Source organism: Sander vitreus, chromosome 14 (genome assembly GCF_031162955.1).
Source record: "Sander vitreus isolate 19-12246 chromosome 14, sanVit1, whole genome shotgun sequence".
Taxonomy (NCBI): Eukaryota; Metazoa; Chordata; class Actinopteri; order Perciformes; family Percidae; genus Sander; species Sander vitreus.
The window spans coordinates 3,715,626-3,768,156 of NC_135868.1; the positions used below are offsets into that span (position 1 = coordinate 3,715,626).

Consider the following 52,531-nt stretch of genomic DNA (forward strand, 5'->3'; position numbering starts at 1 on the left):
TCAAAACAAACTAACATTCTTTTATTGAACAAACTGAACATCAAATTGAATATAAAAGGCACCGCTAGAATGACTCATTAGTATTTTAAAGTGCAGTTTTCTTTCACCTAACATGTAACAAATCTCGGAGTTTCTTTAGCGATATTTCGCGACATACTGTTTATTGCGCCATTTGATAATGCAATGACGATTAAAAAATGTATTTATTGTGCAGCCATAAGCAAACGTCCGTGGTTCTCTCAGCATTCAATTCACTACAAACATCTAAAAATGAAACCCAAACCACCGCCTGAAGCTGTCAAAGACACACAGATATTGCGCCGAGAGGCACCTAGACCTCCACCAACAACACAAACACGGCAGAACAAAGGCTTCCTGTGTCAAGTGTTGACACCTGCTCACAGGGTTGATGACAGCGATAAAGATAGAATGACAGAGGGACAGGCGAGTCAACAATCCTGAGGGCCCAAAAGGTGCTCTACAGCTAAACAACACCTGACACCTGATGACCCAAGCTCCCGCTTGACTGACTGCAGAGTTTGTTAAAGGGGAAGTGGAAGGGGGGGAGGGGCGGGTTTGGTTAAAAGGTGAAGACTAATAGTGCGTTCCACCTTCGGAACTCGGAAGCCGGCGCTGGGAATGACGTCACACCTGAAATGAATGCATTCCATTTACAAGTCAGATTTTTCATCGTGGGGTTTGCTCTAGCTAGGTTAGCCATTGCTAGCAATACCAGTTGATACCAAAGCACTACGCTGTTTTTTGGTGCATACAAACACTATATCAACATGTCCACAGATAGAAGTTGAACAGGACAGTGTACGATTGATTTAGTTTTCGTCTCGCATTGACAGACCTTCCCCCACAGCGCTGCAGAGAAGGGTCTGGCTAGTCCACACAGCATTCTGTGATAGGAACGTTGTTGCTATGAACTCATTTAGTTTAGACACAAATAAGACAGAAATGCTAAATGCTAATCGAAAATCTGACTTCCGAGTACAAATGAAACGCACCATTAAAGCCCATACCTTCAGAGACAAAACAGGAAGTTCCACAAACAAACCAAAAACAAAAGACAAAAATATCTACCGCTGTCTCTAAGAAAGTTTACATGAAAAAATATCAGCAAAGCTTCTAAAAAAAAGTCTCACAAAAGGAAACTAGTATTACAAAAGTTAACGTTTAGTTCGGAGAGAATCATATATCATTCTCAACTGTGTTGCCTTCCTATGAATCAGTTCTATAGTTAGCAAACGATTGTTACAGAAAAGTGTATTTGCAGCTGAAACGCATGTCGGAGCGTTCAACCTCCAAAGCATTATCTCGTTTTGTTTGAGGGTGAGCTGCCATTCGCTAGCCACATTGCACAAAAACACAAGACGAGCTCTGACAGAAGAAATAAAAAAAAGTGCTCCGAAACTGATGCTCTGTTTGTTTCCTAAACCTCATCAAGCCAGAAAAAAAAGTAGGTTGCCTACTGTTTGCAAAGTATGATGTGAATGCGGAGTGTAATAAAGTAGTAAAAGTAGACAATGACCCTGATGAAGACATATGTGAGTGGAAACGCGTAGGTCATTTTAAAATACCTTGCCATGTTAAATATAGGCATTTTAATTTAGCACAAATCCTACGAAGTGCCTTGGATTGTTTTTGGAGGAGACATGCTTTTTTTTTCAGTTTCCACCCATGCAAAAAGAGCCCTTCACAAGATGGGATAAACACAGTCCAAAGAGCACCTGTATGTGAATACCAGAAAGACCCAGCAGAGCTTCCAAAACACGCACCTCGTGATTCAGGGATTCAGTTTTTTTTTCCACAAGCAATTTGCAAATTAAATAAGAAAAAAAATTAAAGAAAAGCACTTTCATCCACTTATGCTGCTTTGCACCTGCACTTTACGTAATAGTGTGCAATGCAAGTAAATTATTTTACTAATCCTGTTAACATCTTCACATTCTCTGTTCTATGTTCTTAGTCTAATGTGTATGTTTTTAATGCTTGCAACATAGAGTAGCACTTTTTAATTGTGTTGTATGTACTTACAATGACAATAAAGACAATTCTGATTCTGAGAGGAATACAGGTGTAAAAGGAGAATGGCGATGGAGAAGATAAAAGGTAAAAATATTTGGATTTATGTTTCCTGTGACGCGAGTTGACAAACTGCTTGAACAACTGTGTGTCAGAGCTGCAAAGTCAAACGTGTTGGCATGTCCGAGGCAGCGCCTGTCTCTGACTTAGGCCGGCGGCTTCTTGCTGTGCTGTGCAGGATGTTGAAATGTAACAGGATGTGGCGGATGATTGCATCAGTGCCAATGTTTGGGAAGAAGCACCTTCTTCCAATGTAAAAATGTGTAATCTGCTGCAGCCCAACATGCTCTGTTGCTTCATGTCACTGCAACTGCTGCTTTAAGTCTTTTGGGGCAAGTTCAAGTTGAGTCTAATGTCTTCGTAAGCATCATGTTTACGTAGCTGAGCCCAAGTCATTCCAATGCCAAAAACTCATGTTCAAGCCATAGAAATAAAATGGATAGAAAGGCCATTGAACTGTTTCCTGTGGTCATTTGATTGGTACACAACAAAATGGCGACTGTTGTTAGTTTGCATAGTGACAACACGCATCAGTGGGGCCGTAAACTGTGTCGCAGCTCGCTGGGAGGAGAGCCGCCCGACGCAGCTCAGAAGATGTTTTCGGAGTTGCAGGCAGTGGGTCAGCGGACCGCTAACGTTAGACCCAGCGGCAGTGGGTAAGCGGGCCGCTAACGTTAAACCCAGCGGCAGTGGGTCAGCGGACCGCTAACGTTAGACCCAGCCCGCTGTTCAGCTCATTCTCTGTAACCGATGTAGCATAAAAGCAGGGCGGAACCAGCAAGCCGGTGTTAGTTGGCTAATGTTAGCTTGCTAACTCTGCCTTAACGTTACCTTCTCACCAGATCGTTCACAGAAAACAAACCAAATAAAGCTGTCACTCCTGTGCTTTGTGTCGTAACGTTACTACTCCGCTGCTTGTTTGTCCGTTACTGCAAAACCTCAGCTCTGCGACTTGCCGGAAGTCAGCTTATTATCGGAAGTTTATACGTTACCATGGCAATGGTACACATAAAAATGGCCGCTGCCCTGACCGTTCTGCTACGTTGATTTGAATGGAAATGGCCTTTCTATCCATTTTCTTTCTATGGTTCAAGCAATGTGGCTATAAAAAAACTCAAAACTAAAGTCTATAAAGTAAATATTTAGGTTGTGGCTTAAGTGTAGTACAAGAGTACAATATCTTAAGTCTGCAACTCTGCACAGTAATACATTCTTAACAATCATATCAATTTGATCACTCTTATCAAGTATTATTTTTTTTGACAAATAAATCATCTCATCACAAGCATCATGTCATGTCATGAGTGATGCTGCTGCTGCTGCTGCGGTCAAGAATAACAACTCAAAACTCAGCTTTTAAGCCTGAAACGTAGATGAGAAGTACAACGTTGTGAATTATGGTGATTATATGAGTGTTTGCAATAGTGTTGAAGGGCGTGGCAGCCCATCAGAGTGTGTGCATGTGTGTGAAACCATGTGAGCGCATTAGTCGAACATGTTTCAAGACGCCAAGGCGTGAGAGGAATGAAGATAATTTCCTACAAGGTCATTAAGTGGCTGACATGAATACATACAGACACACAAACAAAGAGCACGACAGATTTGTTACGGACACATACACTTACTGACTTAAATGAAGAGGGTCAGATAACACACACACACACACACACACACACACACAGGTTTGTGGCACTATCTTTGTGGGGACCTGTCATTGACATAATGCATTCCCTAGCACCTTACCCTAACCTTAACCATCGCAACTAAATGCCTAACCTTAACCCTTACCCTCACCCTAACCAGAACCTCATTCTATCCCTAATCCTAAAACCAAGTCTTAACCCTCAAACAGCCCTTTAAACTTGTGGGGTCCAGCATATTGGCCCCACAAATCTGTCGGGACCCCACAAGTATACATCCGGTTTTTGGACCCCACGAATATAGTTAAACAAGCCCCCCCCCCACACACACACACACACACACACACACACACACACACACATCCATTGCCACTGTCGGGTGATAACCTTGTATGTCCAAAACAGGAAACGAAAAAAGGCTCATTTTAAAACAATTGACTGAGCTTTTTAACCCAGACAAAGTCAAATGAAATTGCTGTAAAGGGTGACCAATAGCATAGATTTATGAAAACAAAGAAAAAAGACTAAACATGGAGATACAAGGTTTCTGCCCAGAAGCGACAATATCTATTCAGTACAGATATGTAGATATGTTAACTCTGAAGCATGAAATCATGGAGAAAATTGCAGTGAAGAAACTCCTGAAAAATCGGGTGGAAAGCCTAACAAAAGTAGCAAAAGAAAAACACAAGCTTTGTGTGATGGGGTGTCATTCACCTGCACACCAGAACAAGACCGCTGTTACAACTCCACGGATAAACCGCGGCTTGCATTGTCGTCGTGTTCTGGGATGCACCGGATCTGTGCCCGTCATGCAGTCACAGCGCCGACCGCGTGCCCGGAACGAGGGGTTTAGAAAGCAAGAGTACTTACGGTACTTTCTGTCTGCAGTACACGATTAGGCCGATGCCGACAGCAAGAGCGATGAGGATGGCAATGATGATTCCAGCGATGGCTCCATCTGAGAGACCTTCCTGCAACGTTCCTTTGTCTATAAAAACAACAAAAAGATTTTTTTCTAACATTCTGGCAAAATGTCTGTAAATCAACAGAAACAGGTATTGTGAAATACAGGTACAGGTATTGTAAAATAAACCCAGGTATTGTAAAATACTTAGCGTGCAAACATTGTGTGCAAACTGCTGCCATGTTTAAAGGCAACTGCATGTGTCAGGACATGAATATACAACTCAATCTGATGGTCTGTGGAAGTGATCACCAATGCTGATTAAGGCGGCGTTCACAACAGCAAAATAGGGGATCCAGTGATTTTTCCGCAGGGTTGTGCAGCGGTGGGAGTGTCATTTACACTCACACATTATGACGGGTCACAGATTTCTTTGAAACACCAGAAAAGCCTGTGTTAGTGAGTATCCAGCCAGTTGAGCCAGGTAAAAGGAAGCAGGAGATTTCTTTATAGAGGCCTAATTGTATTTTAATGTTATTTTAGGAGTTATCTGTTGTAGTTATGGCTGATTCTTTATAGTTATGCTGAGTAATTACAGGTGATTCCAAACCGTCCCCAAATTGGCCCTCAGGTATGTAATATGTCTATTTTATTCATGAAATAACTTTACAAGTTTTCCTTTTACTCCGTGTTTGTGTTGGCCTACTATTTTTTTCCCCCCTGTAACGTTACTTGTGTAAAGCGTCCGTGGGTTTCATGAAATGCTGTATATGAATCTAAGTTATTATTACATTGGTTGCTACAACAATCTCTCAATGCTCTGGCTCCTGACACAGAAACAGTGAAACCCAGTTTAGCTCATGAGACAGTGGGTAATACAGCACCGTAAAGAAAAGAGCTTTACGACAGCAGGCGAGGTAAAGACAGTACCGCTTTTGTCCAAAGCGGCCGCTAGAATCAACACAAACTGAAAGTTACATACAGCCACTTTAAATGGCCCATTTGTGTGATGTCCTGTTGTGTTGTCTAACCCCCCAATGTAGCACAAGTAGACTTTATATTTCACAACTACTGTTTTCCGCCGAAACGATCGTTTATAGACCTATAAACGATCGTTTCTAAAAGCACTTGAAGGCAGCTTCATTTCACAGAGAAAGAGAGAAAGAAAAAGAGACCGAGGAAACAGTCAGCGGGTTCCACAAACTTCCGGGCAGTTCTGTGCTTGTGTTTAGTGTGTTAAAACTTTCTTGTGGCAGCAATAGAGGCAGTGATGTTTCCTGTTTTCTCTAACGGAATCTCACACCGCCTCAAAACACTCTGACAAGTCTGATCGCCGGATACGTGATTGGTCACGGCAGCGTGACTTCGAGTTGCCGGACTATTTGTCAAAAATCTCATTGTGTAAATAGTTTGTGTAAGCACCAATAGTCAACCCTACAGTACCGATATCGAGGTGTTTGGTCCAAAATAACGTGATATTTGATACTAATAGCATGCATAATAATAATAGCATTACAATGAACATCATTGCAAGGATTGTCAGTGGTTTTAGAGGTTTTCTTTCATGAAGTATTGGACAAGAGGAACTTTACTAGTATGTTGTAAGCAAAAACACTTTGGGTAATTGCCATAAACAAAATGACAGATGACAACTGCTGCTGAGTCATGAACCGGTTTCTTTTTGCCTGTGCGATGACATAAGACTAACAAGTATTGTTGTCGTCTGTTGTCGTCTCTACTTTGACTTAAAGTCAATGTACTTCTGTAAAATCACCGAGTTCACATCTAACCTATTCTTTGAGTCATTAGCCAACATGACGTTGTACTTGCTAATAACTACATGCATCTGATGCGGGTGGTACTGGTTAAAAATTTAAGTCAGGGTTTCCAGGCAACAGACATGGATCTTACCTTGGACGGTCAGGCTGTGGGTGTACATGGCGGTCTTGCCAGTGACAGCGTTGTTCGCCTCGCATGTGTACTTTCCGGTGTCCTTGGTAGTAGCCATCTCGACCGTAAACTGGGCCGTTTTGACACCGGTATCTGTGCCGTTAAACTTCCAGGTGAAGTTTGCATGGGGGATGGAGTGAGCAGAGCAGGTGAGGACCACGTTGTCGTTCACCTCAACAGCCTTTTTACCTGTCACCTCCACTTTTTCAGGACCGTCTGGAGGCAAAACAGATAGAAAAGAGGGTTTATTATCTGGTCTTTCATTTCACACAGTATCTTTGCCTCACATCTTTCCCTCCACACGCCCTCTTTAACTCCCCGTTGCGCTCCCGAGGAGCCAACTCACAGTTTGACAACTGGAGTGGTGCATGTGCTGTACATACAAAATGTGCAAAAGGATGTAGTCTATATTGACAACTTTGCATTTCCGGGATTCCTCCGGTGCCGCCGGAAATTCCGCCAGATGTCCCTCATTTTCGGCTGGATGTCCATTACCATCCGGTTTCTTTGTGTTGGCGTTCTAAACTCCGGTGGATTTATGAGGACTCTGGTTAACTGCTCCTCAGATCTCTGCAGGGTAAATCCAGACAGCTAGCTAGACTATCTGTCCAATCTGAGTTTTCTGTTGCACGACTAAAACAACTTTTGAACGTACACACGTTCCACCAAAACAAGTTCCTTCCAAAGGCTATTCTGCAGTGGCGCAGTTATTGCGTCCGGCGCTTAGCGTTGCCCAAGACAATCGTGACTGGTTTAAAGGAATGCCAATAAACCAGAGCATGTTTTTCTCCTATCACAGAATGCTGCGTGGACTAGCCAGACCCTCCTCTGCATATGCTTGTTGCTGTATGTTTGAATATGAAGCATTTTTATGGTCTTCTGAATGACTTCTGCAAATAAAAGTGGTTTAAAAGGAAAATCACTGCCAGGACAAATGCCCAATGCCTCACAATGTAAAACCATAAACCCTGATAACGCTGCAGCACCACGACACTTTAAAGAAGCTTATAAGTTGACATTTTGAAAATCTAGGTTAAAAACCCACCTCTAATCATTATATTATAGCCAATCACAGCACAGCATCCTCTCTGCGTCCTTCACAAACAAATTTTTATGTTGCTGGCTTTATATTGTTTTATTATTACTGTTTAAATGTTGTTCAATTGTTTCGTTGCTGTGTGATGTTTATAATATGTGTTCTTTTAATTGTAAAGTACGTTGAGACCATATTTAATGGCAATTTTACCGTGGGCGTCGGAACTATTGGGCTTGTTCGAGATGAGCCAGGCCCACGCCGAATCGATCACCGGCGATCGCCGCCCAACACAGTTTTGAGAGGCAGGCAGCGCAGTTGCTTTACACCGACTGCAAGACCGAGGGCATGATGGGAAACACCTAGCGCTCAGCTGATCCCACAGCTGATTGGTTCAGAATCGAGTCAACGTGATGACGTTTTATATCAACTTTGTATTGTTTTTGAATTGGAGGGATTTTAATTGCTATTTGTCTGATTTATGTGTTGTACAACTGATGGCTACGTGTCTAGAGCAGTGGTGTAGTCTACGTGATAAGCAGGTATATGCAGTATACCCACTAAGAAAGCTCCAGGATTTCCATATACCCACTTAAAATGCCAATGCCAATGACACGCAACAACATACTTTCCATTATATTTTTGATATGTTTTGAATTGTGTTTTTCATCTTGGCATAGGCTAAATAAAGGTATTCCCACCGTAAATTGGTGAATAAAAGTTATCCGAATACAGGAAATGATGTCTTTGATGGTCAAAATAACCCTGGGGGAGGGCACCCCCCCGCCCCCTCCCCCAAAGGCAGATTCTGGCACATATACAGTATAGAGGCCAATATATTTATATACAGTACAGTACACCCACTACAATACATTAGACTACACCACTGGTCTATAGAGTGTGAGGTATTGCTTACGAGCAACGCTACAAACGGAATGCACGAAACAAATTCTAAATAAATTTGATGGATTGAAATTGATTGTGCGTATCTTCAAGTCTCCGAGCAGAACAAACACTCACAGTTGACCACCATCTTGTAGGAGGCTTCGACGGAGTGGATGGGGTTGGCGAGCCGACACCTGTACTCGCCGTTGTCCTCTTTCTGCAGCGGGTTGATCATGATGGAGCTCATGTTGGCGAAGAACACCAGGCGGCCGCCGGCAGACAGGCGTTGGCCGTCTTTGTGCCAGGTTATGGTTTTCACGGTGCCGTTTGTCGCCTGGCAACTGAGGTTGACCGTGCTGTTGCCGGCAATGAGGACATCGGTCGGACCGCTGATTTTAGCACCTGAGATGGCATCTGTAAACATTAATTGGAGAGAGAGACAACGAGAGAGAGAGAGAGAGAGAGAGAGAGAGAGAGAGCAAGAGAGGTTTAATTTTTACAGTTCTATTCAGCTATATTTTCCTTTAACACTTTATAGTGTTAACACTTTATAGTGTTAAAGGTGCAGTAGGTAAGACTTATAAAACTGCCCCTATGTTCCAGTAGAACTACATGAAGCAGGTCATTTAAAAAAAAAAAAATCTGGTTTCTCCCGCACCACCTACAGCCTGTAGTGAGATTTGCAAAAATCCACAGCTCTCTGTTCAGATGCACCAATCAGGGCCGGGGGGGGTGTCTAACTGTTGCTTCACAGTACAAACATGTAACAGAGAAACCCTTCACAAATAGACATGACATCAACATAAGACATCTTAGGACGTAAAAAAAGGGCTCATGACCGTACAGACAATATTAAAAAGTGACTGTAAGAATTAAAGGGCTCGGTTGCTGTTTCAATCGGCCAAACGGCTTGAGTCGGCAAAATAAAATGTTCATGGCATTTCCTTTTTCACTCCTCCTCCTCCTCCTCCTCCTCCTCCTCCTCCTCTCTGTTGTCATCCAGAAAGAAAACACAGAAACTCTTCAGGGCATAATGTAAGACCATCCTCCAACTCCAACCCAGCAGGTTTCTCTCTCTCACACACGCACACACACACACACACACACACACACACACACGCACCCACACACGTGGGTGTGTGTGTGTGTGTGAGTGTGTGTGTGTTTCTTTTATCTGCCAACACTCAATGAGAGATTCAGAAACTGAAACTAGACAACAAAACAACAGAAACTGATGAGATGTTTAAGATAAGACAGAACTTTAATCATCCTTAAGGAAAGTTGTGTAGCTAAAATGCTTAGTATACATATATAAATATGTAATATTTTGTATAATAAATATGTATTATTTATATCAGTGCTTCCCAAAGTGTGGGCCGTGATCCCCTGGCCGGCCGCGGCGGTGTTGCAGGTGGGCCGCAGCCGGGGCTACAAAACATTCTTCCATGTAGTGGGTTTTCATTCAATACATTTGTCAACAGTGGATTTTGGATGTCATACATTTTTACACAGTGTGTGAGGCTAATTTTCAAAGTTTGATTTCAAACTCCTGAAATCTTACGCAAGTAAATATGACTCACGTATTACGCTAAACGATTAGTCAGTTACCTAAAAAATAGCTGATGTATGACTCAATATTGAAAGTAGTCCTTCGTCCTTTCTTTGAGACACACACACGCACACGCAAACGCACACGCACACACACACGCACACACACAGAGACAAAGTCTGCAGCCAACTGGAAAACAACATCCTCCAAAACAAGAAGAAAAAGATTCCTTGGCAGTCACTACAGACAGCACAGGGAGGCTCATGTTGAACTTTCAGCAGGATTGTCTGTGTGTTACACAACGTCTCAACACCTAAAAAAAAAAACACTGCGAGTCATCTGCTGTGGGTCACTGCAGCCTGTATGTGCAGCTAGTATGACTAATGTGAGTTCATGCTAACAGTCTAAAGCCTTGAAGGTATGTCAATGAGATAAGAAACAGTTTCAGTCTGCCTTTTTTTTTCTTCTTTTTTCGGCTGTCTGTTGGTGGACTTCAAGTGAACTTCTGCAATGTTTACAGTATATAGCTGTTGAAATGAAATGTCCCCATAAAACATCACATTTGTGTCACTTGTATAGATTGTTATTTAAAGACATCGTCATTTAAAGTTATACGCGAGTTTTCTAGTCCATCAGTGGATCTCTTCAGAGCTATTGCTGTTAAATATTAAAGGTGCTCTAAGCGATGTTTGGTGACGTCACTTCTTGTTGATGTTCTAAGTATTGTCAAACAAAACGGAGGCTAGCTCGCCCCTCCCCCCCCCAAATCCTTCTTGTCGGTTATTGGCTGGAACACTGTTATGTTTGGTGGTGCAGGTTGGCACAGTTTGTTTTTGTTGCTGTTTGTGGAGCCTGGGCTGTCTGCAGAGACAGTGTGTTCAGGGGACAGGCAGCTAGCAGATAGTGAGATGTTTTTTTACAGTGTGTTCAGGGGACAGGCAGCTAGCAGATAGTGAGATGTTTTTTTACAGTGTGTTCAGGGGACAGGCAGCTAGCAGATAGTGAGGAGATGTTTGTTGTATGTGACAAAAAAAATGTTGGAGCCTAAAAAACGCGTGGCATCGCTTAAACAGTCCTTCCAGAAAAATGCTGGAGTTTTTTTGTGATCGTTGCGGGCAAAAATCCTTGATTATGCGCCACGTTTTCTTAAAACATGCGATGGAATATGGGGGATATTTATGCAAATTTCTGCGATGGAATTGCGGGAACTTGGAAAAACTGCGGCTTCGTCGCGGCTTCATCGCGGGGTTTGCAGCTTTTTCGATGACGTTCACGTCGCGTAATTACGTCACTTCATAACGTCACTTCATAACGTTCCCATGGCAACAGGGGAAAATGGCTGCTCTTGTGTGAAGCAAACGCAACATTCTTCAACTTTCTGCTAAGATATATGGGACTTTTTTGCAACGTAAAATGCGGGGATTATGAAATCATGCAAGCCCCGCAGACTTTGGCTGATTATGCATTGAATTATGCGATCGCATGATCACGTTTTTCTGGAGGGACTGACTAGAGCACCTTTAAAGGACAATTACAATGTAATGCATGTTACTTACTCCAGGGGGCTTCTTCCCCCGGAGTCCTTATGCTTTCTCGCCACGCAAATTTCCTCGGATTGTGGCGGAATTTGAATCGTGTTTGCAGCTGCTGCTGTGGTCCTTCTCGATGCCCTGCTACGGCCCCGCACTGCTGCTACTAATAGTACTAGTCATAGATCCATTATCTTTATTGTTACTAGAATTGCCACTGGGCATCATGCCAACTGCTACAATTATTATGAATCATATTTTTATATATCTGTTATCAGTGTCTCTGTGTCCCAACAGGTAGCGGCAGATGGCCGCCCGCCAAGAGTCAGGGTCTGTCCGAGGTTTCTGCCTGTTTAAAAGATGTTTTGGTAACACTTTACTTGAAGGTCTCTACATAAGAGTGGCATGACACTGTCATGAACACATGACATACTCATGACACATGAACCCTAACCCTAACTTGTCATGACAAAAACCGAATGACACTTAATGGGAGAAGCGTTGTCATAAACGTTTATGACTTATTTATAATGTTTATGACACGTTCATGACAGTGTCATGTCACTCTTATGTAGATACCTTCAAGTAAATTGTAACCAAAGTTTTTCCTCTCCACTGTTGCACCAAATGCTTGCTCATAGGGGGGATTGTTGGGTCTTTGTAAATTATGGAGTGTGGTCTAGACCTACTCTTTATGTGAAGTGTCCTGAGACAACTTCTGTTATGACTGGACCCTATAAATTATTTTTTTGTTTGTTTGCCTGCATCAAATGTCATGACAATCCATTTATTAGTTGTCAACCTCATGGTGGCGCTAAAGGGGAAGTCAGTAGATCACTGTAGTTAGGATTCATCATCTGGGAGCCATCACCAACTTCATGGCAATTTGTTGTTGAGATGGTTCAGTCTCGACCAAAAGTGGTGGACAGACAGACAAGTTTATTCTTAAACTGTAAAATGTTCCGCTTAGTATGTTTATGGGTCACAATAAAGAAATAAGAATCACTAGAACCACGGCGCTACCGTCGCTAAAAAGCAGAACTTTGACCCCGTCACATGATTTAAAATATTGCCTAATTTAAGAAGGCTTAGGCTACATTAACATTTCTACATTTTTTATTAAAAAACAAATATAATGTGCTACATTTACATCTCGCATTCCCCCTGCTCTGGCGTTTCAGAGCCCCTTAAACCGGAGACGTTTGGAAACACTTCCGACCCGTTTTGGTTTGGCTTCTGCTGGGTTGGGTTGCAGTCTCAACGGCTGCAAACGGAGACCTTTGGCACCACCGGCAATGTTTCGCTGCCTGATTCAGGCCTGATTGGTCCAGGGTCCAAAATTAACTTTTTTTTCGTCCACCAGCCAAATGGCTAGTGAATGTTTAAACGTCACCGGCCACGTAATAGATGACCATTGTTTTTTTTTTTGGCTGATGAGTGAAGCAAATCAATGACCCACTTGCATATTTTACCAGCATTTGGCTGGTAAACGCTGCTCATTTTGAACCCTTATTGAGTCTTATTGGTCATGCCGTCTTGAACTCTGAGACTAAGTTACTTATGTTACCATGGCAAATACCAGCAACGGGGCAGAGTATAAACGCTGCCTCCTTTTTACCCTGTCACGCACATGCCCAGTATACCAGAATGTTGATGCGATGTGCGATTTGGGTGGGTTAGTTTATTTATTTTTTCATTTTTTTATTTTTTTATTTTTATTAATTTATGTGGGTCATCATGATTAAGTACCAGGAAGTACATCAAATAAGAGTGAAACAATAATGGAAAAAAAAAAAAATCTACTTCGTTATCTACTTTTACATACTATGCTTCCCTCAATACTTATTATTGATTATACTGACCCACCCCTATCAACCCACCTCCCTTCCCCCAACCCACCCTTTCATCCGCCCACATCTCCCACCCCTGCCCCCATTTACCCGCCCACCCCGCACATTGCTGGTCACACACACACACACACACACACACACACAATAACAAAAAAGTTTAAACGGAGATTAGTTCTTCTATTGGAGCTAAAAAAATAAATAAAAAAAAGTTACTCACCCATCACAGCAAAGGAAACGCCAGCAGAAGAGACGACGCGGCCGGTCTTTGCGTTGTTGGCCTTGCATTTGTATTCTCCCTCTTCACTCCCGAATTTGTGTCTTTGTATGACTTCCAGAGTCAGGATGGGACCCGAGTTCTCCATTATCTGATGGTTGTGGTACCAGGTGAAGGTGGCGGGCGGATTGGAGATGGCTGAGCAGGACATGCTCATGTTGATTTGGGATCCGATGACTTTGTCAAGGTTCGGAGGAGAAACGATGACTACCGGTACTTCGGGTCCGTCTGTGGAGCAGCAATACATGGAAAAGGGAAAAAGTTGAACCTAAATGTAATGCGGATGGTGGTCATGATTTTCATCAGCAGGCTAAATAAATCCACGTTGCTGAAAGGTTTCTGGTTGTTCGATATGACGAAAATATGTGATAACATTGTTGAATGTCGCGATAACAATATTACTTACAATCAGTGGTGGAATGTAACTAAGTACATTTACTCAAGTACTGTGCTTGTAATTAACTGTACACGTTTGAGGTACTTGCACTTTACTTGAGTCTTTTCTTTTCATGCCACTTACTACTTCTACTCCGCTACAATTCAGAGAGAAATATTGTCCTTTTTTACTCCACGACAAAAAATGTAGTTCATAAAATCTGATGTTTTATTATAAACTAAACTACCCAACAATATAACGGCCTACAACTCCAGCTGAAATGATCAGACCATTAAACACACAACTGTTTGAATCGTTTCCAGTCTCTAAAATGGGAGGATTTTTCTGCATTGAGTACTTTTACTTTTAATACCCTAAGTACATTTTCCTGATGATACTTACATACTTGTAGCAGAGTATTTTCACAGTGTGGTATTAGTACTTTTACTGAAATAAAGGATCTGAATACTTCTTCCACCCCTGCTTAAGATAAACAAACATAATAAAGTGCACGCAGTTTTGCATTTCTGCTGCTTTCAGTATCCTGCTGAAATACAACGAGTTGCTTTATGAATAAAGAAAAAAAGAAAAGAAACATTCTCGGAAATTTCAACGTGCCGTTCTCTACTGATATTTTCTTTCAACTAACACAAACGATCTGTGAGTGTCTTTCGCCATGTGTTTATTGCGCCAGTTGAAAACAATTAAAAAAAACGCGATATATCGTGCAGCCCTATTTCACTTCACGCTACACCTTCTCATTGAGGATGTCCCGAACGACTCCTAAAATATTGAATATCTGCTGTTACCGAGTCGGATCTGATACTTGACACTAAATATGGATCTAACACATTGAAACAACAGCTGCAGCTACTGAATGTTCTCCATTAGCTTCTTGATTCAATTACTAAAGGTCCCAGGTAAAAAAATATTACGTTTAGATTACGTTCTGATTTTAAATTTTTGATCTAAATGAAAGCTTGGCTAACTAGTTTTAAATCCTTCTAAAGAAGTAAAAATGTTGTGAAAAAGCATTTTCAGTTGCACATCTTCATGTTGTCACTGTATCCGAATAACAGTGACTTTTCCCCACACACATACACACACACAGAGACACACACACACACACACACACACACACACACACACACACACACACACCACCCCGCTGAGCTGAAGCTGAAAGCTTTTGATTAATTAATAACAGGGTTAACCACCGGTTGGTGTGGTTTCGCTGCCTTCAGGTTAGTCATGGGGAAGGAGTGGGAGTGCAGGCCGCTGTGTACACAGTGAGGTTTTAGTACAGGCTGAGAGGGAGCACCCTGCAAACACACACCATAATCTAAACCGCAGGAGTCACGCAGCTATCCAGGCGGCTCCGACACCCGTTTGTAGCTGCGTGTTTTAGGAGTCTGATCTGGTTAAAAGTTCAAACAGTAACGCATCCGGTAATAAATGACAATGTGATTCAGACAAAAGCAGTAAAACTATTTCAAACAAAATGATCTGTCGGGGTGTTGAAGGAGTGACAGGGACTGACTCATGCCTCACTTCTCTCTTGTCCGATGGACGTGGAGCTCACTCGATGAAACGTTTCAAACAATGCAGGATTTAGACGGGAGAGTAAATACATGAATGGGGAAATGGACACACTTACAGTATAACATAATAAAAGGTCTAAAGTAGTCTCCATAAGAGAGTTTGTCCGCTAGAGAGAACTGACAAGTTTATATGAACTGTAAAATGTTAGTTAGTTAGTTAGTTAGTTCATACCTGGGCCCCAATAAAGAAATAAAAAAAAAGATCCATATCAAGAATATCAGTATCAGGTATGGTTGGTTAATTGTATATTTGCGTTTGTTAAAGGAGAAATCCGGCGCAAAATGAACCTAGGGGTTAATAACACGTGTACCGAGTCGACTGTTCTCTGGGATATGTTTTCATGCTAATCGAATGTGACCAGTTTTAGCGCAAACCGCTAATTAGCTTATAGCGCTAGTTGTCGGGCCACGCGATAGTAAAAAGAAATCGCACTAACGAGGCTCAAAATAGCACCACACTTCCACGGTAGCATAATGAGGGTCCCTACATGCAAACCGAAGCATTGAGAACTTTGTAAGTGTACAGACAGTTTATTAAAAAGATAGTTTAGAAAGTTTAGTTCGGTATACAGGCAGGCGCCATCTTGGGAAAACAGCCACGATCAGTCGAACGATGAACGCCATGTTTGAGCTATGTTACTGGTTGTTCGTCGTGATGTATACGCGAACGGTACTGTCTTTATAATCTATTTTCTTTATAAACTGTCTGTACACTTAAAAAGTTCTCAATGCTTCGGTTTACATGTAGGTATGCTACCGTGGAAGTGTGGTGCTGTTTTGAGCCTCGTTAGTGGTATAGAAATAGCGATTTCTTTTTACTTTACCAGTGCCCCGACGACTAGCTAACAAGCTAGTTACGAGCTAATTAGCAGTTTGCGCTAAAACTGGTCACATTCGTTAGCATGAAAACATATCCCAGAGAACGGTCGACTCGGTACACATATGTTATTAACCCCTAGGTTCATTTTGCGCAGGATTTCTCTTTTAAATAATTTACTGCTGCCCGATATATTGGTTTTAGGTTTTGTTTATAAATTAGAAGGTCTATTTTAGCTAAAACACTGCAAATGTTAATCATTGTGTACGCTGCTAGACCTGGGGAACGAATTCCCTTCCTTCATGCTGGAATGACAATAAACTAATCTGAATCTGAATATTGCCATCAGGTTATTTGTACTTTCAGTTGAAGCAGTGTTCTTCGAGTCGTGGTGGCTATCACTGCTCATGCTAACCAATTTGTTTTTCTCCAAAACACGCCATTTCCTCTGTCCCAGGCAGAACACCAGGGGCACGTTCAATCTCAAAATGGTGTGCACCGTTTTGCTACGGTTTCTGGTTTGAGCAACATGTTTCCTCGGAACGGTGTGAAACGGTGTGCAACAGGCTTTAGGGAAGTGGTTCTCAAACTTTTTTCAATAACGTACCCCCTTTAAAATATTTCTTTAGCCAAGTATCCCCTGACCAGTGCAAAAAAGACATTTGGTAGAAAAAAAACGCCTAAATAAAGAGGTACATTACATCGCTGCGCCTTCAGTGTCAGACTTACTAAACAACAATTTCGTAACAGAAGAACAATTAAATGCTACACTTTGAATGTTTAGAATGTATCACAATATTCAGTCATTATTATTGTGTTATTATTTTAGGAATTATGCATTACTGATATTTTTTAAATAACGTTCCAAAAATAAATCTCCCGTACCCCCTGCAGTACTCCAAAGTACCCCTAGGGGTGCGTGTACCCCCATTTGAGAAACACTGCTTTAGGATATGTCTCTCGTTTGGTGGGTGTGTCAGAGCTGATACCCGATCAACAGCGATGTGTGTGTAAACCCGTGGTGATAAAAAGGCATTGGGCTTGCGCACACAACAGGTTGTTCGACTCAACCCTGTTTCAGTATAAAGAAATGTTTTTGTCGGGTCTGAGCGTGGCCCAGCCGTGTAGGTGCAGTACTTACAGTAGACAGTGAGGTTGAAGGGGGCGCTCGTCTGGCTCTGCAGCTGGTTAGCAGCCGTGCAGTAGATGGGGCCAACCAGGTCCGTCCTGAGAACAGCTGCGATGGTCACAGTACTGGACAATCCCATCTGGAATTCAATCCAAAGCAGAAAGGTATACATTAATGAAAAGAAATACTTCAAAACTACCCAGCAGAGTTTTGTTAACAAACTAACTTTTTTATATATACATATATATATATATATATTACAATCTGCATTCCCAATTAAAAAGAGATACTTTGTAATTCAGACCAGTGCATACATGTAGCACATGCTCCTCTATATATTAAACAACGAACATTCAAATCCCAAAATTTAAAATCGAATACCTTACCCATCAAACGAATATTCACAGATCCAGCCCTAGATTCAACACATCTTCAATCTTCCGCCGGGCTGAGGGTCAGTCTATACAGCAAACTAAACTAAACATTTCAAAACACGTGTAAACTGACCTGTTTCAGTGTGAAGCGATTACCGTCCACGATGGGCGTGTCGCCCATGCGCCAGGCAAACTTGAGGAAGGAGCCTTTGGCGGAGCAGTTCAGAACCACAGTGCTGTTGTACTCTATGGCTTCGGGCATGTTGGACGTGATGGTTACATCAGACACTGGCTCTGCAGGGGAGAAACAAGGAGGTTGTTTTTGCATGAGGAACCCAAGAATGAAATTATTCTATAGAGACAGAGCACATGGCGTCACACTCTGAAAGCCGCGCCCACCGGAGGGGAGAACAACTCTCCGCTCTCCGTGGACTTGTATTGTCTGAAGGTTTCCTCCTCGTCGATTTGGTCTGCAAGCAAACGACACAAAAATGCCTAAAAGCTGCCGTGTGGTGAAATTCACTACCAACAGGGTACATAACCCATGACTTAAGTTTTTATAAGCTGCTGACCCGAAAAAAACTGAGCTTTAATGAAGACAAAAGTGGATACAGACGTGAGGAATCAGCAGGGAGAATTGGGAGTCAATGGGATCCTGACACTAAGCTGACAGCAAAACAAAATGGATCCAAAAACACCAACTACCATAGGCGTAACTTACAGGGGGTATGGGGGATCACAACCCCCCCCTATAATCAAAACTGGCCAGTGCATCCCCCCCAAAAACATTATTATAATTTCCTTTACATAAATAACCCATTTGCACCAAAACTTGATCCAGAAAAGGCAGAAATTGTTGCAGAAAACTTCACCAGAATGCAGGAAATGAAGTGTTTGATATGCTAAAAATTTGAAGTTGGCTCAAAAGTGGAGATCTCAAACCCCCCCCAATGTTGAACTCAAAGGTACGCCTTGCCAACAGCACTGCCAAATATTACTCTCCAGGTATATCAGTGTACATTTTTCCCGTTGACATTAAAGTAATTAATAGTGTTGTTGAAGAAATCCTACTACTGTGCAATTCCATCACTGTGCAATGTCTGTATACTGTGCAATATCATTACTCTCATTGTCCACTATTTACTGTATTACTCAATGAATATGATCACCACTATTGGGCAATATTCAAATATTGTGCAATAACCCACAGTGCATATCACACTGTATATAAAACCATATTATATATATATTATTATATGTATATAGCGTCTCAGAACTGTGCACCTTACCCCCCCCATTTCCCCCATTTTTGTTTTGCACTACTTATTTTATTTCAAGTTGTTACATTTATTTTACGTGCATGTTGGCACTGGAAAAGGAGTTGTTTTTAATCTCATTGTACATGTGTATAGTGACAATAAAAGGCATTATATTCTAAATGAGCAGTTAATAGTAGCATGACTTAAACGTGGGGGTGGAGAATGTATTAACCCGTTCGTTTGAGTCCGGTTTCTCTTAAATCAACATTTGAATGAAATGACTGCAATGCAGACGGCAGAGAAATCACACCAAGAGACCGGCTGGACAATCCTGCTGGAGCTCTGCTTGTTAATTGTAAGGGCTGTTTATTTGATGATTATGCAACAGTAGGCGTGTGGAAACAATGCGAAGGAGCGGTAACCAGTTCTGGCAGGACGGCAACACACGAGGCATCGAAAGGTTCATTCATCCACTAACTTCACACAATGGTTCCTTTGGAGAGGATTTAGATTAACTGTCTGTAAACCAGTAACTAAGTACATTCACTCAAGTACTGCACTTGAGGAATGTTGAGGTACTTGAATTTAGGGTTGGGTATCGTTTTGGTTTTTTCCGATACTGGCGCTAAAACGATACTTTTAAAACGGTGCCGGTGCCTAAACCGAAATATATATAAAATATTTATAATGTATATAATATAAAATATAAAAAAAAGGAGTTGGCGACATTAAAGAATGGCTTGTTTATTGCTAAGGCTATATGGTCAAAATGATTGATTAATAATGTAATAACTATAACTTATAACAATGACTTATTTCACCAGTAAATTGCTGGTAAACGACAAAAACAAGCACCAGATGGGAAAAGGGTATTTTACAATATCTTACAATGCACCACAAGGCTGGCGAGTTTCAAGTGAACGCACCGTCTGTGTTGTTTTTCTGACAACGGCAGCTGCATTCAGACTGTTACGTCCCGCTGTTGGAATCCTCTACAGGGAAATACAGTCACACTTTACACCGCTTAATGTAAGCTGTCAGCATTTTAACCATTGTGTTTAATCCAGCTACTAGCTAACGGTAACGTAGCGTCCCGTGCAGCGATGCTTCTGAAAACAAAAAGTCAGACACCGAAATAAGAAAATTTTGTTCTTATTTGGTTTCGTTACTACCGTTTACGTCAGAACCGGTGTCCTATTGGCACCACGTTTCGGTACCCAACCCTGCTTGTATTTTACTTGAGTCTTTTCTTTTAATGCCACTTTTTACGTATACTCCACTACATATTAGAGGGAATATTGTACATTTTACTCCACTACATTAATCTGACAGCTTTAGTTACTTTAAATATTAAGATTTTTGCTACTACCCAAACAAATATATAGGCCTACTGTAGGCCTACAAGTCCAGCTGAATATATAGGACTACTGTAGGCCTACAAGTCCAGCTGAATATATAGGCCTACTGTAGGCCTACAAGTCCAGCTGAATATATAGGCCTACTGTAGGCCTACAAGTCCAGCTGAATATATAGGCCTACTGTAGGCCTACAAGTCCAGCTGAAATGTTAAGCTGATTAACCACACAACTGTTTGTATCATTTCCATTTTCTAAAATGTGAGGATACTTTAAGTACATTTTCCTGATGATACTTACATACTTTTACTTAACTAACATTTTCACTGCAGGACTTGTACTTAACAGAGATTTTTACAGGATTGTATTAGTACTTTCACTTAAGTAAAGGATCTGAATACATTGTGGGGACATTGACAGTCCACTCTACTCTGATGCAAAAGGAAGTGACTAACGAAACACACAAACATTAAGACACTGGTGGTTTTGTTGAAAGTAATTTTCATATCTGTGGTTTCTTTGGTCGGCCACTGTGTAAAAATGCGTGGGAGTGAGAGTCAAAAGGAATGCATGCATGGGAAAAAGCATGCATGCTCCACTACCATGCTTCGATAAAGAAAGATTCAAACTGACATCATGTAGTTGACATAAGCCGGAGTGGACACGTTTGCATTAACCAGCGGTGGAAGAAGTATTCAGATCCTTTACTTGAGTAAAAGTACTAATACAACACTGTAAAAAATAAAAATCTGTTACAAGTAAAAGTCCTGCATTGAAAATGTTAGTTAAGTAAAAGTATGTAAGTATCATCAGGGAAATGTTCTTAAAGTATTCAAAGTAAAAGTACTCAATGCAGAAAAATCCTCACGTTAGAAACTGGAAACGATCCAAACAGTTGTGTCAATCAACTAAGTCTTGATCATTTCAGCTGGACTTGTAGGCCATTATATTTTTGGGTAGTTTAAATTGCAATAAAATGTCGTATTTTATAAACTACATGTGTTTTGTGTGCAAAAATCTTAATTTGTAAAGTAACTAGTAAATAAAGCTGTCAGATTAATGTAGTGGAGTAAAACAAGTTTTAAAAAAAAATCTCTGAAATGTTGCGGAGTAGAAGTAGAAAGTGGCATGAAAAGAAAAGACTCAAGTAAAGTACAAGTACTTCAACATTTGTACTTAAGTACAGTGCTGGAGTACTTGCCGCTACTGTGGCTTTGGGCCAAACTGAGTCAGTCGACTGATCTATTTACTGTGCACGGCTGCAACGTTTAGCCAATTAATCAATTGGTCAAGCTCAAGCAATAGAACATTAATTTGATAATTCATTCATTCATTTTTAAAGCACGTGCTGGTTCCAGCTTCTCATATGTCAGCATTTGGTGCTTTTCATTGTCTGGGCTGCTGGTTGGACAAAACAAGACAGATTTGGGTATGTCACTTTAGGCTATCAATTAATCAAACAAACAATTAAACAGACAGATATATCGACTGTAGCTTTGGGACAAACTGAGACAGTTGACTGATCTATTTACTGTGCACGGTTGAGTAAAGCTGCAACGATTTAGTCGATTAGTCGATTAGCCGAGCTCAAGCAAAACAAAATGAATCAACAACTGTTTGGATAATTGACTCATTCCTTTGTATTAACGAACAAATGGCAAAACACTTTTTGCATTTGGTGCTTTTCTTTTTCGCATTCTTTTTCTGCTGGTTGGACAAAACGAGACTTTTGAGTGCTGTGGGAGTATGTAACTTTGGGATATCAAGTATTCGAACAAAAACAATAAAACAGACGGATGAATTGATAAACAAAGGGATCGTTACTTGCAGCAATACTAGGGTCAAATACAAGTGTGTGTGTTCATGTTTAAGGAGCATGCCACCCAGTGCAACAGGCTGATTGATGTGTTTGTGATAGGATACAATAATGCTTAGTATAATAATAATAATAATAATAATAATAATAATAATAATTAAAGCTGCAAGCAGCGATGAACGGGCCCTCGCCTCTTGCAGGTCGGGGTACTGGCGGATGCCAATCTTTGCAGCCGTGCATTTGCGTGGCACTCAGACTCAGAGATAAACTCCTTAACCACTTAATGTTGAATCTAATTATAGATAGATATATATTTACCATTTAATGTTAAATCTAATTATAGATAAATAGGTAAATATATAGATAGATATATAGATAGATAGGATTTTGGAATTTATGTACTAGAATTGTCATGTTTTGACCTGCCATCACCATGTATTCCTGAACTAGAAGGTAAACTATTTGAGAAAGACACTTGGGAAAAGTCAGTCCCCCATTAAAAACACACTAAAGGTCCTGGAATGGACGCACATAACACTGTCCTTCCCTTACTTCAAAATAACACATTTGTCCTGTTATTAATAGGAGAATAAGCTCTTTCCAACTGGAGGTGTACATTAGTAGCAACTATAATCAACATAGATGCAGTTTAACCTATAACTCAATGAATGTAAATGAGAAATATGCGATGGGAATTTACTACAAAAAATATAGCTCACACATTGTGATACTTCCTATTGCCTCACAGTCAAACTACTATGGATTTCGCCTTTGGATTCCACTTTCACATTAATGTAGGTCTGCAGGTGAAACTCACTGTTCTGAAGAAGGACTACAGAAAGGCATCTTGATACATAGTACTTAATCAACATTTAATTTCCCTTCCCTATGTTTTCTCTATCATGTTTAGACTATAGTTTTTAGTTGTGCTGTTTAAATATCCCTCAATATCAGCTGCAGCAGCTCCACTTAATTTAAAACAGCTAAGTAACTAATGACGTATTTAAAAAACATCAGGTTATCATATTCATCAGGTTCTCTCAGCAATCCAATCCAAACTTATAGTCACCCACATAGAGCCAGGTTTTGTTTATGGTTTCTGTATGATTAAAGAAGATTTTCATCAACACTGTTGCACTACGCTATAGTCAAGTCTACATTGACTATAGCACCCCCAAATGGCCGACCTTTACCAAATTTGGTACAGACCCTCAGAGCGGCATACCGAACAAGCATCACAAGTTTCATGTTGATAGCATTTACTCTGGCAGAGATATTGCAATTGCAAATTTCCCATTTAAATGCATTGAGTTATTGGCCAAAACAAATAAAAGTTGATTATAGCGTCCCCTAGTGGCCAATCTTTGGCAGATTTGGTACAGAGCATTGTAGTGGGATGTTGAACAATGATCTCAAGTTCTTTGCTGATAACATTTAATTTGGCCGAGATATGATATGTGTGTGGTAGCTAGCTAGGAACACGTGTTTGGTCGTCAAATGTGCATACCTTTACGTAGCAAAATTCTTTTAATAACTTTTGGTCAGGTCCATTTGGACATGCTATGTACCAAATTTCCTGCAGATCGATCGCATGGCCTAGGACAAGTTTGAAAAAGTTGGTTTTGCACATTGCGCGGTATTGCAAAAAAATGTCTTAGCGGAAATGGGCGGGGCCTATATCATGTGATTCAGCTTAATTCAAGGAACACCTGGATGTAAGGATTTCTAATGTGCGATGTGTAATGTGGGAGTTATAGGCAAAAACACGTTTGACGTCATTATAGATATATATATTATATATATCACATTTTAACATGTTTTCATAAAACACATTAATTTCATGATTTAAATTTTCTAACAATTCATAAATATGTTACATAAACTACTGACAAGCTTTATAATTATACATTACACCTTTTGACAGGCAAAATGCATCCAACCCAATCCAATCTAAGTTAAATATTCTCTCTCTCTTTTTGCTGTTTTTGGTCCCTGCCAACTCCTGAGGGAAATATCCGTGTCTTTAGCTGCAAAATCCTCCACCATGTTCACCAGCTAGTCTGTAATGGTGCATGTCCATATACGCGTTGTTTTCACAGAAGGGATCGCCCCACTTCGCAGACTTGCACGCTAGTGGGCACCAGCTTTGTTATCCGTTTCTCTTCCCTGACCACTGACAACCACGAAGGCGGCACCTGACTGGACGAACGCGTCACGTGGGTCTGTCTGCTCCCGCATTTCAAAACCGACCATAATGGCGGCTCGTTTGGCTCCTCATTTGCATGAAGTTTGCTGGATTCAACTTTATGCAAAACTTTTCTGCTCCCATAGAAATGAACGGGAAGTGTGGAAATGGACATTGACAATGGAGACGCACTATCACTGTCTGTTTGTACAGTACACTTAGCCTGGAAATCCAGACCCAAATCTGAAAGATTAAGGGTCTGGCACTGAGTAATGAAAATAGCCCAACTCAAGGGGCGGCACCAAGCGTGCATTTGAAAATCTCACTGCACGCAATTGGAAAACACTACGACCAATCACAACAATACACGGGGTGACATATCCAGAGCCCCATACGCTTAGCTACCATCGGAGCTAACTGGTAGATTAAACTCTTAGCTACCAGAGGAGCTAACTGGTAGATTAAACTCTTAGCTACCATCGGAGCTAACTGGTAGATTAAACTCTTAGCTACCAGAGGAGCTAACTGGTAGATTAAACTCTTAGCTACCAGAGGAGCTAACTGGTAGATTAAACTCTTAGCTACCAGAGGAGCTAACTGGTAGATTAAACTCTTAGCTACCAGAGGAGCTAACTGGTAGATTAAACTCTTGCCGTATCCGGTCGGCAAAACAGCAAAAACGTCCTTCTTGCAAAGGAACTTGAGCCCTGTTTTCTGTTCCTCTTTTAGATAAAAAGACAAGTCTAACTCGTTCATTGTAGCGGCCAAAGACGTTTCAAACAACTGGTGTTCATCCGTAGCCATCTTGCAATGTTTACTAATGACTTCAACGTCACAGCGCTGTCGTCATCTGTTCAGCTCGCCTCTGGCCCGCCTATATCAGATACACCGATGTGATTGGTGCAGCCCGGCTACAACGGCATAGTTAATGAGCATCATTACTGAATGCCAGAGTGACTCGCTGAGCAAATTCAAATTGTGCTCTCGCGACAACTCTGGATTTCCAGGGTACGGTACAGTGGCTTTATCAGAAAACAGCTGAGCCTGAACCAGACAGGAAACGTGCCGCAAACCTAGGAGCTAAAAGAGGCTAAAAACATTGGTATAGCTGCAGAGTGATTTTCCAAAACTCATGCTAAATACACAAATGCGATTGGGTTTTGTATAAAGTTATTGTGTGGCCACTTTTGTTTTTTACAGAAAAGTCGCTGCTTTGACAATACTCACATTACTGCAACATTACTACAGTATGATGACTGTTCAATACACTTGCACCAGCATAAGGCAGTGAGGTCACAGCTTTAAACACAAATGCACAAAACAAACACAGGCACTCCTCCAGGAAAAGGTCAGTACCAAGAGCCACGCCCTAAAGTAGCATGGTGCAAGAGGCTGATTGGGCTTTATTTTTGTCTGCTGAATCAGGCTATAAAGTCACAAGTTATTTAACAGGAAAAACCTATTTGTTAAACTTAAACGCTGAAGGAAAAACTTAAAAGGGTTTTACAGCAAACTGCTCATGTTATCAGGCACTACGTCACATGACGTGACAAAATGATCACAAGGAACACAAAAACAAAGGCTCAACAAATGGGGAAGTGAGTATCTATTTCCCACCGGAAGGAATATAGTCTTAGGACAATGGTTGTACCAGAGCATCGATAGACAAATATTTGGTTATGCACATATGTGTTTGCTTCGCAACGCATACATGGCTCACTTAAGATGTTCTGGTAGGCAAGGATACGGTGGCCCTCATGGACAAAACAGACAGTTCAGAAAAAACACATTTCACACAAAAAAACACATTTTGCATTAATCCGCGACGAGGAATCATTGCCTCGAGTTAATTGTTTTATGATGTTATGTTTTCTGAAAAGGTTGCTTTGTTTTGTCCTAAAGGGCCACCGTAGTTACCTTCACTCCATGGCTCTGCGTCACGTTATTATGGAACCCAGTGCAGTTCTAGGCAAGACCCGCCCTTCAATAGCATTTGCGCGTTACTGTTGGCCAGTCGTCCATGCTCGCCCGAGGTAATGGACCCTGATTTGTTGAGGTCCCATCCCCTGACCAATCGGCTATCCTAACCTTTAAGTGCTCATACTATGCTTTTTGGATTTTCCCCTTTCCTTTAATGTGTTGTATATCTTTTTTGTGCATGTTACAGGTTTACAAAGTGAAAAAGCCCAAAGTCCCCCCCAAAGGGACTCACCATCTCCAACAGAAAACACTGTTCACAAACTGCTCCAAACAGCTCTATTGTAGTCCAGCCTTTACTTCAGAGACAAACGTGGTCACTTTGGAACACACGTTATAATGCTCGCCTAGCTGCTAGCGTTGCACGCCCTCATACTCTGCTTCTGACTGGCTAGTAGTCCTTACCTAGGTACTGTCAGGGCACGCCCTCATACTCTGCTTCTGACTGGCTAGTAGTCCTTACCTAGGTACTGTCAGGGCACGTCCTCATACTCTGCTTCTGACTGGCTAGTAGTCCTTACCTAGGTACTGTCAGGGCACGCCCTCATACTCTGCTTCTGACTGGCTAGTAGTCCTTACCTAGCTACTGTCAGGGCACGCCCTCATACTCTGCTTCTGACTGGCTAGTAGTCCTTACCTAGCTACTGTCAGGGCACGCCCTCATACTCTGCTTCTGACTGGCTAGTAGTCCTTACCTAGGTACTGCGCATGTGCGACTCCCAACAAAGATGAAACAGAAGTGCGATGCCTCACTCTGTAGTTAAAACGGAGAGCTCAACACACAGGGTGAAAAGAGGAGCTGCGGCAATGTGCAGTACAACTAAAATATGGTGTTTTTTGAAAATTAAACCATGTAAACATATTCTGGTACAACCTTTTAATACAATTGTGGACCTGAAAATGAGCATAATATATGAGGTCTTTAAGTCGGACTGCTTCTTGCCTAGAACTGCAGTGTGGGTTCGGTAATTGCGCCTCTATACCAGTAACAGGGGCACGTTTAATCTCAAAACGGTGTGCACCGTTATATTGCTACGGTTTCCTGGTTGAACGACATATTCCCTCGGAACGTGTGCAACGGCCTTTGAGTTATGGTTTCACTTGTTTGGTGGGTGTCTCTCGTTTATTGGCTGTGTCACAGGTGATACCCAATCAGCGGAGACACGTATGTAAACTCGTGGTAATAAAACGGCAGAATAGGGTGTTCCCAATAGGGTGTTCAACGCACCGTTTCAGTTAAAAAAAATAAACGTGTTGCGACGTTTTGTCGGGGCTGAACGTGGCCCAGGTGTGGCTTGCGCCTTCGAACTGCACCAGATTGCATTATAAAGTATAGTAATTGTACCTGTAAGTGTTTTAGGGAGATAACATAAGCCCAAAACATTAACTGGAACTCTTTTATCTGGATTACTAAAAGCCGCTGATCAACTCGGCATAGATCTAGTCCAAGAAGCAGATTACAGTGATAGAGTGCAGTTTGAAAGGCTCCGTAGACCGAACAACATTTTGAAAACATTGTCATATAAAGCCGCATTGGTTCACGGGAACGTTACAAGCATCAACATATATAATAAGAACTATTTTCTGAATCGTCATGCGAAACTGCTCACTTCGGCATAGGTGTAGTACACACCTTCACTGGCGGAAAGTTAACAAGCAGCACAGGTTTATGAAATGACTCACCCAGAACTCGGAGCAGCGTCTCTGCTGTTACGGTCGTACCGTCCGCTGACAGTATACTGATGCTGTAATGCCCGCTATCCCCAGCCTTCACGGGTCCCAGGTACAAGAAGCCGTTGGTATTGTTAATGGTCACTCTCCCAGTGTACGGGGTGTTCACTTTGAGCACCCCTGCTACAGTTAGTGTAGCAACATGAACCTGTTCACCCCCGTTGTTGAAATTCCAGACTATGAAGGAGTAGCCTGGGGTGTTAACCAGAGTCTTAAAAGTCACATTTGTCCCCAAAGTTGCGTCTACCGGACCGACCGGCAGAATGCTCTGCCCCGTACAGCATCCTAAAAGGGGGAAGAAATATGGACAAGTCAGATTCAGTAACGTTACAGCTGTGGTGCCTTTGATTTCAGGTCTAGAAGTTGGGGGGAAAGAAACGCAGAGCCATAAAGATGCCTATCGTTACAATCTTTGTTTTTTTTAAAAGAGAAGTTTCTCTTTGGCCTGCTGGTTTCTCGACAATGTGTTATTTTAGCATGAATTCAAATAGGCTGCTACACCCAGGGAGACATTTCCATAAACAAACGATGGAAACACAGCATAAATATAACATATATATATAAATAAATAATATAAATTGAAGCTTAATCTGAAAATTGACCACACACAGATCATTTATTTCTTCTTACCAATAAAAGAGAGCAGAAACAGAAGCATCTTAACGTCGAATAGATCCATCCCGGACGGTTCAAGTCTTTCCAGCAGCGACAGAGACGAAAATGCGGCAGTACCTGCTACTTTAACAGGGACACACCCAGACAAGGTGAACGAACACACACACACACACACACATATACACACACTCCCCTTACACACACACACACGCGCGTTCACACACACACGCGCGCGCGCGCACACACACGCACGCACACACCTCATTGGTATGAGGATTTGCCCTTTTTTTTGACTCATTTGCATTCTTGTAGTTCACGTTAGAGTTGATATTTAACTCCGTCAATCACAAATGTAGGCTTTCGTTTTACATACTACTATAAGAAATACATTGCAAATAATTCAAATCCTATTTTGTCTATTATTGGGGGGGGCTATTTCCAGTAAAGCAAAGGTGTCACAAACTGTATCTGACACACAAAAGACTGTGTGTCTACAATATTAAAGTGTTACTTTTTCAAGCTACGGCATTATTCATGAATACACAATCATGATTACCTACTAAAGACATACAACGTTTGTATTGTCTGGAAATGTGTTTTTTTTTTTTTTTTTTTTTCAGAAACTGATAAAACACGACAAAAATCTGCTTCAAAGTCTTCAGGAGAAGAAAAAGAAAAGTGGTAAAGTTGAGTCGTCCACTTCCTACGTGTAGTTCAGTGAGGCGCTGCTGCCACCAGGTGGACATCCGGGGAAATACTTTTGTCAATGAATGAATGAAAATCTGCACAACCTTTAACATGAGACGATCTACTTTACATTATATTTGAAGCAGTGCCTTTGTTAAGAGGCTAACCTGGCTTTAACAGCCACGGACACCCCGACCCCTCGCTCTGAAATCCCTCCATTAATGCAATGTATGGGTCCTGTGTAATGTCTAGGGTTGCACGATATTGGCTACATGTGATATTGCGATATCGATTATGAATATTGCGATATTGATATTGATTTCGATGTTTTTGTGTCAAACATATAACATATGTCAAATTACAAAAGTTACGGGAAAAGACTCATAACAAATACAACAAGTTTTCTTACAACGTACAAGGTTTATTTCATTGGACTGGTCCAACATGAGTAAATAAATAAAGACCAGAACAGGACATGTTTTAATGGTTGGACAGTATAACATATATATAAATAAGGACCATGTCTACAGAACAGGACATGTTCTACTGGTTGGACAGTATAAAATATATAAATAAGGACCATGTCTACAGAACAGGACATGTTTTACTGGTTGGACAGTATAAAATATATAAATAAGGACCATGTCTACAGAACAGGACATGTTTTACTGGTTGGACAGTATAAAATATATAAATAAGGACCATGTCTACAGAACAGGACATGTTTCTACTGGTTGGACAGTATAAAATATATAAATAAGGACCATGTCTACAGAACAGGACATGTTCTACTGGTTGGACAGTATAAAATATATAAATAAGGACCATGTCTACAGAACAGGACATGTTCTACTGGTTGGACAGTATAAAATATATAAATAAGGACCATGTCTACAGAACAGGACATGTTTTAATGGTTGGACAGTATAAAATATATAAATAAGGACCATGTCTACAGAACAGGACATGTTTTACTGGTTGGACAGTATAAAATATATAAATAAGGACCATGTCTACAGAACAGGACATGTTTTACTGGTTGGACAGTATAAAATATATAAATAAGGACCATGTCTACAGAACAGGACATGTTCTACTGGTTGGACAGTATAAAAACAATAAATAAAGAGCATGTCTACAGAACAGAACATATTAGAAACAATACAAATAAATAAACATTTAAAAATAAACATAAAAAAATCTTGCATACTTATCGCGACACTTTCGATATATTGCGCAACATGATATCGCGATAACGATATTGAGTCGACATATCATGCACCCCTAGTAATGTCGCAGGGTCAGACGGAATCAGGTGCAGAACTCCGCAGATTTTTTTGCAGATTATGACTTTATTATTATTAAACCCCAAATGTTAACAAATCTTCACCAAAAGCAGAAACTCAGTCCGCTAAATTCAGATTTTCATTTTTGATCACCACCGAAAACAGCTTCCGTTTGGGCTAGAGAGAGAAAACCCGTCGGGGGAATCATACAAGTATGTCTTCTTCTTCCTCTGTTTTTTCATCTGACCGAAATATAGGAATGGGCATGGAGAAAAACTACGATTTTCCAATGGAATGGTTTTGTTATTGGAATCGTTTCGGAAAATTTGGTTTCGAACCCCATCATCGGTTCCACATTTAACACCTGCAAGTTTTGGTTTCCGTAGCGGCCGCCGTACTTCCAGGCGCTTGTTGTGTTGTGTGACTTTCCGACCTGCGACATATTTCCTGCATGACGTCCCCCTCTCTCTCACCTAGCTGTCCTATCAAAAAATGATCTAAAAGAGAACCTGTAAATCACCACTGAATCAAAATGAAAGTTCTCTTATCTGTGAAATAAGCATGTGATGTGACCCGTTTCAACTCCACCCCTCAAAGAATCGATCAGAAACCATCTTATTAACCTGTGCTGTATTAACACCTCCCTCATGAGTGATGTAGCCTATTTATTACTGCTTGTTACTGCGTTGCATGGTTGGCTTACTGAGAAAGCTTGTTTGTTGCTCTAGCTGTCTGTATGGTGTCTTGTTGACTTCTGTCTGTATGTTACACCTGTACTAATGTCTTGCTGTTTCCTGTTGCTCTGGTCTAAAATCATCTGGCCAAAGGACTACAGTTGAAAATTAGCCCGGCTCGCTAACACTGTCACTGTCACATTTACAGAAATGTTGATTAATGTGTGTTGTCCTTTATAAAAATAAAGAATAAGAAGAATTTGAATTGGAATCTGAATTGTTAAAACAATGTCCAATCCTACCGAAATGCCACCATTTGGTGTTAAATGTATTTACATTATGATGAATCAACTGTTGATGCTTTACACACAATGAAATCAATTGAAGTCCAGGAGAGTTCATTAGAATCAGAAAAAGGGTTTACTGCCACAATAAGTTACACTTACGTGGAATTTGCCTTAGGGATTGGTGCATACATAAACAAACAAACAAACATATTAAAGATTAATATGAAACCTAATCCACCTAAGCTGAATGAATGTTACTAAATGATTTTTCTCGGATATAATGATTGTAGTCGGTCCCCAGTGAAGATTTGTCTTTAAGCTTTTTGAGTGTTATTTATTTATTATCTGCTCTAGCTTTTCCAACATTTTAGACACGTGTGTGGTTATAATAATGGTCCAAAATGATGTGCACCTAATGGCCCTGACACACCAACCCGATAATCGTCCGTCGGACAGTCTGGCGAAGTCAGTGACTCGAGTCTGTTCGGTGTGTGTTCCGTGCCGTCGTCCGTCGGAGGGGCCGACCTGACATGTTGAGTCGGAAGGCGGGCAGTCAGGACTCAATTCAACTCAAAAACATCTTTTCTATCGATAAATGCCTTAAATGCCTCGATCGTGGTTCTCTGTTCCTCTTTTAAAATGAATACGCTGTCGTTATCTTCTATAACAGACGCGATGGCGGAATCTACACGTCTCAATTATCCATCGACAGCCATCTTTGTTGTAAACGAATCCAACCCAAGCGCTCCTTGGTGACGTGGTTGATGGTGTACTGTGGATCATCTGTCCATCATCGTACAAATCCCGTCCTGACAGTCTGATTGGTCCGAACAGCTCTGGTTCGAGCATAGTTGCTCCACCACGGATCAAGTCAAACTTTATGAACTTGACTTTAAGATTTGTATTTGTTTATTATATATTTACTGTAAACAAAAGAAAATGTGTGAATCTGTCATTATTGCACAATTCCTCCAAGTACCAAACTAAAAAACCCTATCCTTACCAGTTTAGTAACTCCTAAATAATGTTGATTCCTCACTGACGTCCAGTGATCACCGGTTAATGAGACAGCGTTTGGCTGTTTTCTCCGTGTCGTACAGGCTGTGTATGCGTGAAAACTACTGTCCCCCTCGACGGCAATGAGACGAGTCAGAACATGCCAACCGTAGGACGTCTTTAAGACCAGAGTCCTCTACGATGCTGACAGGTCTGCAGTTAGTTGCCACCCGTTTCGCAAAAGCTGTAGTAATTTCTTTGGATTTGGTTTCATCCACAGGTCGGCATGTAGCACTCTCCAAAATACTGCTTTGCCTGAGTGGGTAGCATGCTAGTGGGTAGCATCAACCTGAGTCACGTCTCGTAGGTGGTAGCTCAAGCTTGACGTGCTTCGGTGATGTTTTTATTCGGCTTTACACAACGTGCACATGGCTTTGGACTTGTCCACTGAGCCGTCCGGGAGTTTTGGAAAATAAAAAGCTCCATTCAGAGTTATTGCTGCTGTGTTTCTCCATCATGCCTGCAGCCTGCAGCAGCAGGATGTGTTACGAGGAAGTGGCAGCTTGATGATAAGTAACGGTGCGGCAAAGGGTCAAAATAGTAGCCTGTAAGGCACGACGCGAAGCTAAGTCAAATAAATTAATAAACGATGGCATGCGATTAAAAAAAATGAACGTGTTATGCTCGGCCCTTAATCGCATCGCGATTAACGCGTTAATGCTGACAGCAAATATTTGGTGATTTAAAAATCCGATATTCCGATATATCGGCCGAAATATCCATAAACGCGTAACAATACATGAACAGATTTCCCTAACATTGGTTATTTGTAGTTATTTATGAGTCCTCACTAAAATAATATGATAATGCAGTTTAACTTGTTTTATTGTCACAACAGAACAGAGGAACATCAAAATATATTAAAGATCTGATAGATAAAATGTATAAAAATACAAACTTAAGATATGAAACAATCAAAGAGCGTTTCCAACAGGGACGTTGTAGAGCGCCCTCTGGGGGACAAAATATGCAACGCCAACATTCAGAACATGGTTGAAGGGGGTTTCGTCCGTTTTTATTTTATTTTTTAAATATTCATTTATCAGAATCATTTATTTGTCATTATAAATGATTCTGATGAATGAAAATAAAAATAAAAAATAAAAAATGATCGGCCATTATAGATGCCGTTACTGATAGTTTGGAAAATGCCTAATATCGGCCTGCCGATGTATCGGTCGGGCTCAATTGGTCAGTAACTTTACAATGTTACCCGCCAAAAGTTTACTTTTACCAGCAATTGGCGGGTCGGCGGGTGTTAATTTAATCGTCATCAGTATTGGGTTGTGAATGTCTATCTGGATCTGAGTTCCTGGCTGGATCTGCTCCTCCGCAGTCTTCTCCATCAGCTGTAGCTAAATGGTTTAACAGGGACAGGGACGGCGCAATGGAAAGGCGTTTCTCCAGTGTGGGTTACCATGTGTGTCTTCAGATGGGACTTGCCCAAAAATCTTTTATTACAAAATGAGCAGCTGAAAGGTGTTTCTCCGGTATGAGTTATCATGTGTCTCTTCACATCCGACTTGTAGAAAAACCTTTTTTCACAAAATGAGCAGCCTAAAGGTCTATCTTCTGTGTGGGTTTTCAAGTGGTTATTCAGATATCCCTTGCGGGCAAATCTTTTCCCACACTCAGAGCAGCTAAATGGTTTCTCACCCGCACTGCCGTCACCACCACGGACTTCATTTTTCAGAAGGTTTAAACGTGACTGAGCTCCGCCGGGTTCACGAGAGTCTCCAGTTTTGTCATCAGTATCTGGTTCTGGATCGGAGTTCCTGGCTGGTTCAGGTCCTCCACAGTCCTCTCCATCAGCTTCTGTTCTCTCTGCCTCTCTGTTCTCCTCGGTTTGGTTTTCGTGAAGCTGCGAGCACTGATCTTTCTCCTCATCATCTTCTTCACTCTTCCCAGGGACAGAAGTGAACGGGAACTTGATATCAGCCTCCTGCGGCCCTTGAAGCTGCTCTCCCTCCTGACTGTGCCAGAGTTGCTCCTGTTCCTCTTTAATGTGTGTGTGTGTGTGTGTGTGTGTGTGTGTGTGTGGGGGGGGGGGGCTCTGGCTCCTCCTGGTCCAGACTGGAGCTCCATTCCTGCAGCTCAGGGGGAACATCTTCTTTACTTACCCACTGCTGCTGGACGTCTGCGGATAATAATGAAATAATAATAATAATGAGTACATTTTCCTGATTATACTTACATACTTTAAAGCTTTAGTGCATAACTTTTTTATACAAATGACCGTTCGTTACATTCAAGCCGTTGCCAAATGAGTTGCTACAAAGCTAATTAAGACTATAAGCTCCACACAACTCTCTCTCTGCATTTCTCAGTATGGTTGTGTTCAGAAAATGGTGTCATCCGGCGAGATAATGACCCCTTCTGAAGAGTCCATCATGTTTTTTGTAATCCTCTGTGTCCTCCTTGGCTACAAGTAACTGAACTGAATGAGAAGAGGTGGGGAGATGCACGATCACAGAAGGCTTGTATCATGTGGATGCAACAACAGTGGTGTTGTCATATACTACGCACTATAGCTTTAAAGCAAATAACTTTTTAAGCACCTTGTAACTTTATTTTGAAAAGTGCAATATAAATAAAGTTTAGTATTATTATTGTCACTTAACCAGGGGTGAAAGAAGTATTCAGATCTTTTAAGTAAAAGTACTAATACCACACCATGAAAATACTCCACTACCAGTTAAAGTCCTGCATTCAAATCCTTACTGAAGTAAAAGTACTCACTGTTCAGTAAAATGTTCCCTGTCAGTGTTTTTCTCTTCTATCTGATGTTTCTGGATTCATCGTCCTGCTGCATTAATGTGTATGTTGCATTTTACTTTAAGGTGGAGCTCATTTTAACTCCTGTATATACTGTTATGTGGTTTAATCTACAGCAATGCATCATATTTTATAAGATCGTCATCAGTGTTGGGCAAGTTACTTCCAAAATGTAATACATTATAGATTACTAGTTACTGTCATTTGAGAGACTGTCTCTGAATTAACCCAATGCATTACACAAATGTTGAGTTACTTTCACCAAAATAACAGCCAAAGTTTGACTTGGCAGCTAGCTTGTGAATTTCACCACCGGATCAACAAAGTCTCCTCTTTATGCAGTTTTATACATCATAGATTATTCATAATATTTTGTATAATTAATATTAATATGCAAAGTAACTAAATCTATAAAAAATAGAGAAGTAAAACGTACAATAGGCAAAGAGGAGAAAATGAAAATACTCAATTAAAAGTGCCTTACAGTTGTATTGAAGTACGGCATTGTTGTAAAATGTTTGTTTATAGCACTTGAATAAGTAATTCATGTTGTTTAGTTTAAAACACTAAAGGAAATGGTCAATTATAGTGTGTCACTATTTCCATTATTTACAGTACTTGATTTACAGCTGATATGGGAAAAGGTACACAACCTTATTTAACAGTAATTTAGTTTGACCTCGACGGTTCGCAGTGAAACTAAATGACTGTTAAACAAATAAGGTTGTGTACCAGCAAGTGCTTTTATTTTGAAGTAGCCTACACGGAAGTTGTCTGTTGTGTACTCTTGCTAGCTTACTGAGATGAACGTGAGACGCTAGATGCAAAACATATCCGTCAAGCTTAAGTTGCTCACTTTCTTGTTTGTAAAACTGCAACATATTGAACAGCAAATGGTCACAGTAAAAGACAGGCGTTTTTGGTCGTCGTTCGAAGCCATTCCACTACAGGCATAGTTACTCTCCACGGCTGATAAAATGCAATGATATTACATGTAGCAAGCCTAAACATTAATAACCCGCCATGTTTCAATCTGTCAGCAGCTCGGACACACTGCTGTCCGCGCTGATGTACCGTCACCTGAACATCTCCCTGTGGGAGATACCCATCATCTGGGACACAGATGTTGTCCGTACGGGAACAGAGACGGGACAGCTCACTTCAACGCAAAGTAATAACACCTGAAAATAATGTCCACCTCGCAAATGTATCCAAAAAAAATGTATACAGCTTTTGTTTTTCCTGTGAAGAAATGTTTCGCGGTGTTGGTAGATTCTTATCTCACATTATTATTAACGAGTATAATATTACCAAAATGTTATATATTACTGCGTTACAGCAAAAAGGATTACTGTAATTGGGTTACTTTGTAACGTGTTACTCCCAACACTGATCGTCATATGTTTGCAGCGTCGCTGTCCTGTGAGAACCACGTATCTCTAAAAACTTTTTAAAACTTTTCATGGTGTCAGAAAAACAGCCCTATTTTCAGCTTGGTGACAATGCATTTTCCAGCTGATCCAAGAGGCTTTTTTAAAGACTTTATTTAGCTTAAAAGGAGAATTCTGGCCAATTTTTTACGTTAATCTTGATCGCTATAAATATGCACGTACTTTCGATTGAAAAAAACCCGACCCGAATCGATGCAGGCAACACGGAGAAGCTGCAGCTACGTGTACGAGCGTCCACTGAGCTAAAACGGCAAGTTGTCGGGGCAAGTTTTAGAGCGCCTTTGTGCCTCTTAACGGACATGAAATGCAATTAAAATGTCTGTGCAACATGAACAGGGCCCTTACGTGAGAACAAGATGTGTTTTCAACTCAGAAATTGTTTAAATTCACCTACCCTGGTCCCTGTCTCGATCCTGCCGGTAGCCGGTAGCTGCTAGCTGCCTAGCTTACTAAAATAGGCCGGAATTCTCCTTTAAGAAGTAGTATTTTCTCAGCGCATCATCCTTCAGTTTTAAAAATTCACAAGTATAAAGTTGCAATAAACAAAAATGCTCAAGTGAAGCACGTCGAATTTGTAAGTACAATCCTTAAGTAGCCTAAATGTACTTACTTATTATTAAGTAGTTAGCGACTTTTTTTTCAAAAAAGCGACTAGCGACAAATCAGTATTGTCCAGCGAGCACGCAAGATATTTCTCTTCTGTAGACGCCAAAACAGTCTTCTGTTCTGTAACTGAGGAGCAGAAGAGCATCCTCTCCCCTCTCTCTTCATGTGCAGCAGCACTGCGCACAGTGCGCAGGCAGTTAGAAGGTGAGGGGGACAGGGTGTGCGGGGCCCGGTGTAGGTAGGAGAGACAGCAGGACGCGACGGGAGAAAGAATCCGCTGAGCTGGCCTGGCCCTGGGCAACTGGCCCTGGGCAACTTTTAGCGACTTTTGGAGCTGGTGCTAGCGACTTTCATTGGAAAAGAGTTGGCAACACTGCTCACCCATAGACAGTTAAAGAAGTGGACAAAGTGACGCCGTTGCTTTCTACGGAGACCAGTGAAACATTCTGAAATGCCGTATATTAGAAGCACTTTTCCAGTGATGGCTGAGCGTTAACGCGCAGCCTCCAACTGAGCTTGAAGATGTAGATGTGACGTGAGCGACCTGTCTGAAAGTTGGAAGTCTTCTGGTAGCTGTGCCAAGAGAAATCTCAATCATTCCCAATCTAGCAGAGACGGAGAGCGTAGGTATATGTAAGGAGATAACATAGGCACAGGCTAATTATTGCTAACTAAAATGCTAGTTAACATTAGTAATTAAACTTAAACAGCTAATGTAAGTCCAAACTGCCTGCGAGCTTCTCTTGTACTGTACGGTAATTTGCTCTACTATGCGACAGTAAGTCGTGTGGTTATGACACAATCGTTAGCCTATTTTTACAAAAACGTCTGCTACGGAGCCATAACGTGAGATACAAGGTAATGGAGCCTTTTATACAATGTCGTGTTTCTTTAGAAATAAACAAATGGACAAATAGTCTGTAAACGCTTCAGATGTAAAGTTATTCGCTGTCAAAGTGGCGCCAAAATGAATGGGAGTCAATGGAATGCTAACGGTGGGCGATATCTTGATAGCAACAAAATGCTATGCTTTTTGGACGCTCGCTTACCCCCTTGTTCTCACCGCTACGCTCAATATTTCATGCACAACAGACTCTTTTCTTGGCCTATTTTTTTTTTTTTAAATGTTAAGTTGAACATAAACATTGCACGTATTTTAGTGTTCCACTCTTCCAATGCTTTATCAAATGTGTATTTGACCTCTGATTTGCTTCATGGGTCTTGTTTCGCTAACCGGTCCACCTCATCATTTCCCTTCAGACCTACATGATCAGGGACCCACAGGGAATTGTCATACCTTGATGAATGAGGAATGTACTTGCAATACTTTGAATGAAATATCTTGACGGCTGCTGGAAAGGATCTCAGGCTCTTGAGAACTGATTGTAAAAATGTCTCTTGCACACCACGTCACTGAGAGAAAGTCCTTGTATGTGCAAATGTTTCGAATTCTACATAATTTGAAATTGGGAACAATTTGAAGTTGGAAAAAAGGTAATAAACTGCAATATATCGCAGAAAATTGCAATATGTTTAAAATCGCAATAACATCGTTACGTGACATAAGTATCGTGATGATATCGTAACGTGAGGATTCTGGTGTCCCCCCCTCCCCTATGAGAAATACAGAGAGAGTTTTGTGGAGCTGGTAGTCTTAATGAACTTTGTATTAATTCATTTGGCAATGGCTTGAATGTAACGGACGTTCATTAATATCAAAAAGTTGAAATGAAAATTCTCCACATTTGACAGCTTTAATTACTTTAAAAAACTTCTAAAATAAGATGCATTGTTATTGATTAAGCTACACAACAACAGTATATAAAATTGAAGCTGAAATGATAGTTGATCGGTCAAGGCACATTTATTTGACAGCTTTAGTTCCTTAAAAACACTTCTAAAATATAATGCATCATTATAGATTACACTACACAACAGCATAAACGATTAGAGGGGAAATAATAAGTCCATCAACGGGAAACAGAGAGAACCACCCACTTAAAGAATGATTTTAAGCAACTGACAACTCTCGACAACATCGGAGTATTGTCTGGAAACAGGTTTAAAACATCGGAATCCATCATTTTAACGGGAAAACTGGCCAAATCCAACACCTCAGCCGTTAGATCGTGTCCAATGAAAGTTTTTCTTAAGACTTGTGATTTGACCAAAATAACACCAAATACAGTATAAGCAGCAAAAGAGTCAACTGTTCACATTTTACACACGTTGAGGGTCCGTTAAAATAGAAATAAGTTATGTTATTGGGAGCAATAAGGTCCTGATGGGCAGCAGATTAAAAACAACAACATGACTTTACAAGTTAGATGTAATACCAAAAACAGCAGTGCCCAGAAAACAAAAAAATAGCGTCGAGTCAAATAAAAGCAGAGCTTAAATGGTTGCGTAGCTTTTATCTTCCAACGTCTTATTTTGGAGTCGGCATCTGCCTCAAGTCTGACAATTTGTAGTTGATCAGTGTTGAACTGGTGTTGCCCTAGTCTCGCTTTGCCAGACCATCCCACACGCTGGGGAGCAGAGGAGGGTCTGGCTAGTCCATACCAGAGGTGGAAAGTAAAGAAATACGCCAGATGTGCCTGCCAAAGGTGACCAAACTGGCAGCATTCAATAACTCCACATCTAATCTGCGAAAGCATGTTTTGTGAAGTATTTGTGCATCGGTACTTCAAACGAAGTTATCATGACTAATAGCAAATTGCTAATTAGCAAAGCAATATGCTCCGGGGCATTGCTAATTCTTGTCTAGCACTAGCAACCCGTAGGACAACGTATGTCGGACACTGGCTAAATTAATTCACATACATCTAATTAGCTCATACGGGCTACTTAGGTGTGTGGAAGCTAGCTGCTACATGTGTATACATTTGTATACATTTCCATAGATTTTTCTTTAATTAAAAACAAAACAGTTTGGGATTTATGACCCCTTGTCCCCGTTTTAGTTTTTTTTTTTTATATAACTAAGTAACTTTTACTTAAAGTACATTTTAAATGAACTACTTGTTACTTTCACTTGAGTAATTTTTCAGATAGGTAATTTCTCAAGTATTGGGTACTTTAACTTGAGGACAATATTTTAGTACTTTTTCCACCTCTGGTCCATACGCTCGACGGCGTTTTTTGCCTCCAACAGCGCCTTCCAGGCAGCTAACCCTAACCCAAAAAACACCAAAGACCGGTCCATACAGCATTCCTGGATGGGAGGAAAGACGTGCTCCGGTTTATTGGCATTTCTTTAAACCAATCACTTGTCATGGGCAGAGTTGAGCCGCTGTAAAAAATCGTCGTGTGAGAGAAAACCTTCGATTGTTTAGAATTCCATCCCAAAGAAAGCCAAAGGAAACACTTCGGTGAAAGAGACATGCATCCGGCGAAATTTCCTGCGGCACCGGAGCAATCCTGGAAGTGAAACGCTGAGGATATAGACTAGTGTTGCCCTAAAAGTGTTGGAGGGGGAAACAAATGTCTCCACAAGCATCTCTGCAGCTTCACTTCTTTCTGCTGCTCTCCCCAACACACTTGTGTTTTTCGACATACTGCTTTTTTGTGAATGTTTTACAACAAACTGGACAACTGAACGGCTTGTCCCCCGTGTGGACAGGCAAGTGCTGTGTCACGTGATGCTTCTGCGTGAACGTTTTACTGCAAACTGAACAACTGAACGGTTTCTCCCCCGTGTGGACAGGCAAGTGCTGTTTCAGGTGTCCCCTTTGTGCGAAGTTTTTACTACAAACTGGACAACTAAACGGTTTCTCCCCGGTGTGGAGCGTCAAGTGGCGTCTTAGGTTGCTGTGGTTTGAGAACCTTTTACTGCAAACTGAACAACCAAATTGTTTCTCCCGCGTGTGGAGAGTCGCGTGTTGTTTCAGATGTCCCTTTTGTGCGAATCTTTTACTACAAACTGGACACTTAAACGGTCGTTCTCCGGTGTGGAGGGTCAGGTGTCTTTTCAGATTACTGTGGTCTGTGAATCTTTTACGACATACTGGACAGCCGAATGGTTTTTCCCCAGTATGGACGGTCATGTGTTTCAGCAAAATGTTTTTGTTACTGAACATTGTTTTACAAACTGAGCAGCTGAAACACTTTCCTTCTGAATGACGTTTCATGTGAGCCACTAAGGAGTTCTTCCAGGAAAATCTTTTACGACAAACCGAGCAACTAAATTGGGTTTTTCCTGTCTTCACATCAATCGCAAGGACTTTATTGTTTTGCAGAGGGTTTAAAGCTGACTGAGGTTCCCCAGTTTCCTCCCAATCTCTACTGTCGTCATTCTCAGGTTCGGAGGAGTGTGGACTCTCGTCATCGGCATCTGGTTGTGAATGTCTCTCTGGATCTGAGTTCCTGGCTCGTTCTGGTCCTCCACAGTCCTCTCCATCAGCTTCTGTTTTCAAATGCTCTGCCTCTCCGTTCTCTTCAGTTTGGTTTTCGTGAAGCTGCGAGCACTGAGCTTGCTCCTCATCATCTTCTTCACTCTTCACAGTGACAGAAGTGAACGGGAACTTGACGTCCGCCTCCTGTGGCCCTTGGAGTTGCTCTCCCTCCTGACTGCTCCAGAGTTCCTCCTGTTCCTCTTTAATGTGTGGGGGGGGCTCTGGCTCCTCCTGGTCCAGTCTGGAGCTCCCCTCCTGCTGCTCAGGGGGAACTGAATCTTTAACCACTAACAGCTGCGGGACGTCTGCGGAGAATAACCAATGCACATGTCTTAGAAAACTGTAATTCCATATTAAAACTCTGTCATTAATCAATTAGTAGTTCAAAATGATTGATTAATCGTAAACCCTTAGGGACCAATGGGAGCGCTGGCAATCTCAGATGACATTACTGTCGGGCTGTTGCGGCTTCCATTTCTAACCTAGAGTGAAGGTACCGGTATCATATGTAACTTCCTAAGGAATCCATTGATACCAACCATGACATGCTAGCGTGTCAGGAAGGGGGCTCCATAACGGGTCTAAAGTTAGGCTAAGTTTTGGAAAGGTAAAAATTGGCATGGCCATTTTTAAAGGCCCACGAGTCTTCCTTTTACAAACATGCCCACTTTATGCTAATCCCATGCAGTACAAATGTGTTAATTTTTTGCCTATTCTATAAATGGTGTATTTGAATATTTCTGCAAACTGGGGTCTGTCCTTTAACGTTGCATGACATGGGTATGACTGGAAGGCTAAGACTCTTGTGGATTCAATTGGCCCAATTGTATTCATGTGTGATGATGTTGGTCCCCATTTCATTGTAGTGAAACCCGTTTTTGAAACTTGACCTCACTGTATAAAATGACCTATTGTGACCTCACAGCTTAATGAAACTTTATAACCACAAACTAGAGACCGAGGGTATTCAGAGGATGTATGGCTTTCATATGTATATTGACAACAGTGTATATTGATCCTAGGTTGACTGCTTTAGCCGGGCGGAGAACAGAGGCTATGACAACAAACATCAGCTTCTGTGAGGACAGCGGTGTACTATGATGCACCAGGGTGTGTTCCAACGACGACAAACCCTGGTTCACCGCTTGGGTCAGACAACAAACAACAAAAGGTCGAAAAAAAAAAAGGAGGAAGTGTTTAGGAGTTGCGACAAAGACAGGGTTGACCCAAGAGTCAAAATACTGGTTTAGCAAGGTGGTGAAGGAAGCTAACTCAACCGGTCGCGTCAGATGGCCGCCCACACAGAGCCATGTTCTGTCCGTGTTTTTGCCTGTTTTGGGTTGGTTGGTTGGGTCTCTGTAAATTATAGAGTGCGCTCTAGACCTACTCTATCTGTGAAGTGTCCTGAGAAAACTTCTGTTATGATTTGACACTATAAAAATGGAATTGAATTGAATTATACAACAGAAACTGCAACAGCAGCAACGTCTCAGTAAACGGCACTGCTTCTGTCTGGAGGGGTCTCAGACATATGACCAACTACAAGCCCCCAACCCTAATCACAACTTGCATCTTGCACCCAGAATGTGTTCTACTGTTGTTTTGAAAGATGATGGGACAGCCCTGACTAGGGCTGCACAATAAGAGGAAAATATCTAATTGCGATTATTCTGACTGACATTGCGATATGAGTCGCGATATTGTATAATATTTCTAATTTTCTTTGTAAAATATTAAAAATTTAAAAAATTTAATTGATTATAGTGTGATTTTTGAGAGGATCTGTACCAATCAGATGTCTTCTTTAGGATACGATTTGTGGTCCAGGACGTCTCCGCAGGACCACAATACTTAATTCCCAATGGTTTGACACATATTTTGCCTTTAACACTCCTGTAAAATTAGCCAAAAACCCCTATCAAGGCATACCCATAGTAAACATTGGTGTGATTGGTAAAGGACAAAAAAGCAGTAAAATATACGCCTGGAAAATAAAGTTTTTATGTCCACCTGAATTCTTTTTATAGAAAAATGCCTGTAGATGACTATTGCTGGGACTTATTGGCCTGAAAACACAATGGGGCTATAGCAAGAAGTCTTACATAGTCACAGTTGAAATTGATGAGAACAATATCTCATAAAATGAATATTTTACACCTGTTTTTGTATGGGTATATGTCTAGGCGTTTATGAAAACGGACATTTTGGTGACCCTAAAAGGAGCCTTGGTAACGATGGTCACATACCTACACTAAAAAGACTGCTACCCTTGAACACTTGACATTAAAGTTATCATTCAGGGCTCTATTGAAAGGTTACATTAAGAGGTATCCTATCCCACATCCAGAATCACTATCAGTATTTCTGACACAGAGTAACAGAAGCATAAACACAATAATTTGCAGTTTTGTATCTTTGTGTGTAAAAAAAAAAAAGTCAAAACAAGCGGTAAGGTGGAAAAGTAGTGTATAAAAGGTAACACAATATTTACAGCTATTAACATATCTAAATACACATATTTACAATAATGTATGTACAGGTTATCGGCTACATCCGACAAAGCACCGAGAACATTTGAAGACCCAAAAAGGACCCTATGGTAAAAAAGGGTAAAACATGTCAAATAAGTGTATGGTGAAAAAGTTGTGCATAAAAAGCACTACTAAATAACTATTTACACATCTAAATCCACATATATTTACATTTATGTTTACAGGTTATTGGCAACACGCCAGACATTGTAACAATTGCAAGTGACAAAGCACAAAGGACATTTGAAGACCCATAAAGGAACCGTTGGTAAAAATGGTCAACAAAGTCAAACAAGTGCTATGCTGAAAAAGTATTGCAGGTACTAGCCTACCATATAACTTTTTACATACCTACATACACATATAAATTGCAGGAACCCCCGCGAATCAAATCCATACCTCACCGTTAACCGTTAAGCCACTAAATAAACCTGTATGGAAAATGAGCACCTCTGCTGATGTGTTAAATTTAACGATCATATGACATGGGACAACACCGTCTCGCCCTCTCTCTCTGCGCGCACACACACAAACGGTCCGGGTCTGGTGGTTGATGAACGGAGATGTGTGCTGCAGGCACTTTTTCAACGGGCACTGTACTAGTATTTACAATTACAGGTTATTGGCAACATGCCAGTCATTATAACAGTCACGGCCAGCGACAAAGCACAAAGGAATATCGCAGGAGGAGCACTTCACTGGTGTCTTTGCGTGACACTGCCTGCACTTCAGCCGGGAACGGCAAGCTATAAAGATGACCCCCACGCCAGTGATCAGTGAAAGAAAAGCATTTGACTACACCCATGTAAACAATTAAAGATATGAATGCAAACATGTCCTGCAATGTCAGATCAAGCCACGGGATACAGGATGTTGAATGGTGTGTTGAGCCACAGTTGTTGGTGTTTTGAAGTATTGTCTTCAAGACAAAGTTGGTAAAAAAAATAAATAAAAAAAACAACAACTGCAGGGCTGTGTACGTAGCAGTACGTATGAGCTGGGGTCCTGGTACATTTCTGGGTCTGAAGGTGGGCTGTGGTGGTGTGATGTCTGGAATGTCGACATCATTCCACCTTTCTTCAGATGGGCTGGTTGACCTGGCTTGACTGCAGCCTCTCCCTTTTCCTCTACCTCTTGGTCTCCTGCTGTTCTGTGGGAAATGAGGCCCCTCACCTGATGATGAACTGTCCTGCTGCGCCACTCCATGTGGCCACTTGTTCACTGGTGCAGATGTAGCAGGCTCCCAAACCATATCGACATCACATGTCCTTTAATGTGAAAATAAAGAAAGAAATAACAGTCATTACAAATAATGTTCGGAATGCGAAGCCACCGAAAAATATTAACAAATGTGTGGATATTAGCATAGATATTGACATAAAGACAATAACAGCTGCAAACTTGTAATGTAGTATTTACTCAAACGTTTCCTTTTGCAACACTTCTTGCAGTAAATGTGGTGCAACATCAATGTGTAGCGCTGTGGCGCTCTCAGTGACCAGAGTAGAGAGCAGGGTTGCTGTTAGAGGAGAGACAACTTTGTCGGGCTCATTTAGTGTAACGTTAGCATGAAAGCTTGGTGAAATTAGCAAGCTAAGGTTAGCTTAGCAAACCATCCATTCTCTACATTAGTAAACATTGAAATCATCTAAACCCTCTTCAACAGTCAAACTGAAGCAGACGGTGAGCTCCCGGTCACAGCCTGTCTAAATATATAGTAACGTTGTAGAAGTAAAAATACTCACTTGTCGAGAGTAATGTCTCCTCCCTCTAGGAACGTGTCCTCTGCCACGGACTGTCTGTCCATGCCAGACTTTTCACTGTCTTTCTCAGACATTTCCTCCTCTGACTGGTCGCTTTCACGTGGCCGAGTACATTCTTCCACTGCTTTCTTGGAGGGTATATCTTGACTTGCTAATTTTCGCCATTCTCTCTCAAAAATCTCAACTTGTGCACCACACAGAGAATTCCTTTGTTTAAGATTGTAACTACCCGCGAAAGCATCAGTTCCCAATGTTAATGGTCCCATGACATGGTGCTCTTTGGATGCTTTTATATAGACCTTAGTGGTCCCCTAATACTGTATCTGAAGTCTCTTTTATATAGGCCTTAGTGGTCCCCTAATACTGTATCTGAAGTCTCTTTTATATAGACCTTAGTGGTCCCCTAATACTGTATCTGAAGTCTCTTTTATATAGACCTTAGTGGTCCCCTAATACTGTATCTGAAGTCTCTTTTATATAGGCCTTAGTGGTCCCCTAATACTGTATCTGAAGTCTCTTTTATATAGACCTTAGTGGTCCCCTAATACTGTATCTGAAGTCTCTTTTATATAGACCTTAGTGGTCCCCTAATACTGTATCTGAAGTCTCTTTCCCGAAATTCAGCCTTGGTGCAGACTCGTTTGCTCATTTGAAAGCCATGATGTCTCTCTCTTTCTCATGGGTGGGCCAAATTCTCTGGGCGGCAAAGCAGAGAAAGGGGAGGTAATCTTGCTCCTTATGACATCATAAAGGGAAGATTTTTTTCATTTTCTCAAAGGCAGAGCAGGATACCCAGGGCTCGGTTTACACCTATCACCATTTCTAGCCACTGGGGGACCATAGGCAGGATGTTGGAACGCATATTAATGTTAAAAAAAAACTCATAAAGTGAAATGTTCATGCCATGGGACCTTTAAAAAGTTCATTGGCTGTACAAAACGTCAGTCATCGGCACAACCGGTTGCAATTGGCACAAAATAAAAAAAGGCCTGCACCTTCTTTCACCGCAGCCACTCGTTGGCTATTCTAGGCTGGAGACGAGAACAGGAAGGTCCTATTGGTTCAAGTGAGGTGTCAATCGAAAGGTCAGAGGGGTGCAGGGGCCATTTTGATAGCAGATACCGGCAAAAAAAAATACATGCAAACAAGATTTACTCCAGGAAATACAGTAAAATATTAAAGAACTGCCGTGAAATTTAAAAACAGCTGTCCGTGGATATATTTGAATGTCATCATATTGTTTGGACTGGAGTTTACTGGATTTGATCATCTGGACCTTTGTCAATGTAACAAGACTGTTGTCAGAATATCAGGGATCTGTGGATTAAAGGTGAGTTACCTCAATTTTGTAGTTGTTTGTTACTCAGACAGAGGCGATGATTGTACCTGCTGTTGTTATCGTGTCTTGGAATAGTTTGTATCAGTGAAATCACAAGAGTTGTAGCTTTCCAAATATGTGTGGCAACTACTGTGTAGTAACTACTTAAACATAGGAGTTGTATACATAGCATCACGGGCCATCGGAACGCTAAGGGGTTAACAAATATTGCGCCAACCCCCATTGCGATTTGGATATTGCACTAGTCCATATTCCCCCCCCCCCTCCCACTACGACTACAAGCCTCTCCATCCTGAAGAGATCCCGGAGAGAAGTATAATTACAGTAAAGGAGAATTTGCTCAGCCCATTAAGGAACTTCATCCTTCAGTTTATGAAAAAAAAAAAGGTATATATATATATATATATATATATATATATATATATATATATATATATAAAATAATTAAAAATCTCCACATTTAGAGGACAGGAAGGGGATGAAAACGATACTCTGTAAAGTCACTAAAGCTGTCAGACAAATGTAGTGGAGTAAAAGTACAATATTTACCTCTGGGATGTCGTCGAGTACAAGTAAAAAGTTGTAATGAAAACACAAAAGTACAAGTAGGCTACCACGAATTTGTACGTAAGAGTAAATGTACATAGTTACATTCCTCCTCTATTGGTTTCCCAGCAGTTTAAAGTGATAACAACAATGAATGCAGCTGTACAAACCTGCTCTGTGTAACCGGACTTCAGGGTTGAGAACAGCGTCCAGTAGTTTCTGTTGTCGGTGAATCTCTTTTGAACTGGACTTAAGTTCCTCCTCGTACTCTGCTATCGTTCTTACAACCCGCTCAAATATCTCTTCAGCAGCCGCAGTTAGTCGCTGCTTCACAAAAGCTCTCAGCATTTGAACTTGAGACATTTTATACTAAATCACAGCAACTTTTCCCTCCAGACAGACTTTTGCTCCCTTTGACGTGCGCTGTGTTGCTAGGTTACGTTCGGGTCCGTCTACTTCCAGCTAGCAACCTAACTTCATTAGCTTCGCAGGACAAGGGAACAGCACAGAGTCCATTCAAACATGTTTATCTGGACACTGTGGGTCCATGAAAAACACAGTTCGGTCGCTAGCCATTAGTTTTTCCAACTATCACTGAGGCCGAGTTTTGTATCCGTCTATTTCCAGCTAGCACGCCATGGTAACTTCGTTTAGCATGTTGAGCTAACAGAGATGAGTCTGAGGTGAAACGTCCCGAAACTCTGCACAAAGTCCATTTAAACAAGTGTATCCGTACATACGGGCTCTGGTGGTTCACTCCGGTTATATCCAACCCGGTCTCACGCCAGTTCGTGTCATTTCAAAACAACAAGGACCCCGGAACAAACCTATTCAACCCAGACGCCGCATTGCTCAAGTTAGCCACGGCCAGTACAAGTGCTTCCGGTAGCACTTCTTCAAAATAAAGGCGAACAACTCTTTTACAGACCCATGTCGCTCTGGACAGGGTTCCTCTGTGCAAATATAACAGGTATAAGCACTCATTTGTTCCTCTCTCAGTCAAGCTCATTAATGAGCTTCGATGAACGTATGACTATGAATTCATTAATGTATATCTGTGACTGAATGTATGTATGGATATGAATGGAAGAATGAATGCATATGTATAACTGAATGTATGGATATTTATGACTGGATACATGAATGTTTATTTATGACTGAACGCAAGGGTGCTTAGTAGGAATGAGTGTTTGTAAGGCATGTATGGGAGAACAGAAGAATGTAGGAAGGATGGCTTTTTTGCACAAGTATAGAAAATGGTAATTTGCAATTTGCATAGCTCTTTGAGTAGCCCAAATGTTTACAATGTACATTTGTCTTTTAATTGTTTTAACAATGGGCTTGTTGTGTGTCTCTGTTGTAACTCTTGCAGCAATTTCCAGTGTCCAAAACGAATTTCTCCTTGGGGAGACTAATAAAGACACTTTGACTGAGACTTTGACTTTGACTAGAATGGCCCGCGAACGTCATTATTTATTTATTTATCTAAGTTTATTATATTATTGGATTAGTATCACTGACACCTTAACTAACATGAGCAGCTTCTGATGTTAGTTAGTTTAATCGCACATCTGAATGCAGGACTTTTGCTTGTAACAGGGTGTTTTTACGGTCTAGTATTGTAACAACTGTACCTTTATGATGTTACCTTGATTCAACTGACAGATGACTGCGGTTAACTTAAAACTACTCCATATCCTTGACGTTCCACTTCCGGGATTGCTCCGGTGATGCGGGAAATTCCGCCGGATGCATGCATTTTTCGTTTCCTATCGCTTTCTTTGTGTTCTTTCTTTGTCTTGACTGCTCCTCGGATCTCTGCAGGGTAAATCCAGACAGCTAGCTAGACTATCTGTCCAATTTCTCTCGCACGACTAATTGGCAGCTGCTCTGTGCTGAGCTTGGCACCGCCCCCATGACGATTCTGATTGGTTTAAAGGAATGCCATTAAACCACAGCACGTTTTCCTCCCATCCCCGAATGCGACGTGGAGTAGCCAGACCCTCCTTCAGAGCACTTAGGAGGAGGGTCTGGCAAAGCGAGACTAACTTAAAGCTGAGCTTTAAAAAAAAAGTTTCCCATTTTATCATTTCATAATAATGTCATCATTGTCATAAAATATAACGGCGGGGGTGCGATCTGTTTGGGTTTGGATGCATTGAGCTTTGCAGGATGGGTTTGGTTTAGTATTATTAATGCTTTCTGTTCAGACATACTCACACCCACATATACATGTTACCCTAAAGGCGCTGACACACCAACCCGATTATCGACCGTCGGACAGTCTGGCAAGGTCGGTGACCCGAGTCTGTTTGGTGCGTTCCGTGCCGTCGTCAGTTGGAGGAGCCGTCGGCGTTCATTTGGGCCAATTTGACTTGTTGAATCGGCCAGTGGGCATTCGGACTCAATGACCAATTTACGGAAATGACGAGCGAGATGAGCGTGACGAACGCCTCTCAAAATCGGACGGAAATGAAGACAGATTCAGGACCCGCACGGCCTATTTCTCGCTTTAAATGTTTTCAGAAAAACGTTTCGGTGAACTATTTTCGTAGAATACGAGATCGTATTTCCGAACGAGCCGCCATTATGGTCTGTTTTGAAAATCCGGGAGAAGCCAGACCCACATGACCCACACGTTTGTCCAATCAGCTGCCGGTTTTAATTTTTCAGGCGACAATACAGATTAGCGCCGCCTGCTGTTATGGAGACGTATTACGCCTCGCGCAGGCGCAGAACGTACGCTCAAGTCGGCGTCGCTTCGGTGTGTTCCGAGGCACTTTTTTGACCAACTCTGGGAGACTGATCAGTCAGTCGTCGGGTTGGTGCATCAGAGCCTTTATGCTAACATTTAGGTTCTATTAGGCGTGCGATAACGTTGTTCAATATCGCGACAACGATATTACTTGCGATAAATAAACCGATATTAAAGTGTACTCAGTTCTGCCTTTCTGCTGCTTTCAGTATTCTGCTAACATACAACAAATTGCTTGTTGAGTTTAAAACAAATAAAGGGAAATCATTTCCATCATTCTTTTATTGAATGAAATGACTATTGAATTGAATATTAAAGGCACCATTAAAAAAAGAATGACAGTTACATTTTAAAGTGCAGTTTTCTACTGACAAAAAAAATCTCTGTGAGTGTCTTTCGCGATATGTGCATTGTGCTAGTTAATATTACAATGATGATTAAAAAAAAAACAACAACATATATTGCGCAGCCCTAATTTCTACCTCTATATGTGACTTGTGCTGTATTTTTGCCCTTTGTAAAGCTTTAGTACCCGTGGTTACCAACAGGTAGCGCCAGTGTTAAGGCAGTCTCTTTTGTAAGCCTGACTCACTTCCTTGCCTTTTCTCTTTTGGATTCTCCAAAATAAGGTTGGAACATCTCCATGTGGAAGCTGTACTTGGGGAAACGTAATGCAGATTATTGTCACAGTTACTCCAATAACAGACGGAGAGACTGTCATTCGGACTGTGTAATACTTAGAATAAGATTAAACACAAGCTTTACAAAAAGAAAATAGAGAGAGAGAGAGAGCGAGAGAGAGAGAGAGAGACAGAGAGAGAGAGAGAGAAAATATGTAATATATTATGTAATAGAAGTTTCAGAATCAGAAATATTTGATTGATTCCAGGGTGGAAATTTGGCAAAAAACTAAAGTGTCTATTGGCCTGGTGTGTAAGACAGCTGTGCAAACTTTTAGCATATAACAAATATGTATATATGTTAATTTGTTACAGTTGTATTGAGTTTTGAACAAGCTTGGGTGAAAATATGCACCTGTGCTGTATTATAATAAGGACGTGCGTAGTGATCCTTTATAGTTCAGATCATGTTTTACAACCATTGTTTCTTCATCAGAGGGATCCTGAGATTCAATGTTTCCAATCTTAAAGTGTCTAAATGGCCAAAAATAATATAAAAAAAAATAAAAAAAAAAAAAAATAAACACTTTTCAACACCACCTTTCTAAGAAACCGTGACAAATCATCTCAAATTGAAAACCAAAACCTTCTGTCGCAGTGTGTGGGTGACATAGGACCTTTATGTTAATTAAGTCATGTGAACATTGGAACAGGCTGTGTGTGTGTGTGTGTGTGTGTGTGTATGTGGGGGTGTGTGTTTGAGCATAGTGAGGCAAATATTAACTTTGTCCAAAGTACATTACTGTCCCTGAATTACG

At 41.2% G+C, this 52,531-nt stretch overlaps 2 protein-coding genes across 7 annotated transcripts; both read right to left on the reverse strand.

Moving 5' to 3' along the window:
• Positions 1-4,600: 4,600 nt before the first annotated feature.
• LOC144528752 (cell adhesion molecule CEACAM20) lies at positions 4,601-29,068 on the reverse strand. The gene is made up of 8 exons (XM_078267543.1): positions 28,959-29,068; positions 28,281-28,613; positions 18,139-18,299; positions 17,644-17,770; positions 13,652-13,936; positions 8,642-8,920; positions 6,550-6,804; positions 4,601-4,722 (listed from the first exon to the last, which is right to left on the reverse strand). Exons 1-8 carry the CDS (start codon positions 29,005-29,007, stop codon positions 4,601-4,603), a joined length of 1,611 nt encoding a protein of 536 aa, XP_078123669.1. The 5' UTR covers positions 29,008-29,068.
• Positions 29,069-34,949: 5,881 nt separating this feature from the next.
• On the reverse strand, positions 34,950-49,209 carry LOC144528753 (uncharacterized). 6 transcript variants are annotated; one of them, XM_078267545.1, is made up of 4 exons: positions 48,509-48,599; positions 46,436-47,507; positions 45,864-45,958; positions 39,611-42,464 (listed from the first exon to the last, which is right to left on the reverse strand). In XM_078267545.1, the coding sequence occupies exons 2-4, from the start codon at positions 46,717-46,719 to the stop codon at positions 41,275-41,277; spliced, it is 1,569 nt and encodes a 522-aa protein (XP_078123671.1). In that variant the 5' UTR covers positions 46,720-47,507; positions 48,509-48,599; the 3' UTR covers positions 39,611-41,274. The 6 variants fall into 6 exon arrangements, 5 of the variants coding, with proteins under 5 accessions (XP_078123671.1, XP_078123674.1, XP_078123670.1 ...); XM_078267548.1 differs by lacking the exon at positions 46,436-47,507 and having other exon boundaries at positions 48,509-48,598; XM_078267544.1 differs by lacking the exon at positions 48,509-48,599 and having other exon boundaries at positions 46,436-48,035.
• Positions 49,210-52,531: the final 3,322 nt, after the last annotated feature.

What these genes read in the sequence shown, in the direction of transcription:
- LOC144528753 (XM_078267545.1), bottom strand. Translation starts at nt 46,719, where the DNA reads ATGGGACCATTAACATTGGGAACTGATGCTTTCGCGGGTAGTTACAAT. An exon ending in GGAGACATTACTCTCGACAA is followed by an intron (nt 45,959 to 46,435) that starts GTGAGTATTTTT and finishes TTCACATTAAAG; the next exon opens with GACATGTGATGTCGATATGG. An exon ending in GCAGGACAGTTCATCATCAG is followed by an intron (nt 42,465 to 45,863) that starts GTGAGGGGCCTC and finishes TATTCTCCGCAG; the next exon opens with ACGTCCCGCAGCTGTTAGTG.
- LOC144528752 (XM_078267543.1), bottom strand. Translation starts at nt 29,007, where the DNA reads ATGGATCTATTCGACGTTAAGATGCTTCTGTTTCTGCTCTCTTTTATT. An exon ending in ATCGCTTCACACTGAAACAG is followed by an intron (nt 17,771 to 18,138) that starts GTCAGTTTACAC and finishes ATTGAATTCCAG; the next exon opens with ATGGGATTGTCCAGTACTGT. An exon ending in CGTTTCCTTTGCTGTGATGG is followed by an intron (nt 8,921 to 13,651) that starts GTGAGTAACTTT and finishes TAATGTTTACAG; the next exon opens with ATGCCATCTCAGGTGCTAAA.